This window comes from Leguminivora glycinivorella, chromosome Z (assembly GCF_023078275.1).
Source record: "Leguminivora glycinivorella isolate SPB_JAAS2020 chromosome Z, LegGlyc_1.1, whole genome shotgun sequence".
In the NCBI taxonomy this organism is placed as follows: domain Eukaryota; kingdom Metazoa; phylum Arthropoda; class Insecta; order Lepidoptera; family Tortricidae; genus Leguminivora; species Leguminivora glycinivorella.
The window spans coordinates 12,541,143-12,613,231 of NC_062998.1; the positions used below are offsets into that span (position 1 = coordinate 12,541,143).

General features: G+C 37.3%; 2 protein-coding genes across 4 annotated transcripts; one reads left to right on the forward strand and one right to left on the reverse strand.

Annotated features, from left to right (window-relative positions):
- Window positions 1-3,005: 3,005 nt before the first annotated feature.
- On the forward strand, window positions 3,006-44,268 carry LOC125240691 (1-acyl-sn-glycerol-3-phosphate acyltransferase alpha-like). Of its 2 annotated transcripts, XM_048148707.1 has the most exons (9): window positions 3,031-3,153; window positions 9,553-9,636; window positions 20,720-20,834; window positions 21,931-22,019; window positions 24,197-24,333; window positions 25,914-26,092; window positions 35,410-35,575; window positions 36,867-37,058; window positions 44,137-44,268. In XM_048148707.1, the coding sequence occupies exons 3-8, from the start codon at window positions 20,745-20,747 to the stop codon at window positions 37,028-37,030; spliced, it is 825 nt and encodes a 274-aa protein (XP_048004664.1). In that variant the 5' UTR covers window positions 3,031-3,153; window positions 9,553-9,636; window positions 20,720-20,744; the 3' UTR covers window positions 37,031-37,058; window positions 44,137-44,268. The 2 variants fall into 2 exon arrangements, with proteins under 2 accessions (XP_048004663.1, XP_048004664.1); XM_048148706.1 differs by lacking the exon at window positions 9,553-9,636 and having other exon boundaries at window positions 3,006-3,153.
- Window positions 44,269-44,300: 32 nt separating this feature from the next.
- Window positions 44,301-57,550, reverse strand: LOC125240690 (putative 1-acyl-sn-glycerol-3-phosphate acyltransferase acl-2). Of its 2 annotated transcripts, XM_048148704.1 has the most exons (5): window positions 57,211-57,550; window positions 56,321-56,454; window positions 55,285-55,466; window positions 54,298-54,466; window positions 44,301-49,377 (listed from the first exon to the last, which is right to left on the reverse strand). In XM_048148704.1, the coding sequence occupies exons 1-5, from the start codon at window positions 57,399-57,401 to the stop codon at window positions 49,205-49,207; spliced, it is 849 nt and encodes a 282-aa protein (XP_048004661.1). In that variant the 5' UTR covers window positions 57,402-57,550; the 3' UTR covers window positions 44,301-49,204. The 2 variants fall into 2 exon arrangements, with proteins under 2 accessions (XP_048004661.1, XP_048004662.1); XM_048148705.1 differs by lacking the exon at window positions 56,321-56,454 and having other exon boundaries at window positions 57,211-57,345.
- Between the last annotated feature and the right edge of the window lie 14,539 nt (window positions 57,551-72,089).

The window sequence follows — 72,089 nt, forward strand, 5'->3', positions numbered from 1 at the left end:
TATTTCTAAGTAAACCAACGGTGCCACAGCAAAATTACGAATAGACTAGATTCGTTAGTTTTCTATTGGCTTATTACTGCATTTATGTATACATTTGATATAGTGAATTCGCGAATTTGCCAGATTCGTAGGTTTACTATGACACATAATTTGGTATGATCTATGTAACCGCTCATGGAAAATTACCTCAACTACAAGTCGTAAGTTTACTATGGGACCAATTACATAAAAAAACAGAATTGCACAAATGCAACTCAGGAACCATAAATGATAGAAACACGAAATTTTGTGAGTAGACGCATCCTCCTGATTGGTTAAGATTTACATCAAAAACGAATTTTGCCAAAATAGCAGATTCGTGAGTTTGCTTTTGGGACGACGATATTTCCTAACATGAGTTATGCGTCGTTGAAGAGTTCCGTTCTGGTCATCATCAGCAGTTCCACTTCATCAAATGGCACTATTTTTAATGTAAGTCCTTGATTTTCTGCACAAAATACAGAAGTCACAATAAGTGTGCTGTTCAAATTTGAGGAGTTCCCTGCATTCTTCATGCGTCCCGCCACCAGAACAGAACTGAAGCTTGACCAAAATATATCTTGAAAACCGAACATGCTTAACAAACGTAGCGAAGAGAACCAATCTCTTAACATGAGTTATGCGTCGTTGAAGAGTTCCGTTCTGATCATCATCAGCAGCTCCACTTCACCAAATGTCACTGTTTTGAATGTAAATGCGTGGTGTTCTTATAAAAACACAAAAACCACTATATGTAAATAGATATGCCTTTAAGATTTGAGGAGTTCTCTCGATTTTTCCAGGATCCCGTCTTCCCAAAATGGGACACCGAACTCATTATTATTTTAAGCAAAAAATCATCTTTTTCATGAAAAACAACATCATCATCGGGTTAATTTTTATCAAATTGTTGATTATTAGTTGTATGTCTTTCCCATCACGGAACAATGGTATTCCGGACCTTTGGGAGGCGTGCGCGGGGCCGAAGCCAACACGTAGAGGCCCTTTCGACACTTTAATGAAATGTAAGGGGTACACCGAGCGGATGTTGCCCTTGCCCGTATCATGGGACACACGCAGAGGCAACAGTGTTGCCTTGCAACACCCACCAGGGTGTAAGGACTATTTGAGAGTTAATGGAATCTAAAATGAACTGGTCTATTTTGATGAAAGTGATGGACTAAATACTGGGTTATGGATAAAAAACCGGACGCCTGCCTAATAAAACGGTATCCAATTTTATTTCCGGCAGACGGTGACTCGTCCCCACAAGATGGGCCCCCACAAAAAGCGACATCCAGGATGGCTCAAGGGCAACACCGGTGTGAGAACTCAAGGGTGTCGAGAGGTGTACACCGCTTTCTGCCCAGTGGCTGTGAAGCCACTGCACCAACTCGCGTCTTATGCAAGTTTTCACTTCCACCCCTGGGGCATGTAGCCCTAACGACTCCACTCTGGACGGCCAGCCAAGGCAAGCCAGAGGTAGAGAGTACTGTCCCACCCACCCGCCTTACGGGTAACAGGACTCCCCAGGAGCACTCGGGTACGTGGGGTCGCTGTTCCCCAACAGCTCGCCACAAGCTGCCCTGCGTTGACTGATTGTACTGGTAAAACCAATGGGCGATGGGGTCGTCACATCCCTACGCCTTGATTATTAGTATTATTACTTACCGAAAGACCAAAATCACCATACGTGCCTTTATAATTGAGTTCTTTCAGCTCTTCATTGATCCCATCGTCAGAAAAGCCTCAGATTAATATGGGATAACCAAATAATTATTCAAATCGGACTACGGGTTTCGGTGTAGGTAATCGTTGAACTTACGTAAAAAAAACATGAAACCGAATACAGAACCTCCTCCTTCTGGGTAAAGAAGTCGGTTAAAAAAGTGGGTTGCAAACGACTATCTTTTTTTTCTTGAATAACTCGCATAACTACAGCATTATAATTTTATCGATGTTGATGCTATAATAATTTTTTTTTTGTGTTAATTCTACCTATTGACATAGGTAGACACTTAATGGACACTTATATGTATAAATCTTTTCACCACCTATGCATAGTTTTTCACACGTGAGGGTATTTCTAAAGCCGGATCCAATTGGTGTAACGTGTACCTAATAGTTAGTAAGTTTTTCTTTATTTTTCATTTAAAATAATTTAAAGCTTTACATATTTTTATTTATTACTAATATTTATAACTAAAAAAAAAACAATAATTTAATATTTTATGTAGGTTGACGTAAGCTACCCTACATATTCATTTTGATTCCCTTTAGAGTGTAAAAAGTTTATTAAGGCATAAATATATTTTTATGTGTTAACGTAGAAGTTTAATTTTTCTGAGGGTCTGTGGACCTGAGTAGAGGTGTGTATGGTTTTAATTTCAATTTGATACTTCCACTCGCTCCGGAGATAGGGTCATAATAAACGGATGACCAATAAAGCTATGACTCTGCGGGCTGATTTTTGAGTCTCACGCGTTCGAATTCAGAAAATTGTCACTGAAAATAATAGGCAAGTCACTGTTTTCAACCGGTATTTTAGTGACAAAATCCCGTATGCGAGATTCAAAAATCGCCCTCCTGTAACGATTTTTTCCTCTATCGTACGGATCCTAAAAACAGCTTTTCGGTGGCGAAGATGCCGTAATAAAGCGAAGTCTGAATCAATCAAAGTTGATAGGTAGGTATCTAGTCTATCTACATATAAGTAACGAGTATAATAATTTGCTAAACGAATAGGTAGAAGTAAAAGTAAACTGCCAGGTTTCTAAATAAACATATCCAAAAATATTAAAACTTTTATTTAATCGCGAAATTTACTTAAACTCTACCATTGATTCCATAATTTGGCCTTATAAGTGCGTGGTTAAAATTCTCCGAGGTTTCTCGCACACCGTGTATAGATATATGGGCGAATTTTCTTGAGAATGACCCGATAGCCAGCGATTAGGTATGAGAGTTACGACGAGCGGCCACAATCAGTCAACAGTCAGTCAGTCAGTCGCTGACTGTTGTTTTTAGTAGACGCGATAAGCTGAGCCACCGTGGTCGAAACAAATGCGCGTCCACACGTCACGTTATTAGTTTATTATTTGTTCTTTGACGGAAAAAGGATTTCAGTTTGTACAGGTTAGTAGTTTTAATTTAATCCATTTCATTAAATTTTTGGTTATTTAACATGACTGCTGATTTTATTGTGTTCACAAATTTGTAGGTACTTAATGTTTCTTAGTTAGGTAGTAAGACTCAATGGCATAAACAGAGCAAAAATATAGAGTTACCTATTTCGTAACTATTTCATATTAATTAAATAGTTACCCATTGTTATTTTACAGAGGATAATTGTTTGAGAGTAATTTCATACCTACGTACCTAGTCATTAAAAAGTTTTCTCCATAAAACTGTGCGCACATAAAAAAAGACATGCTCGTTAGGTGACGAGTCGTTATCATTGTATATTTTTTATTCATTTAGGTACTTACCTAAGTCTTTTATGACAGCAACCTTAGATCTGACCCGCGCATAAGTGACCTAAGACAATGTCAATTCTTCCTAAGGAAGTATACCTACTTCGTTATTTGAAGATAACGTCTCTGTAAACTGTGTAAATGTTATTGTACAGTCACCGGCATAAATATGTGATGATTTCTGTACCTTGTCATATTAACGTCTTGTTTGAAATGTCATACGAAATTGTTAAACAATTAAAAGCGACAAGGTACAGAAATCATGCAGGCAATTATGGTCGCGCGATAAATGATAAAACATCTGGCCGTCCCTATCGTACTTACTAATAGTGCGATAGGGACGGCCTGATATTTTATCGTCTATCGCGCGACCATGCTACCCGCGCATCACTTCTTTATGCCGGTGACTGTACCTACACTTTAATATAACATTGACTATTATATGAGGGTACAATTTAGAGAGAAGTAACGAACACAAGTAAAGGTGAATGAACGGAATCTCATAAATACATATTTAGGTAATTAAATAATACAGGGAATACTTTCTTATAGTAGTTATAGTTTAGATAATGTACCTATGTGTGTATAGGCATGTTCCAAGACTATGACACATTCCATTCTTTCAACTGGCATCATAAAATAGGCATGTTTTTTTCACATTGAAGTCGGTTTGATTCCCAAAAAAGTAATTTTAAAATATATTTGAATGAAGGGGTACGTACCACAATGTCGAAAATCAAATGTTCGAAGTACGAAATTCCGAAAGACATGATATCGAAAATCAAAATTGCTATTGTACGAAATTCCCACAGATGCATGTCCTATGGTTAATTGGCATATTTTTAGAACGTCCAAAGGACAATACTGCTAATGTACGAAAATACTATCGACATTTTTCCTACGTTTAGTTGACCTAAGTTTGAAATTTATTACTTAATTACGAAATTTCGAAAAATGTTTGTCGTATGTCCAAGAAGTCTGTTGAATCATATTGAAAATACATCTTTATAAAGATTTTCAAGTTCATTCTAAGCTTGTAATGTCTTATGGGAAACTATTACCGAACCCTACAAGTTCCTACACTAAACATGAAGTAGATATGGTAATTCTCTTCGAAAAATAATCATTAGGATTTTAGAAAGTAGCAATTTTAAGAACTAGATATATCGACTTTCGAAGTATTGGTGTAAGGCATTTTGGACAAAGGAATATTGAATTTCGAAAATGAGATCGGTCGATTAAAAGTGTAGTAGGACATGCATCTTTAGGAATTTCGTACATTAGCAATTTTGAGTTTCGATATCATGTCTTTCGGAATTTCGTACTTCGGACATGTGATTTTCGACATTGTATTGTACCCGAATGAAGTAGGTATAACTCACTTTGAAAAAAAAATAACGAACTCTTCTTTCAGCACAAATATATTTAGGAGTTATTTACACGCAAGTAATTGTTTGAAAAAAGACTTATTAAAAATACTATCTAAGTTAAGTTACTATTTATCTTAATCCACGAAGCGTATCTAGCATATCTTACTAACTCAAGGCGACTAATATTCTATTTTACTGTTAATTAGTGGTGTTATGAGTTATGAAAATAAATTAGGTAAGGTAGCAGCGGGACAAATTTCGAACGGGGGGCAATTGTAACTGATCCATTTATTCCATTATTACCAGAGATCGGATTTTTGTGCGTCATCTCATACTAAAAGTCATTAAAATGACGTACGTCACTAAGAATGTCGCAAATCCGTCCGATATCTGATTATTACACTATGATATGATGTTGAGTTCTACATGTATCCACTGAACACGCCTACCATATATGTATAATCGGTGGACACTCTATTGAATAATGCAAACATTGTAAAACATGGAAAAAATGGACCAGTTGCATTTGTCCCCCAGTCGAGAATTGCCCCGCTATACCTTATCTACTGTTTCTTTTAAATAGTAAATAATGTTTTATTTTATGCTTGTTACGTGTTACCCTTAATTAGGTACCTACAAGGTAATTAATGAAAATGAATATGGTCATGGATTACATGGAGTCCGATGATCCCCGAAACCCCAAGATCCTATGATGGACTCGGGTTAGATTCCCGGCTCGGTCACCAGTGGGCATTGTCGTTTTTTCTTTCGTGTATGATATTGATATCTATCAATTTATAATCCTAAGATTAGTTCGAGAAAGAGAGTCAGTAATGATTTTTTTTTTAAATATAAAAAGCGGCGCCCTTTAATATTGTCAATAATATGCAGCGTTTTGTTGCCGGTGACTGTATCTACTGTAGTTCGATCTAATACCGTGTTATTTAATTACAACAAACCAGCTTCTATTCTATTCTAATTGCATTACCTATATTTGCATTTAATTACTAGCCAACCGTGTTTATTCAAATCGGGTAGGTAGTTGTTTGTTGTTTGTTCCTCTTCGACATAATACTTTATAGTAGGTATCGTTTTTAGGGTTCCGTAGTCAACTAGGAACCCTTATAGTTTCGCCATGTCTGTCTGTCCGTCCGTCTGTCCGTCCGTCCGTCCGCGGATAATCTCAATGACCGTTAGCACTAGAAAGCTGAAATTTGGTATCAATATGTATATCAATCACACCGACAAAGTAGTAAAATAAAAAGTGGAAAAAAATGTTTTGTTAGGGTACCCCTCCTACATGTAAAGTGGGGACAGATTTTTTTTTCATTCCAACCCCAACGTGTGATATATTGTTGGATAGGTGTATAAAAATAAATAAGGGTTTACTAAAATCTTTTTTGATAATATTTTCGGAGGAAAACATCGTGAGAAAACCTGACTAAGTAATCCCAATAATGCCTAGTTACCCTCCGGGTTGGAAGGTCAGATGGCAGTTGCTTTCATAAAACTAGTGCCTACGCCAAATCTTGGGATTAGTTGTCAAAGCGGACCCCAGGCTCCCATGAGCTGTGGCAAATGCCGGGATAAGGCAAGGAGGATGATGATTAATATTTTCGGAAATAATCGCTCCTAAAGGAAAAAAAAAGTGTGTCCCCCCCTCTAACTTTTGAACCATATGTTAAAAAATATTAAAAAAATCACAAAAGTAGAACTTTATAAAGACTTTCTAGGAAAATGGTTTTGAACTTGATAGGTTCAGTAGTTTTTGAAAAAAATACGGAAACTACGGAACCCTACACTGAGCGTGGCCCGACAAGCTGTTGGTCGGTTTTTATTACTCAATAATCTCAATATGTAGATACACATAGATTACATAGTCATCTGTTGAGAAATGGGGAAAACGTAAACTGTGCATATGAGTTTGTTTACGTAGGTACCTACGCTATATATTGCTGACTGTACCAACAGATCTAAATTTTGCTTAAATTAAAAATAAACAACTTATTTTACCTAGTCAATGAAAAATTTGTTTTGTAACATTATATATACAAGTCTAATACTTGCCGGTCTTGCAATTTGAACTCTTTTTGCGAATTACTGCGAAATAAATACACTATAGTTATCTACAACAAAAAATGCTTATGTAATAATTATAGTGCATTTGCAAAGTGATTACTGATTACGGTGACCGCTTTCCGGCAATCAGGCAGACGGCAGACCGTAATAAATGCTTGTTTGACGTAGTATAAAGACTGTATCGTTAAGTATGAAGACAACTTTGAGTAGCCGTATTTATTTGCTATTATATTTTAATATAACTCGACGTAAAGCATATGGTTTAGACAGTATTGACTCAATCAAGTTAACCATAGCCATAACACCAGAGCCGTATCAGCAGGCAAATATGTAGTTCCTAGAGTGTCGAATTACTACGGTGATAGGACACTTAAAAAACGCATACCCTACTTACTGAACTCATTACCAAGTGACATAACACAGGAACAAAACAAAAATACCTTCAAAAGACGGCTAAAAAAGTATCTCTTAGAAACTCTATAAGGGATCGTCTTCCTGCATTTATGTTTTTCTTATTTTAATGTTTCTCAAATGTGAATTTTGATGATATCTGATTGTTAACCTTAGAATTATTTGATTTCTTGACTCCACAGTCAAACTTATAACTTAGTTTTGTGGAGCACTGTATATTTTATACCATTGTTACCTTTTATTATAATAATTAAATAAATAATAAATAATAATCCTCCCGAGTACCAATTACGATTCCGGACAAATGCTACTAGAAAATTCACAAAGTGCGTAAAAGACGATACGATTGCGAAAAAAAATTGTATGGTGCGAACCTCAACAACACATGATCCACAAAGCAGAATATCTGGACATAGTCTAGCCACTGTTATTTAAAAAAAATATAGTTCAGGATCTGTGTATGGCGGCCATTTAGAGAATGTGGCATGGTGCTTACTCTAACTCCGACTTTGATGTCGAATTTGACTATCATACATTGTTTATATCGATCTGGTTTAAGCACTGTTCAAACACCATGAATGTCAATTAGACTTTGGCCTATGGCTAATTTTTTTATTTGTTTCTCTCATCCTGCTAGCATCAAAAATTTACGGCAATCCGGAACGTTGCTCAAAATTGCGTTTTTTTTAATTATATAAATTCGCCGCATTTATTCTACAAGTACCCAATTGGAAAAACCATGAAGAGGACTCTTAAAGAATATATTTTGGCAGCTTATTAACCTTTGCTTGTTGAAATCGTACAAAGAGTCATTGAAATATTCTCAAATTAAGCCAGATAGGGGTTGTCCGAAATTTATTTGCTAGACCTTAATGAAAGTACCATAAAGTCCCTAAAATAAAAAAAATATCAGACCTTCTTATATCAAATAGTACTTATCAATACCTTAAGATCATACTCTCGGAACATAATAATACAAAATTATGCACATGTCAACATTTAGACGAGGTTTGTTTTGTCCTTATACTTAACGATACAGTCCTTAAGTACACTACACACACACTACAGACTAGTATATAATTATATAGTCTGTAGTGTGCTTATAATTATATTCTGTATTGCATATTGATCATGTATGTATTAAACTGAAGTATACTCCGCGATTCTAACGCCTTACTACGAGTACATGCCGGCGGTCCTTCGCTCGGCGTAATAGAATTCAATGTCGGCTGCTCGCGAGCGGCTGTTTGTTAATGTAGGGAAGAATTTAGAATGGTGGCATTTTGTGAACATCAGAGGAGTGAGCCTGCTGTAAAGCTGTACTTTCTGTGGTTGTATGCAAGTTGCAGTGGAGGTGCAGTCCATGAATTCCATCAGTATCTGCGTTTAGGGGTTTTCCATTTATTATATCGCTGTAACGGAGGGAGGGTGAGGTGAGAGCTAACTTTAAAATAAATAAATAAATATTGGGGACACCTTACACAGATCAACTTAGCCCCAAACTAAGCAATAGTTGTACTATGAGTGCTAAGCGACGATATACATACTTAAATAGATAAAATACATACGTATATACACAGAAAACATCCATGACTCAGGAACAAATATCTGTGCTCATCACACAAATAAATGCCCTTACCGGGATTCGAACCCAGGACCGCGGCTTAGCAGGCAGGGTCACTACCGACTGAGCCAGACCGGTCCCAGTCCGGTCGGACCGGGTGGGGGAAGAACTAAATTTCGTGTGTACCGCACTTAGAGAGCGCGCACGGGAGCAACTGTTGCCGGCGACTTTTTATTTGCGGCGACTTTAAATACGTAATACGTATTTGTATGAAAAGTTGCGTCGCTTCGTGTGCGTACTTTCATACTAGCCCATGATCGCGACAAAAAAGTCGCTTCGAAAAGTCGTCCGTGGGCGCACCCTCTTATTTTCCACGCTATGCGTTCTGATCGCTTTTAGTTCACGAACAAAGCACACATTCAGTGTGAGGTCAGTTCAATATCATTTTATCTTCGCGCTCTCGCCGAGTCACGTGGAAAGTTCAGAGATCATTCGTGATGATCGATAACGTAAATATTACTCATATATCTAGAATTTCACATTGACTGAGATAATAATATAATATAATTTCAAATTGACTATTAAGATACTCGATATTCCGATTGTTTATATCCGAATTAATAGTACATTACTACAGAGGCCGGGACAACCAGACCTATCCGGCCTCGCTTCGCTCGGCCGGTCTATATGTCTTCGGCCGGCAACCCCATTTCCCGCCGAGGTATGTATAGTGCTTTTCTCAAACATGGTATGAAATAAATAAAGTCTACTGAAAATAGTAACTTTGGATGGCTGTATCTCCTAAACGGTGCGTCGTAGCGCAAAAATAATCGAATTTTCGTTCCCCTTTGGTATCCCGTATACGCTTATAAAAAAACAAAAAGTTAAAAAAAATTCAAAAAAAAACGAAAAATTTTTTTTTTGTATGAAAACGCACCCAAAATCAAATATTGCCTAGGACCCGTACCAGTTGCAGTCGGCACGTCTATAAAGCCCCTTATAGTTTTTTTTTTAATTGGCTAAATACCTGGATGTTATGTCACAATTATCTGTGTTTGGAAATTAAAAAAGAGGACTTTGCCGGCCTTGGCCTGCAAGGTTTGTATGAAATTCCATTATCTATCAATCGTCCTAGCCGCACCTGCAACGTCATACTTCGCTGCCAATTATAAGGCACATAACATCAATATTTCATACCATGTTTGAGAAAAGTAAATTATCTTAGGACATAACGAATCTTTTTTGACATTGAATATTCCAATACTTAAATTAAAGTAAATTATCTTAGGACATAACTAATCTTTTTTGACATTTTGAAGCATTTTGCTAATCAGTATACCTAGGTATAGTATTGCCCCATATCTCAAAACAGACGCTACTAACGCACGACTTACCAACCTACTTATTATACATACCTACATTAACGTTCTAATATATAAATTTATTAGGGTCAAACACGAATATATGTACAAAAATTACACTTCCAACCTTAAAATAAAACAGTACTTAACACTACTCCCATGCGAAAATTCATCCGCAACGCAGGCTTCGTTAGGTGGCCACAAATTCAAATCAACAACATGCTTCGTCAAACAAACCAATGATGATATCCGCAACAGGCTTCGTCATCAAGCGCGGATCCAGCTTCGTGCCCAGGGGGGGGTCACGTGGTAAAGGCCCAGGCCCCCCCGGGGGGTCACGTGGTCTATTTGTATGGCCAGCCTAGGCTCCAGGGGGGGGTCATGACCCCCATGACCCCCCCCCTGGATCCGCGCATGTTCGTCATATATAAAATAATAACTTTAAGCTAAATGAAACCGTCCCGAATCGTACCTGGTTCAAATGTCCCCATCACACCGGCAGCGTTACCACGCTGAATAGCCAATGAGATCTGTTGGACCAGGTACGATCCGGACCGAGGGTCACATCCCTTGTCCCTTAGCCGCCGGCCCAAATCCCTTATAAACTCCTTCGCCTCCAGAGCCCAAGGTCCCGCAGTTTCGACTGCGACTGGCACAAAGTCGTACATTGGTACCAGGGCAGAGTATTTGGCATGCTTCATTTTGGCCGCATACTCCGCGGCTGACCCTGCAGACCTAACCGTAAGGTTCAAGTGGGACGGCGCAAACGTGCTGACGCGCCGCACGTCGCGTCCCATAAGAGACACCGACCCTTCTGCCATGGAACCAATGTCAGACCGTCAGGCCTCCTTCCATCCGTGCGGCACAACCCTGGAGGTTCCAAAACGCAAGGAACGTTGGCCGACACCAAAGCCCGGCGGATTGCATCATTGATAGCATGATGCCTCGAGAAACGTCCCGCGACCAACCACCAACCTGCGACGAAATGGTGGTCCCATTAAAAAGTAAGTTGCTCGGTGTCGAATAGCATTGGTGCAGAAATGGAAAGAGGGAGGGCACCTGGTCCGCTACTTCATTTAAGTAGAATGACGTCTAGAATAATCTTGTTGCAGTTGCATGCTCATGATGCGAACATAGCAAGCTCACGGATAATCTTTACATAACTAAGTGGATAATGTTGCTATTCTCCAATGTAAACACATTATGTATGAATAAGACTTATTTTCTTCAATTCAGTCAAGTCAAGTCAAGTTATCTAAATATTGTTATTGTTAACAATATTTAGATACTATTCTGCTGTGCGAGTATCGTTGGATACGAGAGATAAGATATCACTGAGTGAAACAATGAACAAACATTTTTTTTGAGTCAAGGCCTAGTGTTAAAGTGCATAGTAACTTTTGTTAATCGATCTTAAAAACTTGTTTAACTAAATTTTATTTTGTCGATATCGTATTACCTAACTTCAGCTTGATGTAAGGTACAGCGGGGCAAATCTCGACTGGGGGGCAAATGTAACTGGTCCATTTTTTCCATGTTTTACAATGTTGGCATTATTAAATAGAATGTCCACCGGTTATATATGGTAGGCGTATTCAGTGGATACATGTAGAACTCAACAACATAGTGTAATAATGGAAAAAATGGATTAGTTACAATTGACCCCCAGTCGAGATTTGCCCCACTGTACTTAAAATTTAACAACAATAACCATTATTTTGTCAGTCATAACGTAGCAGCAGTACAAAAAGATTCTTCCAGACAACCTTTGAGTACCTAATATTGAATTAGCCTTAGTGCGTTTTCACATTATCCGATCCGATATCGGATGTCGGACCGATATCCCATATATTTACGCCGCCATCTTTGATTTTTTCCTTTGAAATCCTTCCGACATCCGATATCGGATCGGATAATGTGAAAACGGACTTAGTCCTACAACCACAACTAGAATGAAAAATATCCACAATACCTTTGCAGAAAAAATAGAAAAATAACTACTGTCCATATTTTTCTTCTAATTATGTGGTGCTTTATTTCGTGCCTTGCATAAAATATTTTATTTTAAGTATAGGAAACTAGCCTTGCATTGTACGGAGAAAGTGCACAGCGCTCCCAAACTAAAACTTACCTATTTTCCCATGTCGTACTCGATATCACTCTGATTAGCCCAATCGTTGCGGATATAGGTTTTTTATTCGCCTTATTATGTACATGGTCAAAGTTCAGGCTACCCACCTTAATCAGTACCTATGTCATTCCGGTTCATGACTCCGCATATCTTTGGTGATAATTAGCTGATACAGAAATTCATTACTTACCTATAGTAGTAGCAATGTAAGGTAGGGTAGTAAACATTTCAATAAGTTTCTCGAATTATGGTCCCTACCTATCTATTGCCTGTAACAGCAGTTCATTAATATATGGGTAATATTTTCCACATTATTGTCACAAAATTAAAATACTAATTTTATAATAAACTCCTACATTTAAATAAATAAATAAATATTGGGGACACCTTACACAGATCAACTTAGCCCCACACTAAGGCAGTGGTCCCACCGCGAGCTACTAAGCTATGAGCTATCGGCTATAAAAACAAACAAAAGATAAGCACTCCCGTGCAAATAAAAGAGACACGGCGATATAGCTCACCGCTGGGCGAGTAACAATAAACATCGCCGTGTCTCTTTTATTTACACGGGAGTGCTTATCTTTTGTTCGTTTTTATAGCCGATAGCTTACTAGCTCGCGGTGGGACCAGTGCCTAAACAAAGCTTGTACTATGGGTGCTAAGCGACGATATACATACTTAAATAGATAAATACATACTTATATACATAGAAAACATCCATGACTCAGGAACAAATATCTGTGCTCATCACACAAATAAATGCCCTTACCGGGATTCGAACCCAGGACCGCGGCTCAGCAGGCAGGGTCACTACCGACTGAGCCAGACCGGTCGTCAAATCTTCCGGGTATTTTTAAAACATTTCATGGCTGTTTTCAAAAATTTCAGGTGGCTAATCTTTGCTTTGAGAAATAGAACGAACATCATTATTCGTTATTATAAGCAAATAACAGCGCACGAATTATATGGACCTACCTAATTGCGAAATAAGTATTTACAATAATACAATAGCAAACTATTTCTGTATAGCCATCAACTTCCTGCAAAACATAATAATAATTACTTACTGGTCATAAATAATGGGTTACTTACCTATGTTTAAATTAGTTTCAACGAAATTGGACAGTGAGGCAAATTCAAAAGGTATGAATGAGTTCGACCAATGGGCTACTTGCCTCCTAGTCAAATCAGTTTCTTTTTATGAACTGTCAAAACGAATTTAAACGACCTGCTAATATGGAATTTATATGAAATCGAATTGAGTGACGTCACGGTCAACTCAGTTAATTTATATATTTCTACCTGACTTATAAAATAGAAATTGAATTTAAAAATAACTTCTGTCTATGTTTTTCTTTAAGTTATCTGATGCTTTATTTCGTGCATAGTATAAAATATTTTATTTTAACTACAGTCAAGTTCCCTATTATGGAGATTAACTAGATACCTAGTGCGTTTTCACATTATCCGATCCGATATCGGATGTAGTATTTATTAAAAAACTTTGCTGGGAGAGGCAAAACATCTCGAGGTCACGAGGTAGGGTAGAACATGGTAATAGTTATTTGTTTTACAAGGGGGCAAAGTTGTTGTTGCACGTGCACTTTTTTAATACCCGAGCAAAGTACTGACTGAGCTAAGAACTGATGTTTTTATCCCGATGCCGGGTTTGATGGTCTCTCTGAAATACCTATATAAATAAATAACATTTAACAAGGAGTGCAATTTCTAACGGGTTGGCAACGAGCATGTGACACTCCTTGAGTTGCAGGTTACGGTGACCTCTTTCCATCAGGCGGACCGTATACTTGTTTGCCACCGACGTAGTATAAAAAAATACACGTCCGTGCACGTCACATAACAAACAACTTAGGCATATTTAACGAAGTTTTTTTAAAATGTCAACACTGACCCCTTTTAGGGCTCTTAGTAAAGTCACTCAGGGGAACTAACCCTCGGCGGTGTGTATTTGCCCTGTCCTGTGTAAATATTAGCAATTAGCATCGTCCTCGCCTCGCGCAGCTTGGACCGGACCGAATGGATGTGTCATCGAGGAGTTTGTACTTTGTACTTGTTCGCCTGTTCGGTCACAGATCACTGTAAGTAAGTTACTTAGTAGGTAAAATGCAATTGATGTGACATAGTGCGTTTTCACTTTATCCGATCCAGAAATCGGATGTCGGAAGGATTTCAATGGAAAAAATCCAAGATGGCGCCTGTTATGGCATACGTAGGTAGCAGTGGCGGGGCGTGAAAATTTTCGTTGGTAAAGCCGGGGGGTTTTCGGAATCTGTTTTGTATGGACTTCTACAGATATTAGATAATTTTAGGGAACCCGTTGGGAATCGAGTTGTATGGTAGGTAGGTAGGTATACTATAATTTTAAGTACCTAACTTGCATCAGTAGGCCTAGCACATGATTGCCGCGAGAGTATGTCGCAGTGAGATAGATCACACGTCTTCTTCACTGTATCAATGACATAAGAACGGGTAGTCGCGGCGACATACTCTGTGTTACATGTGCTAACCCTGCTGAATTTACACGACATATTGTTGTCTTATCTGATAATAGTGATTACCTACTACCTTTGAAAAACATGTTGTGTTATGAACTTATGATGCAGAGTGCAGACATCGCAGACTTATGACAGTTATGACCTTCACCTTCATTTGCAAGGATACCCGTAAACCTGCAGTAACGAATACAGAAGCTGCATACCAATGATTTACATTTCCACACCAGCGTAACGAATGCATCGCACGTCGCATACAGTCTGACCAAAAAGAGTAGAAATTAAAAGTGGCAACATCGTAGTGTCGTCTCGTCATCGTTTTCTCACACATATTGATTTGAAAGGGATGACACTACGGGTCCCCCCGGTTGTCTATTGTTTGCCCGACAGTCATTTAACATAATATTCATATGCCCGAATCTAACTTGCCTGAATTTCATTTGCCCGAATGATTTGTTTACCATAAAAATTGTATGACATACTGGTTGTTTATCCGAACATTACCTTCCATAATCATACAATGCCATACTATTTGTTAGCCATATTATTAAGTGCAATAATATGGTTTAATATAATATTCAAACGCCATAAGCAATTATTGCCATATTAATTGTTGCCCATATTATTACCTAACCTACTTTCTGATAGCAGTTTCATTTTCCAGGGGGTCACAGTTCTAACCTAACCTAACCTACTTTTCAAGCAGTTTCATTTTCCAGGGGGTCACAGTTCTAACTTTTTTTTTTTCTCGGAGGGGAAAAATGCTGTTACGCATACCACTCGGGTACGGGGATGAACCCGAGTGGTTATGTGGGACTCCTTTACCCAAGTTTACCCACTAAACAACCCCCCCGTCTTACACCTCGGTGCTGTATTGGAGGACATGGGAAATACAGCTGTACGCTACCATGCCCCCCAGCAAACGGCTGTTAAGCCTCGACATAAGATATATAGATTATCCGCCAGTAAAGGGGCATCGAAGAATACCCTCACCACGAGAACCTTCAGTCACAGTTCTAACCTAACCTAACCTACTTTCTGATAGCAGTTTCATTTTCCAGGGGGTCGCAGTTCTAACCTAACCTAACCTACTTTCTGATAGCAGTTTCATTTTCCAGGGGGTCACAGTTCTAACCTAACCTAACCTACTTTCTGATAGCAGTTTTATTTTCCAGGGGGTCACAGTTCTAACCTAACCTATGAAATGAAAAATGAAAATGAAATGAAAATGAAAATGAAAATGATTCTGCCAAATCACATTATGGAAATTGACTTTTCTGGTCGCTAATTTGGATGACAAATGATGGTATGGAATGTGGTAATTACTGATGTCGATGATTCTGACAAATGACATTATGGAAACTGACTTCATGGGAAACAAAGTTTCTGGCACTTGATTAATATAGTAAACAATGATTATGGCATAAGATGTTATGAGAAACAATATTATGATTGTTGAATAGGGTGGCAAATAAAATTATGGCAAATGAAATTCTGGCAAATGGGGGTATCCCGGTCCCCCCACATCTAGCGTCTCGCGAGCGTAGCGTGCGTCGGGCCGACTGTATGAAAAAAGACGTCGCGTCGACGTCGCGCCGACGCAGCGTCAGGCTTTGCCAATTGCCATACAGTTGGCCCGACGCTACGCTCGCGAGACGCTAGATGTGGGGGGACCCTACAATGTTGCCACTTTTTAATTTCTACTCTTTTTGGTCAGACGTATACCTGCTAGTGTCAGTTTCGGTATGTTATTTTGACACTAATTATTACTAAGTACCTAAGTGCCACAAATCTAATATTGGTTACTTATCTCGGTCGTTTTCCACGCCTTTTCCGTCCACGTTTTTTTGTAAAAATTGCTTGACACCGTCCATCTTACATTACATAATTTTTAAGAAAAAAAAACCGCCGCTTTTGGGGTTCTGGTGAAAGGTACTTGCGAATGTTGGATTATGTAGAAATGTGGACGTATATTTTAAAACTGCTTTTAATATAAATCTTTGATTATTTATAATATTTGATGGAAACACAAATGAATATACGTATACCGTTAAGATTTGAAGAGTTTCCTTAATTCCTCATGAATCCGATATCCGATTATAAGAAATCGAGCTTGACAAAATTTGAAAACTCAATATGTAAGCATAGTAACAAAGAGAACAAAACTCCTAACAAATAAATGTGACTGTTCTGAACTTAAATGCATGCTGTTCCTATAAAAATACGAAAGTCACTATAAGTGTGCCGTTCAGATTTGAGGAGTTCCGATCTGATCATCATCAGCAGTTCCACTGCACCAAATGTCACTGTTCTGGACGTAAGTGCGTGCTGTTCTTATAAAAATACCGAAGTCACTATAAGTGTGCCGTTTAGATTTGAGGAGTTCCGTTCTGATTTGCATCAGCAGTTCCACTGCACCAAATGTCACTGTTCTGGACGTAAAGTAAAATTCATAATCCCACGGACTAAATTGACAAATGACTGACAGGTAAAATGATACCAGGAACAGCAAAATTAAAATAGGGAAGGGTAAATGTCGATAACAATATATCGACAAGTTGTAAAGTACATACAACAGACAAGTTTAAATCAAGAATAAGTATATTAGTTTCAAATAAGAGGTACACATTTTGGTTTGTTCTATGTATCTTCGAGGTAGTGGATGGATGCCACGCATTTTTACCCACTAGTTTTAAAACATAAAAAGGTTTCCGAGCCTGTAGGTAAAAAGTAAAATACCATGTCCGACGATAATCAATTATCTGTCACGCTATGGCAAGTATGTCATAAATATCTATATAATTTTCGAATAATATTATTGCTGCTTCGAAATAAAAAAAATATCTCTAATTAGCGGTCTACAGACCTTTTGATCTGTCGAAATCACAGAAAAAGTTGGTATATTGATTAGCCGATCAAATTGCCAATTTCATTGTCCCGTCTGGGTACACCTTAAATCTACGATGTAATCATAATTTAAATACCGATAAGAACGACACTGGCCAAACTGTGGCAACATTCGTTCACACTTACTTGTCAATTTGGTCCGTAGGTTTATGGATTTTACTTTAAGTGCATGCTGTTCTTATAAAAATACCAAAATCACTATAAGTGTGCCGTTCAGATTTGAGGAGTTCCGTTCTGACCATCATCAGCAGTTCTACTGCACCAAATGTCACTGTTCCGGACGTAAATGCATGCTGTTCCTTTAAAAACACAAAAATCACCATATGTGTGATGTGTGCCCTTCAGATTTGAGGAGTTCCCTCGATTTCTCCAGGATCCCATCATCAGAACTGGGTTCTGATAAAAATGGGACCAATCTGTATACATATACATTCAATCAAAAAATTTTTTTTGAAAATCGGTCCAGTAACGGCGGAGATATCGTGGAACAAACATAAAAAAAAATACAGACCAGTTGAGAACCACCTTTCTTGAGATTTAAGGGCGGCGGTGAAAAACCTGCTGACAGTTTCCTCCGTTTATCATGTGAAATTTATTATATGTTATTAGGTTAAACCCTATCTTACATGTATGTGTAGGTATTTATCGATGTTGTAAATTAGAAGTTAGTGTGTGGTTATTTGGCATATTTGATAATGTTTTTTTTTTTCAAGATACCAATGATTCACTGACGGTGTTAATATTTACTTCATATTGTCACGTCCCACGGGCCAAGGTGCCTTTTGGCGGTATATTATTTAAAGTCTTCGTATGTGATTTATTTAAACTTTATTTCACTGTAAAAATACACAGTTACAAAATGCGGACTTAATGCTACATGGCATACTCTGCCAGTCAACCTTTAGGCCAAACAGGGAAGACCAAAAAAAGGTGCGGGATATGTAAAGAACACTAGATTTATTAAATTTCGAGCGAGATGCATCGAATATAAGTTACGGAGACTTACCTACCGAATATATCAGTGTAGACAATAAACACCTCCGTTTTATGTAATTGTAAGTAATACTTTTTAAGAAAAAAAAAACCGCCGCCTTTGGGTTCTGATGAAAGAAACTTGGGAATGTTGGATTATATAGAAATGTATATTTTTTATGTGTATATTTTTGTAACTATTTTCAATGTAAAGAAGATGAGCTATGCGTCGTTGAGGAGTTCCTTCCTGATCATCAGCAGCAGTTCCACTGCACCAAATGTCACTGTTCTGAATGAAAATGCATGTTGTTCTTATAAAAATACCAAAGTCACTATAAGTGTGCCGTTCAGATTTGAGGAGTTCCGTCCTGATCATCATCAGAGGTTCCTCTGCACCAAATGTCACTGTTCTGGACGTAACTGCATGCTGTTCTTATAAAAATACCAAAGTCACTATAAGTGTGCCGTTCAGATTTGAGGAGTTCCGTCCTGATCATCATCAGGGGTTCCTCTGCACCAAATGTCACTGTTCTGGACGTAACCGCATGCTGTTCTTATAAAAACTCAAAAACCACTATATGTATGCCTTTAACATTTGAGGAGTTCCCTCGATTTCTCCAGGATCCCAGCTTCAGAACTGGGTTTTGATTTTATATTCCAATACCAATTTGTATATTCAATCAAAAAGAATAATTGTACATTCAATCAAAAATAATAATTTCAAAATCGGTCCAGTAATGAGGGAGATATCGAATAATAAACATTAAAAAAAATACAGACGAATTGAAAACCCCCTTCCTTGAGATTTGGGGCGGCGGTTAAAAATAATAAAAATGCTTAAAATTCTATAGGTATACATTGTTGTCTGGAGAATAATAATAATTTAGTCTAGCGGTTCCCCTCTACGGCCATGACAGCGGCAGTTTGAGCCCCACCTGATCTTTTTGTATTCTTTTTCATGTTTTATATTTTACCTTTGTATGCACACTGTTAGAATCGTAATCGCAAATTATAAATCATATTATACTCTGGACTGTTTATCTCTCAGTATAATCTGGGTTACTAATATCCGCGTGCCAAAGTTCAATAAATTACTATCTAATCATTTTTCCCCGATGATGAGTTACGCAAAGATGCAAAACAAGTTAAAAAGGATTAACTGAGTCGAATAATCAGCACTTATCATGCAAATAAATAACACAGCGAACTTTAATCCGGATTCAGCGACCGATAACTCCTTAGTTCCTAAGCCACACAAGGTTTCTTTGGCGTTTTAGAATGCGTTACTCAATACCGTAATCGTCTCGTTACAGTGTTTTTAATACTTAATTTTTATATTTTTAACTACAAATGCAACAGTAGATTGTATATAATAGAATCTTGAAGCGTAGTGAGGGTCGCCCAAGGTGGAATTATTTTGCTGCCATGTGACATACTTAAAATTGCTTTTCACATCACCTATTAATAAATTATTGTTATACCAAGTATGCACATAATCGATTTGAAAATGTACAACAAAGTTGTAATCAATTATTAAAATGTGAGTAACAATCTTTTCGATACGTTATATTTTATTCTGGCAACATAATGTCCTTGAACAAAAAAGTGCCGCTTTGGTCCCCCTAGGTGATGTGAAAAGGAGATATTATATGGTGACACTTACCTACAGCTTGCAAAAGTGTAGATATTGCTAGGGGAATTGGATCCGGCGACGTCACGAGCCTAAACTGTAGCTTGTCGTGTGACAGAGATATAGCCTCTACAACATATTCATATCTCTCAAATCTAGCGATGATCCACTGTGTACACTCTATCCACTGTCACCACAACCACCCTACACACTAGAACCTCGTTACTTATTACGGTTACGGCTCGCTAGTGAGTACCCGGCTTTATAGTGTGTTTTGTTTGTTTCAGAGAGAAGCACCAACACCGCCGAAAGATGTCGGCGTTTAACGTTGTGTTGGGGTGCGTGATGGCGCTGCTGATAATCTTGTTCACAACGAGCGCCATCGCCAGATATTATATTAAGGTACCTAATTTCCTTTTTTTAAGCAACTGCCGGCAACGACGGCCTTGTATCATGTTTAGGAGATTAGTGGAGAAGGTGGCTGGCGCAAGTTGACTAGACTGGAAGCCTGAATTAGTCGCTCAGGATCGTGAAAAGGGAAGATTTTTCTGAGAGCCCTAATGACGGATAACAGGATCACATCATCACATCATTAATCATCATATTTTTTTTAAATAATCTACCGAAGTATTGGGCTTGCTTGGCTTGGTCATTTGTCTAAGTTGTATACAGATCCTCTAGGTAGTAATTTTCAACAGATTCTCGTGAATTTATGTAATCTCTTTTTTAATCAAAATGGCATTAAGAACTTAAAAAATTGGTCTGACGTAATCCATGGATAACAATAATCAACATTATCAGCGTCCCGTAATACCACAAAGGAACCCTTATGGCGGGAGTCTCGTTGGGTCGGTCCGTCTATCTGTCTGTCTGTCTGTCACAAATCCAATTATCTCGAGAACTACTTAAACTTCGGCCATGGATTTGATATTCTTCCTTGTGTCAGACCACCTGCTGTGTGTACCTGGTTTATGAGAAGTAGGTACACACACGTTAATCTGCGAAGTGCTTTACTTCCTGCGGGTGTGTCCGGCGCTTACCTCATGTTTGCTCTACGCTTTGCTCTGTTAAATATAGTATGATTCATAAGTACAATCATTACTGGGGATCGGATAGAAATGTTTCATAAGCCATACGTGCCCTGCGTTTGGGTACTTTTGTACCCAAACAGTTTAAATAGGCACGATCTGTACTATTATCTGTAGAATAGTTTATTTCAAAGTTTATCATACGCATTTATATGTAAAATGTAAGCTATCTTACCATACTACTATAAAACTTATTGCTTCAATCATTTATTAAATTAAGCCCTATCAAAACCGACTTCCCTTCCAAGAAATGTTGACTGGGAAATGATAATTTGAGTAGAATAGTGGGATATTACACTCTTAGAAAAGTTTTTAGCACATTCTATAAAACTCGGCTTAGATCATCAGTCGACGCAATGAGGAACTTTAGGAAATATTTTTAAGTTGTAATATTTGTTTTATTTTTGCAGTTTGTTATATTTGTGGTCGCTGCGGTTATATTTTCGACAGCTCCATTGCCTCTAATGCTGTTTAGACCGTTCAACCCGAAAAATGCTTTGTAAGTAACCAGTAATACCCATAACACATCTAGGTATCTACTTTAAAACGGAAATAAATTACACATATGAAAGAAAAAGTGACCAAGGTCTCCAGTGTCTGAGGCTGGAATCGAACCAGCGTACTCTGCAATCGCGGCAGATGCCTGTTTCCGCTCGGCCACCTAGGCAGGCAATTATGTGCAGGTCATAGCTGCTGAGGTCGAAATTATCTCTCATATGAGTAATCTATACAAGGACTCGTAGCGCACTCTGACTATCCCTATTCTATTTATTATCAATAGAATATAATTCGACTTGTGTTAATTAGAATTGACGTATCTACGTACTTAAAATTAAACCACTATTATGCAATGCGTAAGTCTGTATGAATTCAAAATCATTGTATTTACAGCGGTCCTACGGACATAATTGGGTGAATCAACTTTTCTTTGCCAGCAAAATTTCGCATACTTCGACTACATGTGGTCAGAAAATTTAATTGGGATTTAGTCTAATTAATGTATACTTATTATATTAAAGACAAATATATTAGCTACGCAATACAACATGTAATTATAGGATTTCCTATTTTATAACTTTGTTTCGAGCAGTGACCCAGTGGACATAGCTGGCCCTCACTTTTGTATGAAAAAAGTGTCTCTTCCACTGGGTCACATATTGTTTTAATTAAAAATTAATCGTTTTTAAATTTTTCCCTAATTGGTATACGTGAAATAAGGATCTTTATTCACGATGGTAAGGTTAAAAATCACAAAAGTAGACCTAATAATAAGTAAGGGTAATTCTTGCAAAAAGCAAGAAAAAGTTGATTCACCCAATTTCAAAAACTATCAATTTTATTTTATAATTCCATTTTCTAATTCCTTTTGGTGTTAAGTTGAAATATTACTTATGTAAAACCAACAATCAGAAAATACGCGGCCCATTTTACCTCGGGTACCTATTTATATGATAGAAATTTAGTTTACTCAAAGTTTTTGTATAAGGTACAGCGGGGTAAACCTCGACTGGGGGACAAATGTAACTGGTCTATTTTTTTTCATGTTTTACAATATTTGGATTATAAAATAGGGTGTCCACCGGTTATATATGGTAGGCGTGTTCAGTGGAGACATGTAATAGAACTCAGCATCATAGTGTAATAATGGAAAACATGGATTATTAGTTATAATGGCCCCCCCAGTCGAGATTTCCCCCGCTGTACCTTACGAGCTTTTGTTTTCTAACTATTGAGATTCAATTACGTCTATTTTTTCTTTTATATTTTAACTAGCTTTTGCCCGCGGCTTCGCTCGCGTTAGATAGAGACAAAAAGTAGCCTATGTCACTCTCCGTCCCTTCAACTATCTCCACTTAAAAAACCGGCCAAGTGTGAGTTGTACTCGCGTTGCAAGGGTTCCGTACACTACAAGAAGGGTTTAAGCGCCTCTTTTTTAGTAGGAACTTAAGTAATTTTTGCGAATAATCGATATTTTGAACAAAACGAAACATAAATGAGTTTATATGTAATATTCAAACGCGCTCACACAATTTCAAGAGATTTGGTAACTCCTTGCAGCGGCAGTGAGTGAAATTCGTAATTTGATTTTTTTTCTTTTAAGTCCGACTTACGCTGTACTGTAGATTTCTAATAGGTTTTCCTGTAATCTATAGATTGAAAACTATCTCGTGTATTTTTTTGAAAATTTTACGCTTAGTTGTTTCGGAGGATGGGGGGACGGGACAATTTTTTGCCTATTTTCTTAAATTACTTGAAAACCCTAAATTACTTTACTTTTACCTCCCAAAAGTGGCCCCTACAATTGAATTCTCTTCATTTAAATTACTTGTCCGTCTTTGGGTCACAGGTTTACATATGTGTGCCAAATTTCAAGTTAATCGGTTTGGTAGTTTCGGAGAAAATTGGCTGTGACGACGGACAGACAGACACACGAGTCATCCTATAAGGGTTCCGTTTTTCCTTTTTGAGGTACGGAATCCTAAAAATCACGACAACTCGTCGATTCATTTTGCCGTGAAGGACGGACAAACAAACAGGCACACATACTTTCCCATTTATAATATTAGTATGGATTAAAATTATCATGAAGGATGTCGTTTGCCTCGGTCAAAATGTACTGAAAATTCCTACCCAAAGGTACCAGTTAGTAACAGTTGTCTAACGTTTGTTTGACAGAATTCCAGCAGCTCTTCTAAGATGGACAGCAAGGTTACTCCTTGGCATCCGTTTCGAAGTGCGAGGTCTGGAGAACATTGATAACTCGAGGGGCACGGTGGTCCTACTAAATCACCAGAGCTGCCTTGATCTTTATGGTGAGCACTTTTCTCAGAATATATACATGTCACTGATTAAAACACATACATCTGACATAGGAGTACAGATATCCTACGTACCTATTTGATTCGGTCAAACTGTGTTTTTTGAAAAAAAAAATTAAATCCAAATAAAAATAAATGCGGTTTGATACCTTAGCGTAAGGTGCTTTGCGCACACTAGCGTCCCCTCCCTCCCACCTGACGCAACCCCCCCTTTTACCCTAAAATATGTCCCAAAATTTTTTTTTTTTTTGGGGAAAGTATACATTTTAGAAAAAAGTTGTCAATGAAAGAAATAATGCTCATGAAATTCCCAAGAAGAAAGGTCATATATTTTGATATCATGCACTATTTTCATGTTATCTACATACATAAAAGGCAAAGTCCTGAGTGACTGACTGACTTAAATCAAGGTAAAGCCCAAACCGGTGAAAGAATCCGAATCCGACACGTAGGTTATTTATAAGGTCTACGAACCCGCTAAGGAAGGAATTTTTAAAATTCATCCCCTAAGGGGGTGAAATGGGTGTAAAAAATTCGTATGAGGATCTACCTTTATTTTGAGAATATGAGATTGAAACTTCGTGTAAAGACTATAAAGGTAAAATTACAACGGAAAGAAACTAATTTCAGCGTTTTTGGATTTTTATCCTTTAAGAGAGTTAAAATGAGGCTGGCTGAAGTTTGTATGGGGAATAAGTTTTATTTCCAGCTACAGGCTTGAAACTTGGTAAAAAGGTACTTCAGAAGGGCAAAAACTAGTAGCTTGATAAACTTTGTCAAAATTCTGAAATTAAACCACTAATACACATATGACTATTTCATTAAGTACTGAGTTATATCGAACTTCAACAAGCTAATGCACGAATATGGTAAGTGCTACAAAAAAAATGCATATAACCTTTATTGTCTTAAATTTAATAAGAATTAATTCTTTCATAGACACTTTTTCCCTAACTCTGATACTTTTCTGAAAAATGAAGAAAAACCGTAAAACGGGACCTATTTCGTGCTAAAAGGGGGTGTAGCGTCAGGGGGACGGTAGGGGACGCTAGTGTGCGCAAAGCACCTTACCCTAAGGTACCATACTACATTAAAATTTTGCTGGATTTTTTTTTTTTTAATTTCCTATACATTCGAACACAACTTACCGAATCAATTGAAGGAACCATCTTTGTCCCGCCTCTGTTTCCTACAACACAGATATACTCGTATATATATATGCACCGCGTTTTTATTGAAATCCGTTAACTTCGGCATATAGTTAAGTCCATTATAAGAAACAGAATGACATAGTTTATTTTAATTCGTAACTTTTTTGAAAAACACCATACACCTGCGATAGATATTACATCAATTGCTATTAAGACCATAGAACCGAAAGGTGGTATACACAGCCGTAGGCACACAGATTAGTTTATGTATTGTAAATAATAGAAAATTAATATGGTAGTATTTTAAACGGGCTTTGTGTGTTCGAAAAACACGATATATGTATAGAGAGGGAGCAGATCTGATAATGTTAAAGAATACGATACCGAGAAAGAATCCCATTTTTAACATACCTTTCCCGTCAGTGTTGGCGGTCCTGTGGCCGCTGATGGCCCGTTGTACGGTCATCTCCAAGAGGACTATGCAGTATTTGGTGCCGTTTGGCACCGCTGCCTGGATGTGGGGGACGGTGTTCATCGACCGGGGTTCGCGTTCGGCGCACGACGCCCTTAATGTGCAAGCAATGGCTGTCAAGGAACAGAAGGTAAGGACACAAACACGTGTTAGACATATATTTCTTTTTATATTATATGTAAGAAGTTATGATATTATTTTAATTGACAACTAAGCCTGAACAATCTCCTCCACGGGACAGGAATCTGCTTAGTGTGGAGGTCAGTTTAATTGTATTTACATTTTAAGTAGTTCTATTTACGCTTCTCTTAAACCCAGCGCATTTTAGAATTTTTACCTCTTTAGGGGTACGTAAAGAGGTAAAAATTCCCTGGTGGGGCCTGCCCTATGAATAAGCGTTGAGGTGTGTTCCCCACACGAGTGTAGGTATATAATCCTACCTATAGGTATTTAATCTGTTAAGATGTTTAAAAATAATCAGTGACACATTGATAACCGCTTGACGTTTTTTGTATCGATTCTTGCATATCCTGGTGTATAATTGCATTATGCTAAAACAGGACTTTGAACTCGAGTGAAGATAAGTATAAAATTACAATTTCTCGACAGAAATGAGGTCTGTTGGTAGCTAGCTTTTGACCTCTGATATCTGATATACATAAACAATAAAAATAATTATCTTACGAACACAGCGTGGTCCAGCTGCGAATTGATATTACTACTTATAGGAATAATTGGCTATGCTATGTCATCGTGTTGTTGTTCATAAAATCATGACGTAAATATCTTAAGTATTAGGTAGTTCTTATCAACGTGTGTTACGGGTTTAATCCTGAGACCGAGGCCCGCTTTGGATAGTCAGATGCCCTGGCTTTGGTTTTACACAAGATTCAGCTATCTAATCTAACAACAATTAACTACAACTCTGAGAAAACTGGATGCTATTTGGAGGGAAATATAGTTCAGTCTTTAACTCTATATACGTCCCACTGGGCACAGGCCTCCTCTTATGCAAAAGAGGGTTCGGGCTATAGTCCCCGCGCTCTAGCCCGTTATGTATATTAGGATAGAATGGAACCTACAAATTCAACTCTGCAGATGCGACTGTTAAACTATTACGAAGATTGGTATCTATTTAGTTTGTAAAGTACTCCTACCTAAATACAAATTAAAAATTTCCATCTTCAACTTAAGTTATTTTCCGTGGCAATTATAGATTTGTTCTGGAACAACGGTAGTAACAATAGTAACTTGATAAGAATATCGTTATTTCCTTGTGTACTTCGCCCGCTACGTTTTTATCTAGGAGTGACAATGTGTGCATGTATTGAAAAAAATTAAATCCGTAAGTTTTAGCAGCAAGCGAATTATTTTATCAGATACATATTTTCTCTTGTGTTTTAGATGATATTTTCTTTTATTATATTATCTATTGTTACGTCGGTAGCAAAGTAAATAGCAAACAAACATACGATATGCACCTGTGTGATATTAATTTAAGCAGTTTCCGTATCCTATGGACGCCTGCTACTCCAGAGGTGTTACATGCGTGTTACCGATCCCAATATACTCCACACCCTCGTTGTGCTCTGGCTTCCTTATTCACTGGCAGAAGCACAATGCAATGAGGGCGACCTATTTATTATTCAGATATAATATTTTCGTAACTTACTAATAATACTAATTGCTTCATTGAAATATTTCGTTTACCTACTTATAGTGATATTTTACGACAATAAGGAAAACAATTTAAATGCCAAGCTTTTGCCCGCGGCTTCGCTCGCGTTAGAAAGAGATCAACAGTAGCCTATGTCACTCTCCATCCCTTCAACTATCTCCACTTAAATCACGTCAATTCGTCGCTCCGTTTTGCCGTGAAAAACGGACAAACAAACAGACACACACACTTTTCCATTTATAATATACCCAGTAACTAATAAAACGGTGACCTCTAATTTACATTGTTACGAATCTCGGGACCGAGTCGAGAACATAATGTTATGGAGCACCCCATCGTTGTCCCATAATACACACGCATCTGCAAATTGGCTGGTGTAAGAGGATCTTTTTCAAAGGCGTTGTGCAGAATTAGTGCGTTTTCACATTATCCGATCCGATATCGGATGTCGGTCCGATATCACATACATTACTGGCGCCATCTTGGATTTTTTCCATTGAAATCTTTCCGACATCCGATATCGGATCGGATAATGTGAAAACGGCCTTATGCACAGAAAAATGATGGTCCGAATTCAGCGTTTAAAAAAATCGCTAATATAATGTGTTTTTACGGAACAGCCCATTAAATCTTTGTGAATATGCGGTTTGTTACTCGTTACTCACAGGCCGCCTCAGCAATAAATCAATAATAAATGCATTGCATTAAAGATAAATACGTAAACTCAAATACGTTGATATAGCAGGCGAGTAGGTATACTACAAACAGTGCAACCTATATAGGACGTATGTTTAATATGTTTTACAATCAAAGTACAAAGTCATCTGGTGGTTTGAACAATGGCATAGCAGTCTTGTAGGTAATTACCTAATAGTTATTTGTTATACAAGGGGGCAAAGTTGTATTTTTTAACACACGAGAAGTAAAATACATTTGCACCTGAGTGTAACACAAAACTTTTCCCCTCACTATAGCGAGGAAACTACAACGCAAAAAATGCGTTTATCACTGCTTCCAGTAGTTCCACAGGTGGTAAATCATCTTTATTACTAGATTCACCTACTTTTATCAATTTTAAAGCAGTTATTTTGACTTTATTCAAGGCCATATTACTTTACCCACTAGTGGATAAAATGCGTTTTTACCCGCTGGTATTAAACGACAAAACACGTGTTTCCGAGCTAGTGAGGGGAAAACATATTAAACGGTGTCAGTGGAAAAATAATTAGTAAGTACTTAATATTTCTCCTTCACTATTTTCAAGATTACTCATTTAACATAATAAATTTAAATAAATAAATAAATAATATTTTAATCAACATGAAATCATAAGATCTATGAAATAAAAATTTTTGCAGTCTTGCATAGACCGTTTCATTCACCAAGACTCGTGCTCTGGTTCCTGATACTGTCCAAGGTTTAATTAGACAAGTTTAGTCAGGGACCAAACGACCTCTTTTACAAAAAGTCGTCGACATCTCTTCTAAATACCTAAAACAGGTATGGATGTGTTCCTCGTTATCTCTAGATTACGAATTGACCTGTTTTAGTTTAAGGAGGGGGGGACGGGTTGAGAAAAAGGGGGAGAAAGATGGCGGCCGACCATCATAGATATTTATTCACATCTCGAGTCCTATGGCACCAATCTGTTCGTGCAAGGTGTCGTTTGAAAGCTTATTAAACCTACTTTAATTGTTTATAAATAACTATACTCATAAAAGTAACCGTTTACGAAATATTTGAAAATATGTGTTTTTTTATCGCGCATGAATTGCACAAGTACTAGAAAAAATGCGTCTAACTCAATAAACAATAACTTTACCGCAATTGATGTTATTATAAAATTTTCGCGTCTATTCATGTTCTTTTTAAAAATATAAGTTTCATTGGTATATGATAATATATAACCATGTAATTACGAATTTGGTTTAGCAGGAGTCACTCTGCCCGGTCGCAGAAATGGGCGCTGACCGTAGTAAAGTATTCAATATTTTTGAGGTCCTATTTTACGGATCCATATGCGAGAGGTATCGTTTCAAAGCTAATTAAACCTACTATATTTTTTTATAAATAACTATAATCATAAAGGTAGCTGTTTAGAAAATATTTGAAAATATGTGTTTTATAGACCATGAGTCGCACAAGTACCTACTAGTAAAAAATGCTTCTTAATCAATAAACAACAACTTTTCCGGAATTGATGTTAGTATAAGATTTACGCGGAATTTCGTGCGCTTTCTAATAACATAAGTTTTATTGGTGTATGATATTATATAACCAAGTAATTACAAATATGGTTAAGTAGAGGCCACAGCGCCCGGCCACGTATGGATGCTGACCGTCGCCAAATTTTCTATATTTTTCAGATCCTATTTTATTTAACAGGAATCTTTTGAAAGCATATTATGCGTATTAGTAGCATATTAGTTCTCAATAATTTTTGTTGTAACTGTAGTAGCTAACAAAATATTTGAAAATATGCATTGGAACCGATCTGAGTAAAACATGCTTCTAGCTCAATGAATTATATTTTTTCCGCAATTGATATAATAACAAAATAAACGGCGAAATGTATGACCTTTTCAAATAATAAGTTTTGTCAGTATTGCATAAACAATTAATGTTAATTTATCCATCATACTCACTGCGCACCGTCATATACATGGATGACCATTTTCGTTGCCGTGTTCATAATTTTTAAGATTGTATCTTGGTGCACGACCAATAAACAATAACTTTACCGCAAATAATGTTATGATAAGATTTACAGGACATTTCATATGCTTTCTAAAAATATAAGTTTTATTGATGTATGATATTATACAACCAAGTAATTACGAATTTGGTTTAGCAGGTGTCACTGCACCCCCGTGACGTAAATAAGTGCTAACCGTCGCCTAATTTTACGTATTTCTCAGATCCTATTTTAGCGATCAATTTGTGAGAGGTATCATTTGAAAGCATATTATGCGTACTATCGTTGCTTTTTAATAATTTTAGTCGTAATTGTAGAAGTTAACAAAATATTTGACAATATGTGTATTTTTACTGTATATGAATAGCATTCGCACTGATACGAGTGAAACATGCTTCTAGCTCGATAAATTATATTTTTCCGCAATTGATATAATAACGAAATGAACCGCAAAATGTATGGCCTTTACAAAAAATGAGTTTTGTTAGTTTTGCCTAAACAATTAATGTTAATTTGTCCACCATACCCACTGCGCACGGTCAATCGTCATATAAACGGATGTCCACCGCCGTTGCCTTAATTTTTTCATCATTTTACAGATTTTATTTTACTGATCAATTAAGTATATAAGTAAATTCGATACGTGATAGATTATATTTATTATGAATATACGATTAGTGAAATAAAATCTGAAAAAGGCAACGACGGTGGACATCCATTTATATGATGGTGCGCAGTAGGTGAGCTGAACAAATTCAAATTAATTGTTTATGCAATACAAACCAAACTTATTTTTTGTGTAAGTCATACATTTTCCGTTTATTTTGTTATTATTTCAATTGCGGAAAACTATAATTTATTGAGCTAGAAGCGTGTCTTATCAATGCCAATGCTATTCATGCACAGTAAAATACACATATTACTAATCAAATATTTTGTAAACTTCTACAGTTTTGACTTGAAATATTAGAAATAAAGATAGTACGCATAATATGCTTTCAAATGATACCTCTCACAAATTTATCAGTAAAATAGGATCTGAGTAACGTAGAAAATTTGGCGACGGTCAGTCAGCACCCAATATCGTGACAGGGCGCAGTGACCCCTGCTAAACCAAATTCGTAATTACTTGGTCATATATTATCATACACCAATAAAACTTATATTTTTAGAAAGCGCATGAAATTTCGCGTAAATTTTATAATAACATTAATTGCGGTAAAGTTATGGTTTATTAAGTTAGAAGCATTTTTTATCTGTATATGTGCAACTCGTGCTCGAAAAAAAACTCATGTTTTCAAATATTTTGTAAACAGCTACCTTTATAAGTATAGTTATTCAAAAATAATTATAGCAGGTTTAATTTGCTTTCAAATGATACCTCTTACATATGGATCCGTAAAATAAGAACTTAAAAATATTGAATACTTTACTACGGTCAGCGCTCATTTTTATGCGACCGGCGGAATGACCACTACGAAACAAAATTCGTAATGTAATGGTTATATTATCACTTACCAATAAAACTTATATTTTTAGAAAGCTCATGAATAGTCGCGTAAATTTTATAATTACATCAATTGCGGTAACGTTATTGTTTATTGACTTAGAAGCATTTTTTACCAGTACTTGTGCGATTCATGCTCGATAAAAAACACATATTTTCAAATATTATGTAAACAGCTACCTTTAATATTATAGTTATGTGTAAACAATTATAGTAGGTTTAATTATCTTTCAAACGATACCTCTCCTATATGGATCCGTAAAATAAGACCTCAAAAATATTGAATACTTTACTACGGTCAGCGCCCGTTTATGCGACCTGGAGGATAACCCCTGCCAAACAAAATTCTTAATTACATGGTTATATATTATCATATAACAATGAAACTTATATTTTTAGAGAGAGCATGAATAGACGCAAAAATTTTATAATAACATCAATTGCGGTAAAGTTATTGTTTATTGAGTTAGACGCATTTTTTACTAGTACTTGTGCAATTCATGCGCGATAAAAAAACAAATATTTTCAAATATTTCCTAAACGGTTACTTTTATGAGCATAGTTATTTGAAAACAATTAAATTAGGTTTAATAAACTTTCAAATGACACCTCGCACGAACAGATTGGTGCCATAGGACTCGAGATGTGAATAAATATCTATGATGGTCGGTCGCCATCTTTCCCCCCCTTTTTATCGACCCGTCCCCCCCTCCTTAAACTAAAACAGGTCAATTCGTAATCTGGAGAGAACGAGGAACATATCCATACCTGTTTTAGGTATTTAGAAGAGATGTCGACGAAAATCGTGAAGGAGACGACTTGTGGCCAAATTGGCTCTAGACTAGTTTGCGCGTTGTTGTAAATTTCACGATCTACAATACGTACTTACATATTTATACTTGTTTTTGCCTAACTACGAATTTAAGAGGGAAGGGGATAGAGTATTATATTGAGAATGACTTTATTTGTATTGGGTTGGTAAGAAAGTAATGAGCGAATCATAACCAATATTGTAATTTTTATTTAATTTATTATTTTAATCATTTATCAAAAATATAACGGCCTTCGTTATCTACTACTTGTCTCCATCGTTCTGGTAAAGAATGAATAGCATCGGCGAAGAAGTTCTTAGGTTTAGATTCAAAAACTCAGCTATGTACTGTCGTAGATGGGCTTGATCATCGAACTTTTTTTCATTCAAGGCATTGCTTAGCGATCTGAACAATGCGTAATCCGTAGGTGCCAAGTCTGGAGAGTACGGTGGATGAGGTATCACTTTCCAACCTAGCTCCAATAGCTTTAGCCGAGTCACTTTTGCAATGTGTGGGCGAGCATTGTCGTGTAAGAAAAAAACTTTAGCATGCTGTGGACGATTCTGACAGATTTTTTGGTTTAAATTTTCAAGCTGATTACAGTATACTGATGCGGTAACAGTCATTCCACTTGGTAGGAGTTCCCAGTGAATAATACCATGAATATCCCACCAAACGGACAGCATAACTTTTTTCGGGTGAGGCTCTGTTTTTGGTGCCTCTATTCCTTTTTCGTTTGGAGCTATAGCCACTGACGTTTGCGTGTGTGATTTATATATAAGACCCATTTTTCATCTCCAGTGAAAAGATGGTCCAACCAGTTGAATGTGCGGCGAAAAGACAGAAGTTGTATGCAGATATCGGCACGGCGGTTTAGTTGATCTCTATCAAGTTCGTGTGGTATCCAAACACTGTATTTGTAGTTTTTTCCCAACTCGTGTAAATGTGTTTCTATGGTGACATGAGAGCAGCCTAACTCGGTAGCAAGAGTACGACGCGTTAGCCTCGGATCTCCTTCAATTAAGGTTTTTAATTTGGCTACATCAATCTTCACCGGTCGACCAGACTTAGGTTGATCTGATAATGAAAAGTCGCCACTACGAAACCGCTGGAACCATCGTTTCGCCGTGGCCTCAGACACAACTTCAGGAGCAACACGCTGACATCTATTACGCACTGCTTCGGCGGCTGAATGGCCAGACTGAAATTCATATAGTAAGCAATGCTTTACATGCACTTTTAATTCGTCCATTTTCTTCCTTATATTAGCTCGGCGACAGCTAGTGAATGACTGACGAGAAACTGTGCGACTCGCCCTTTATATACTTTCGACCATAGAAGATTCTAGAACTCTCTCAAAAATTTTATGTGGAATTCAATCGATCGCTCATTACTTTCTTACCAACCCAATATTTTACAGAGTTATATATGTTATGGACCAAGTGATAAATCGGGCACTATACATAATGCCCATTGTGAGTGGGCAGTTTGATAATAACTATTCAAATAATTAAATTGCCCGTGTCCATGCTCTGTTGGGCAAAGTCATAGCTGGGCATTAACTCGTTAATCCGTTAATCGTTAATTAACGAAGTTAACATTTCGATTAACGGATTAACTTTTAAGTTAACTTTAAAAAATGTTAACGGATTCGTTAACTTCCGTTAAATTTCATCGAGTCCGTTAATCGTTAATCCAGCATCCCAAGCGGCTCCGTAAAAGCAGATCCGTCGGTTATAAACAGTCTAAAGACCAATTGGCGACTTTGGACCACTTAAGTGCGAATGCGAATGCTTAGAGTGCGAATCATCAGGCATGACAGACAAGACAAACCGCGCAACCGACGCATCGAGTTAGAGTCCGGCGGGCTTTAGATTACTCTACCAAGCGAGTTGTCTCAATCTGAAGAACCGACGCACCACGATCGCGACCGCATGATTGACCCAATAATTACCAATCCGAAGTAAAACCTAGAATTTAGCCAACCAACGGCGGTAAAAGCCCGAAGAGACCGTAATTATTACATTTCGGTTTTTTACCGATTGGCATCACGGGTTTTTTTAATGGTTTTTGGTGGATACTTAGTAAATACAAATACATAATACCTACAGTGAAGTTCTATTTTTATGACGTGTTAACGGATTATCGATTAACTTTAACTTTCGTTAAATCTACCGAAATGTATCGCTTTAACGATTAACGACGAAGTTAACTTTTTAAGTAACGGATTAACGATTATCGAAGTTAACTATTTGATTAACGGTGCCCAGCTATGGGCAAAGTAATAATAACACAGCGAATTGCTGACTTAGGCCCGGGCCATATATACTCGTATCTTAGGTATTTGCCTACTAGCGAATGGATAAGATAGGTATGTAAACCTAGGTATGTATACACCGTGAATCTAAATAAAAGTAACCACAGATGTACTCCGTTCTATTTCGTTTTAAGAGACCATTTTGAAAGCGCAGCAGCGAATAACTAACATAGCGATGCGCAAGTTGCGGAAACTTTCCAAAAAAATCTTAAATTTCTTGAAAATTTCACGAAACTTTCACGAAAAATAAAGAGAATTTAAATTTATGAAATGGAAAGTTTCCATCCATACAATTGTCCATACAAAGTATGGAAAGTTTCCGAAGTTTTCCTATGTGAAAATTACAGAATTTTGGAAACTTTCCGTCGGCACATCAGTAAACTAACATATCTACTTACCAACTAATAAATGAATTAATTGACTACATTAAATTTGCAGCGTAAACTGCTCCTGTTCCCCGAGGGCACACGGCACAGCGGCGACAAGCTGCTGCCCTTCCGAAAGGGAGCGTTCCACGTGGCCATGGACGCCGGAGCGCCCATACAGCCGGTGGTCGCCTCGAAGTACCACTTCCTGGATGACAAGCGGCACAAGTTTGGTTCAGGTAAAACTATTCCGATCTCAAAAGGGTAGGTTACTATTCCTCGAGGGATATCCGGAACCCCCATACAATCATACAGTCGGTGGTCGCTTCCCAGTAGCACTTCCTGGATGACAAGCGACACAACTTTGGTTCAGGGGCCCATTTCTCAAAACTGAAAGTTACAAGTTACAAGCGGAAGTCTCTTTCTAACTTGTCATATTGGACATTGACAACCACTTGTAAATTGTAACTTATAGCTTCGAGAAATGGGCCCCAGGTATGTCTACCGCCATTCCTAATTCAAAAGGGTGGGTAACTGTTCACGAGGGCACACGGCACAGTGGAATAAGATGATGCTGATGCTCTTGCGAAAGGCAGCTTTACTCCTAAAGGGGCATTTATTAAGTATCTGTATGATTTCCATAGTTATGTAAGTAGGAAATATTATTAATTAATTACATAGGAAATTGAAGTAGATTTATACCTCCTTTGTGAAAACTGTTAATTGCTGTTGTACAAACGACTAAGTACATAATATACTAGATACCTAAGTACTATTGTATGTTGCAATAATTATCATTTGGTCTATCGCTTGGTCGGCTTGGCATAGGCAATATGGACTGAAGGGTTTCTGGCGAGATTGGGAAAATAGATAAAAAAACCGGCCAAGAGCGTGTCGGGCCACGCTCAGTGTAGGGTTCCGTAGTTTTCCGTATTTTTCTCAAAAACTACTGAACCTATGAAGTTCAAAACAATTTTCCTAGAAAGTCTTTATAATGTTCTACTTTTGTGATTTTTTTCATATTTTTTAAACATATGGTTCAAAAGTTAGAGGGGGGGGGACGCACTTTTTTTTCCTTTAGGAGCGATTATTTCCGAAAATATTAATATTATCAAAAAACGATCTTAGTAAACCCTTATTCATTTTTAAATACCTATCCAACAATATATCACACGTTGGGGTTGGAATGAAAACAAATATCAGCCCCCACTTTACATGTAGGGGGGGTACCCTAATAAAACATTTTTTTCCATTTTTTATTTTTGCACTTTGTCGGCGTGATTGATATACATATTGGTACCAAATTTCAGCTTTCTAGTGCTAACGGTTACTGAGATTATCCGCGGACGGACGGACGGACGGACGGACAGACAGACATGGCGAAACTATAAGGGTTCCTAGTGACTACGGAACCCTAAAAACGATGTAAAATATATAGGTACAATCTTTAAATTATCATTTAAGTGAGAGTTAACTGCAACCTACTTTACTTTTACCTAACATGCTAAAATGACATATCATGTGTTACAGGAGACGTCATCGTAACGATACTGCCGATGGTTGAAACGAGCGGCATGACCAAAGATGACCTCGCGTCCATAATAGAAAAGACTCAAGTTCAAATGCAAGAAACGTTCACGAGGACGTCGGCAGAGACGCTAGCTCGGCACACATCGAGGCAACATGCTAATTAAATATATGGGAGTTTGTTAGTTGGGTTAGGTTAGTTACTTTTTTAATTTATTATTTATTTTAAATAATTAAATGTTTTGATAGCAAGTAAGGAACTCCAGGCAGGCAAGTATGGTCGCGCGATAAACAATATAATATCAGGCCGTCCCTTTCGCACTATTTGTAAGTGCGATAGGGATGGCTTGATGTTTTATCGTTTATCGTGCGACCATGCTATCGGTGCAGAACTTTCTATTTTTGAGTGGAATATTGTCGCAACAGTTGATTCTGCAATGACTAACGTATAATAAAATACACATTGCATTTGAGACTCTGTTTAGATACGTCACAGTATATAATTGACATTAGTTTGATTATGCTTATGCCACTTTGATTGTAGCCTTTTGGCTACGGTACCTATGTATCAAAGGGTTAAAGGACGCAGAAGGGTTAGGTACACAATATTTTTCCCGACTGAAAACTATTTTCTGATCATTTATTCGAAATGGTTTCGCAATTAAGTGGTTTTAATGCAACTCTCAATAGTTGCTAAACTAGGCCTCTGGGAACTGATGTAAGTTTTTTTTATATGTAGTAGTACTTTAGCTTTAGGACAATTTTTTCCATAACCATAAATAACCTATTTCTTATAACAACGTGTTTCCGGTATCACTCAAAACCTCAGACACCCCAACTGATTTTTATTTTTTTAAACTCATCTAGAGTATTCATCTTTTAATCTGATCGTTACTTTTTTTTAAATTGAATTTTTAATTTTCTGTACAGCTCTACTTGACTTTTAGCTCTACACTCAATAAAATAATTGCTAACTACCATCATAAACCATAAGACTATTTATTTGTGTACGTTACTGCAACGACATAAGGTTTACCAATAGACAGCTAAGATGTCACTGTAAAACACTTTAAAGCCTTGTCACAGTAAACTTCAAATTGGACAGGTAATCGCAGTAAGCAAATTTAAACCCAATATTCAAAATGACAAGGTTGTAATTAGGTACGAGTTCAATTTGTTATGACTGCGTACACATTCTAAGAAAAAATATACATAGTTTTAAGAATATTGCCATACCCTTCACAGGGTGCCATGTGCTCATATTAAAATAATTTTATTGTACCATCCTGTACGTACCATGGTAAGCAAATAAATGATTTATGATTTATGGAAACCTTTAAAATACGTTTTAATTATTAATTTAAGATAATTTTGTTGATTTTAAGCGGAGTAGCATGATGAAATAAGAAAATGGTAATAAGCAATCATAATAAATCGATATAAAAGTCGATAAAAAATGTACAACCCTAGCTGAATTGTTTACATTAAGCGTAAAAATATAGTAAAATAAGTCACATCCCTTCATAACTTATAGCTGCACATAAAAACGTTACTAATTATCATGTAATACATTCTTCGATTTCCCAGCAACATTAACAATAATCAATATTCAACTAGGGAACAAATCAAATTATTTTATTGAATATTTTTTGATTTGTTCTTTTTTCAAGTAGTCACACTATAGGGCACTAGGGGGCGGGCGGGTGGTCTAGTGGTGAAGACGTTAGCCGCGTAAGCTGAAGACCCGGGTTCGATTCCCGGCTCGGCCACCAGTGGGCCTTGTCGTTTTTTCTTTCGTGTATGATATCTATTTATATTTATAATAATCAATATTTTTAATGTAAACCAAAACCTACCTGTGTAAGGTAAACAATGGCTGATTTTGTGTTTTTCTTATGCCGCACCCTAAAACACTTCACACTGGCATATTCCCCACGTAGTTATTCACATTTGACTTCAATTATATTCAGTCACAAGCAAAATATTGAAAGATTTTTAATTATTTCAATTTTTACCACGACTTTTTGACAGAACATATACCCGTCTGAACTCACTGACAATGACATTTGGGCCGCTAAACATGGCGGATTTTCGGCCGCATTAGGTATTTACGCATATTCATGTTACACTTTTTGTACGTAATATATTCTGTGGTAAGGTAACGGACCCAATCATGGACAGTTTAAGAAAAATTTTCGCCTGTTTTTGATATTTCACTCATAAATGTAAAAATTCTACCGCTAAGCGTATTAAATCTTGAATGTCCTATCCTTCTTTTACATTTCAAGCGTATTGCAAAATGGATACTCCTATTAGTTTCTTCATGCTTAACAAATTAAAACTAGGTGTTTTTTCTCCAATTATGGACGGCAGTTCTCCAGTAATGGATCCCCCATTATGGACAGTGAAATAAGTTTAAAATTTTACTTTTAAAGCCAACTGATACTCAATGAGTCAATTTTATATACCATAAATACAATTAGTTTGAGTTATTTTAACATAGGATTGTTTCTTGTAAATTTTGGTTTTGTAAATTGTTCCTTATCCATCATAGGAGGTAGGCAGTTTTTCGGTTCCAGTAATGGACACTCGCAAAATAACGCCATTTCTTTATATCTTTGGAGCAACAAACTAGTATGTTTTATACCTTATCTCATGCTTAATGCAGTAAGTAAAACGCATTCAAGTTTACACCGAGTATTATTTTTTTATTATTTTATCCATAAACTCAACTCTCTTAGCAACATTACTAAGAATTCGTCTTGATATTTTTTTCAGTAAACTGATGAATTTTATCTTGTCGCCAAATCCTTCAGAAATAACCGAATTAATTGAAACTTCAAAATGAAACAGCTCTAAAACTCTAGTTTATGGTACATAGCCGTCAGTTTTTAGAAACTAATTTTAGATACTTATTTTTAAGGATTTGTGTTTTTTTGTCCATAATGGCATCACCGTCCATTATGGGGTATTTCACCTTACGTACTGAAATACTGTCATATTATTTTGTCATTGGTTATAGTGCAGAGTTAAAACTTTAAAACGAGAAAGCGATATGTTTATTCGTTTGCCGTCAAAATGGGTGCTATTTATATAATCAATTGTATGTATAGAACAACATGTCTTGTCCCTATATATAGGTCTATGGATTAAACTGACAAACAACGTCAAACTAGTAGCGGAAAAAATAATCGTTCAAGTAACCATGCAGCCAGTATTAATACCCCTAAATACTGAAAAAGGTAAACAACCTCTAGCAATGCGATATACACAATGTTGTATTACGAGTACAATAGAATGGGCACGTAAAAAATAACTAATAATACTAATTTAAATAAAAATATTACCCCCATCAAGATATAGCTCAATCGATTCTACTCTCGATTCTGAACAAATTGTTTTCAGGTTTTTAGTGTTAAGTGAAACACGGTGTATAGGTATTTTTATCTCGGTTATTTACATTTGGTGATTAGTAGGTATCTGTGATAAGATTGCCAAGCTCATAAAAGTGTGAGATTAAGAGAACTGATTATGAAAACTATTAAATAGCCGGGTCCACACTGACCGAGCAGGCACGCGTGCAAAACGTTTGTGCTCATATGCGATGCGCACGTATGCTTCACCCGAGCCAATTTGGTCGGTAAGATGGCGGCATTCAGTCAGCTGTTCAAAATAGTTTTGCAAATCTTTATTCCCGTCGCACGTAAAACATGGTTTTCGATGCCTTTTGGATAAGGATTAAAAAGAAAAGTAAATCATTCACGACTCACGGCGGTAGAAATATTTTGAATAGCTGACTGGGGACCGCCATCTTGCCGAGCAAATTGGCTCGGGCGGGACAAACGTGCGCGTGCTCATACGCGCACGTTTGCCGTTTGGACGTTTTTGCACGCGAGGTTGATCGGTCAGTGTGGATCCGGCTAATGAGTAATGATGAATGAATCAAACTCTGTAATGCGATTATGTGTGTGGGACACCGTTAAGGTATAGGTACTTCTAGTGGGTATAACGAGAATAGGGAACTTGACTGTAGTTAAAATAATAGTTATTTGTTATACAAGGGGGCAAAGTTGTATTTTAACGCCGAGTGTTGAATTGAAAAACGAGCAAGTGAAGCTCTACTTGACTTTTAGCTCTACACTCAATAAAATAATTGCTAACTACCATCATAAACCATAAGACTATTTATTTGTGTACGTTACTGCAACGACATAAGGTTTACCAATAGAGAGCAAAGATGTCACTGTAAAACACTTTAAAGCTTTGTCACAGTAAACTTCAAATTGGACAGGTAATCGCAGTAAGAAAATTTAAACCCAATATTCAAAATGACAAGGTTGTAATTAAGTAGGTACGAGTTCAATTTGTTATGACTTATTATAAACAGTAAGATTGAACTGACAAACAACGTCAAACTCGTAGCGGAAAAAATAATCGCCCAAGTAACCAGCCAGTATTAATACCCCTAAATACTGAAAAAGGTAAACAACCTCTAGCAATGCGATATACACAATGTTGTATTACGAGTACAATAGAATAGGCACGTAAAAATAACTAATAATACTAATTTAAATAAAAATATTACCCCCATCAAGATATAGCTCAATCGATTCTACTCTCGATTCTGAACAAACGGTTTTCAGGTTTTAGTGTTAAGTGAAACACGGTGTATAGTGGTATTCATTATGCTACTATTCCAAGTTGGTACCATATTTGTATGACTTAAGGATGTCAAATACATTATAGGACCCATATGTGCACGAGGAAGATGTTAAACTTCGTAAAATAAAAAAATAAGTAAAGATTACAGTACCTATTTATTTAAAAAAATCTAACACAAAAAATCCGAAAAATTGGCACGATGGTTCCTAGGATCCTAGCCCTCGTCTTCGAATAACTCTAAATCCAATTCTATATCATCTTCGATGAATGCTTCGCGGTCCATTATACTGTAACAAAAAATAAAACAATGATTATCCAAAAAAGTTGAAACAATCCAGCAAGCAAACTAAAAGTGACAGTTATTCAAACACTAATATACCTAGAATTATCACAGTTGCCATTACTGGTCTTGCATAGGAGTGTGCATGGCATTCCTTCTCGTCTACAAGAACAACGGCCTCTACAGTTGTTCTTACATCCACATTTTACCAGCTCTCATATGGACAACCCAGCACATTATCTGGGATGCGGCGCGAGAGTTGGTAAAATGTGGATGTAAGAACAGATGTAGAGGCCGTTGTTCTTGTAGACGAAAAAGAATGCCGTGCACACTCCTATGCAGGACCTGTAATGGCAACTGCGATAATTCTAGGTATATTAGTGTTTGAATAACTCTCGCTTTTAGTTTTCTTGCTGGTTTGTTTCAACTTTTTTGGATAATCATTGTTTTATTTTTTGTTACAGTGTAATGGACCGCGAAGCACTCATCGAAGATGATATAGAATAGGATTTAGAGGTATTGGAAGACGAGGGCTAGGATCCTAGGAACCATCGTGCCAATTTTTTGGATTTTTTGTCTTAGATTTTTTTTAATAAATAGGTACTGTAATCTTTACTTATTTTTTTATTTTACGTAGTTTAACATCTTCCTCGTGCACATATGAGTCCTATAATGTATTTAACATCCTTAAGTCATACAAATATGGTACTGTAATAACAAGATATGTTATTTATTACTGTTGAGGAGGAGCAGCGTCACGGGATGAGGTGTAGTCAATGATAGACACGAGTAGTAGGTCAAGTAATGAATCAATCAATCCCTTTATTGTATAAAGGTGTGCCTATATATACATGTTTGGGTTGTCGCTGACCAAGCAATATGCGTTATGTCGCAGTAAACCATTGTGTTACTGCTAAACACGGAAAGTGGCTAATATGCCATTACAGTACCAAACTTAGAATAGTAGCATAATGAATACCTCTATATAGATTGAGACCCTATTTTCCTCCAGAGCAGAAGCTACCAAAACCTCAAAAAACTAACATCAAAAATCACGGTGGCCCCACTTCGAAAATCCATCCTTGGGTCCTAAGGACCAATCCTACCAAAGGAAATCTTTGGTTCAGCAATAGCCGTATAATTTACCCTACAGACGCAACTATATTAGCAAGTCATTCTTGACAGTCAGTTTTGACAGTTCTTAAAAAGAAGCTGATTTGACTAGGAGGCAAGTAGCCTATTAAATTATGGTTACGAAATATATGAGCTGTATAAATTGATGTCGGACTGCACAAGATACACATACAAGTACACATATAGATACAAGTTGCACAACATTGTTTACTTGTAAAATAATATTGTGTCATGGGAGAACATTTGATCGTAGCTACATAACTACGATTTGAATCGTAGTTATCGTTGACACTTGAGTGTTAACGTTAAGGACCAATATGGAATAGTAATAGTACATTACATCAGAGGCCGGGAAAATGAGGATTTCCGGCCAAGTGGGTATATACGGCCGAGCGAGCGTGCGAGCAAGGCCGGATAGGGATACGAGGCCGGGAATCCGTTTTCACGCCGAGGCATGTATAGTGCTTTTCTCAAACATACAATGAAATAATAAAAAAAATGCTCTAAAGGACAATATTTTATAAAAAAAAGTTACTTTGCAGGCCTTGGCCTAAAAAATAATATGAAATCCCTTTACAGTCCTCTCGAGTTGTTGCGCCCAAAAAGCGATACTTCCCAGCCCATTTTAAGGGACGTAAAGACAATATTTCATTGCATGTTTGAGAAATAGATAATTTTGCTACCATCTGACACATACAGATGTAGTGCGAAAAGATTTGCCTTCGTATATTGGTACGGAAACGTACGAACGTGTCATGTTATTTCAGTCAGTCTCAGTACAAGATGTACTGACATTGACTGAACTAGCATGACAAATACGAACGTTTCCGGAAAAATACGAAGGAAACCCATTTTCGCACTACATCTATACCTACTGCTTTTCACATCACCTTGAACATCCCGAAATGTGATTATAGCAGTTGTAACCGCACTTAATCGACACAATTATTCATAGCTTATATTATGTGCAAACTCTTGTGTTAATATTTTATAGTGGCAACATCAAGTCCTTGAACAGTGAGGTTGCCACTATTCTCCCTCCAGAATATCCCTCGTAGCAGAAAAGAAGGGTACGCTGTTCTATACTACAAGGAAAGAGAAGTGCCACTTCGATCAGAGCAGAGCAGAAAAAACCCTTATCCAAATAGTTTATATGAAATAAAAAAATGCTAACTATCGACTTGTTTTTTTTTCCAGGTACCTAATATTTCTACAAGAGCGCCAAAGCTGTGATAGCATGAACATTTATCTTCAGGTCATGTTAGGGTTATACAGTAGGGTAAATTTAAGTATTGTGATAACTAATCTTATTAATATAAATTGAAAATATAAATGAGTTTCAATACGAAAATGAAATACCCTTTATTGTACTATCATAAAATCATTTTATTAAAAGATTTCACTTTACGAAAATATGTGTGTTTACACATTCAATTTTGTTATGGTTCAAATACAGAACAAGGACAGTTGCTCAAGTTTTGGTAACATACTCTGAATTACAACACTACACGAAATAAGGAATATATGTTTCGTTTTAAAGATATTCTAGTTATAAAAAGTCGGGCTTACAAACAAGTGCAGATCGAATCCCGCTAAGAGTGTAAGGGCGTCCGCAAAGTCGCGCGAGGTCACGGAGCGGACACACTGGCTGCGGTAGGCGCGTACACGCACAGCACAGCTTATTGTATCTATAATTTCGCCCACACGCGTGTACCTGTGTGACGACGCGGACGCCTAAAATTGCCCAAAAGTATTGTTATGTTATTTTACAAATTAATAACACAAGAGTGACACGAGTGAAATGACTTCAATCAACATATTTGACGTCGGGTTATGTCACGATAATCTTTATTCCCTTTTTCATCACAAGTGAAATGAAAAAAATTGCAAATGCCGCGGGCCAAAGCAATTTTGGTAATGTTCACAGTTGATACAAAATAGGTCAAACGAAATATGTTACCATAAATTGAGTTAAGAAAAGACTAACATTATCACATTGAGATAGACATTAAAAACTACATGGCGATTATTATTATAAGTAATACCTGCAATAATATACAAGAATCCTAAAACTATTCGATATTAATACTTCATTGCGTGAGTAACATCCAATTTATAAAGTTTGTTAACCTTTTCCACGCCAAAGAGCTTCTCATATTCGCACTGCAGGTTCAGCGCCAATGACCAATGACCGATTAATCCGTCACAGACCACACAGGATTTATGTCACATGTCCCTATACAATATAGGTAACATTCAAATTCAGTTTTGACAGTGCGGTTATTTCATGATTTGGTGTCGTGTTTAACGTTTGTATTTGACATGGCGTCGAAAAGGTTAAATTCCATTGATTAATAAGTCTTATACCTATTTCTATTTGATGCGTTATAGAATTTTGTTGTAGACTCCACAGAAGAGCATAAAACATATTATTTATAATAGTGTTAATATCGTTGCTACAACTTGTCCCACCAGCCCACGTTTAGCTATAAAAGGTACATTTAGCTAAAAAAGGGTTTGTTAGGAATTATGCATGTATTCATATTTTAACAAAAGCATATTGTGTCGGTCAGTACAATAGGGAAATTAAACCTACCCCTAGTGCCTTAAGAGACCGTTGGTTCAGCAGGCAGCGAAGCAAAAACGTAACGCCAAAAAATGTAAATAAATATCATTGACGTATTTTTCATATTTCTAACATAATAATATTTTTAAAAATAAAATATAAAAATATGAAAAATATCTTCTAAAAATGCGCTCTGAAGCCATCCATTACTTTTTGCTAAAAACATGTTAATATGCGATCCCGGTCACGCAAAGCAGTTTGTTACAGCATTTAAGGTGTTGTGAACCTTCTCAAAGCCAGACGGCGAAAGAAAAGGGAGTGTACAAGTTTCTAATGGGGTGGATACCCGCATGTGACACTCTTTGAGTTGCAGGCGTCCATAGGTTACGGTGACCGCTTTCCATCAGGCGGACCGTATGCTTGTTTGCCACCGAGGTAGTGTATATATATAAGAAAAAAGAATGTGCCTCAGGACGCCAGGCAATCTTTGAACTTTACGGAGTTCCGCGTAATTCTCTATTGGTTCCTTTACAATCGCGAAACTTACGGACGTCGTTGGCAAGTCTTTCCAATGATAGCCACACGTCTCGGTAGCTGTCTAAAGGTTAAGGTGAGTATGGTGACTGAACAGTTTGTATAAATTGAGACATTAATTTATGACACTTACAGCTAAAGTGCCAGAACAACACGGGTATTTAACCTTTTGTACGTCAAGAACACCTAATGGTTAATATAATTATTAGTATGTATAAAATATATGACACAGCTTGCGAACAGTTGATTCTTCACGCACGTGGTTCTTAATAAGATGCGTAGTATTCGATATGGTTCGACTCGGACAGTGGAAGTTGTTCATCATCCATGACACGGAGAAAATGTATTAGTTTATAAAATATGGGCCTATATATACACACCTATGTTCGTCCATTTTATCTCAATTGGGCATGAACTCGAGATCATTCGTTACTCGTAAATACTTAATGAGCTGACCTGCAGGTCAATTGAGCCATATAACTGGTTAAATGTCATACACGTGTCAAGTATCGCGGATGTTATACATATTATAAGTACGTAATTAATTACATGTGAACCAGTAAGGTCGTCTAAAGTTCTGTAGTCGGATAATGCATAGTATAACAGGCGAAGGCTTGATCTCATCCTTGATTGAGAAATTTGCCGATGAAATATTTATTGGAATTTCTGCACTAAATTGCGTTCGCTTCATTAGGCGTACGAATGTTAATGAACAATCCACCGAATATTATTAGGTACACATTTAGGCTTTTTACATATTTTAGTGACAGATACATAATATTAGACAATATCAAATAAAATGGCACGATTATAATCTCGTTATGACCAACAAAATTGCTAGCGTTCGATGAGTTACAACTTAGTAATAAAGTAAATGTAGTAATATAAAATTCGAGATAAAATTCTAAAGCTTAATTAAATGGAACATGAATCGTTTTACAGTAGTTAATCTACTACTTAATTCGAAGATAGTTTCAATACATATAAAAATACATCAATTATGTAACAGTTATACTACGACAATGTTACTGACCATAAAATTGGTAAGGTTAAATATAAATTACGAAAATAGGTATTTCGAATACTTTGAACTTTGTAAATGTAAAAACCTACAAACAGATTTAAAAAGACTAATATCAAGATATAGTCACAGTTATTATATGTTAGTACAATAGAGTCCCTTCACTTTTGATGTTGATTATGGCTGCCTTATACCTAATAGCGTCAGACTAAGGTAAGTCGAACGAGCAAATGTTTTCCTTAATACTGCACAAGTTGGGTTATTAAAATCGCTGCCAACTTACCTTAGATAGATGTGATTACTTTTATATTTTTTACGGACCACACAACATTTCATAGTTACATAGGTACGGCGACATACTTATAACGCTATCTCTGATAAATGCCAAGTGCGGGATAAATATAGTTTAGTCAAATATAAATCCATCTTAAGGTGTAAAGCCTATTTATGTAACCTATTAAACAAGTTTAATATTACTCCCCAAAAACTGCTATCCTTTAAAGATAGGCTGAACGAGTAGATTTCCATAAAATGGCCGGTTCTATTGAACCATTCGCTGATTTATCAAAAACTACGAGTAATCAAACATGGTAAGAATTTAACTTTTGACTAGAAAATAAAATCAAACACAGCCAATTCTCAAATGAATGCCGATCATTCAATAGTTCGTTTTAGACATTTAGGGCCCAGACATGTAAGTTATACAAGCAATGCATTTCTTTGGTTTTACGATTATAGTTAACTAACTAGAAAATAAAGACAGATGTGTAACATCTGTTAGGTGGCGTCGTAAGTTGTACATGTAGGTTTTTAATACTGTTAAATATTTCGATAAAACGCTTAACACGGTCAATTCAGAAACAAATATCAGAGTATCATTATTAACTAAAGAGGCTTTGCGTAAGTATATAATATACGCGATTCAGCCCCGTTGACACTTAACCTTTTGAATGGACAAACAGACGTGTAAAGAACGTTTCACGAAAGCTGGCAAAAATAGGAAGAACAAAACTTAGATCGTGTGAGTGAAATCTTCATTGGTAACTGTCTAGAACATTCCTTAATACATTTGTGTCAGCTCTTGTGGTGGCATTCAAAAGGTCAAATGAATGAGCGAAAATTTGTAAATAACTAAAACAAGTTTATACTATTCGAATTAATTCGATAAGGTAATACTACACATTCAAGCTCTGACATCAAGTCTAAGCTAGGTTGTTGAATTATCCATGGATTTCTGAATACAGTAGATTTTTTAAGCGACTGTTCTGTTACATTAATTCGTGTCATCCATAACCTTTAATAATATGACATCAGGAGAAAAAGCGAACGTCTTCGTAAATAACATGATCTAATATTGATATTAGATGTATCTATTTCCTATACTTATTACCAATGATGATGATTACCAAAGTGTACGCTACACAGGCACAGTTTAATAAAGAGTACCTACTATCGTGCTACAGGTAATCTGGCAATATTGTCACGTTCTCTTCGTGCGGCCGCTTAAAGATAACATTAGAAATTGCGTACTTAGTTTAAATTGCACAGATACGATTCACATAAAAATACCGATACCGCATTTTGAAACGTTTATAAAGAGAATATGGTGCCCGACACATAAATAGGTGCATGTTTCTCGTAAAATACAATAATTCAAGCAAATAAATTGTTACCAACATCATTTTATACGCGGTTGCGCTCCGATACTAAATATGTGTGGTGTCTTCGATTATCCTAACTGCAAGTCTATACTTATTTCAGCATTAGAAAGAGCGATCTAGACGTGTTATATTTATTAACGGTTTTGAAAAATAAGTCACGGTAAATATGTAAATTAATAATTATAAATCAAAAATAAGTAATACAACAGCCTGGAAAAAAGATCAGAAATTAAAAATGGCAACATCGTAGTGTCTCTTTTCAGATCAAAACGTCTAAGAAAACGGGACGACTTTTTAATTTTAGTCTTTTTTGTCACGGAGTAACTTTTGAAAAACGTTTTTATTAACATACTCGTACGTCAAGGCCGTTTTCCTTTTTTCTAATGCTAATAACAAGTACTGTCGCCCGCGAACATAATACTGCAGTGGCAAGCATTCAGAAATCCACGAACCAAACATAATACTGGTCACAGTAGAGTTGCTTCAATTCTGAGTATAGAGCGGGTAGTCGGGCGGCAGAGCGCTCAGTACCTCCTTGGAGAGTTCCTTGTATGTGGCCTCCATGAGGCCTCGAACCCGCTCGATGAGCTCGGGCACATCGTCCATGGTCAGCCCGGCCGTGGGCACTGCTTCTAGGCACTGTATTATGACGTGACCTGGAACGTGATTAGTTGATTACTACGTGTCTTTGATACTAAGCGGCGTGCTGGATTAGGAGAAGACAGTTTTGCATGAGCTAAAACGTCGCGCGCGGGCCCAGATGCATCATCTATTAACGCCAAACAGCAGTAAGGTAGCAGCAGGTAGGTACCAGTATAGAAGTGGAAAGGTTTTCGCAGAAGCTCGTTATCAGTTATCACTCCGATACGCATACATATGCATTCCTTTCCCGTGTATAGCGTCATGCAATATGCACGTATAGGTACAGTCAACCAATTGGAACCCTAGGCCACTGTGGAACTATGTCATAGTGACGTTATAAATCACACTTGTCATTTTGACATGGTTGCAGAGTGGCCTAGGGTTCCAATTGGTTGACTATACGCTGGAGCGGTATGCGAATCGGCATTCGATGTCAAGATTGTCAGTTTGGGCGTACTGAGTACAAATATATTGCAAGTTGCAATATATTTGTACACGTTGCAATTTGCAACGTGTTTTTCCTTCGTATTTTCAGTTAGTCTCAGTACTGACGTTGACTGACCTAGCAAGAGGCACGCACGTTTTCGAGAAAATACAATGGAAAACTTTTATGCAATACATCTCATATCATACCAAGGCATTCTATCCACTCTAGATCTCATAGAACATACGTAAATACATTAGAATCAATCAATCAATGATTTCAATCAGAACGATCGGTCGTCTATATTGCTGATAAGTATTGGAAGTTAAGTTATTGTGCCATAATCGTCCTGTCAGTATGTACAGTCAAGTTCATAAATATGTGTACAGTACTTTACCTTAACTCTATGCATTACGGAGAACATCGCTTCGAGGATCGCCAAGGCGAGAGCAACCTTCGCACAACTCCGTCCTATATGGCAATCGCGGAAACTGACTCGGAGAGTTAAGCTCAAGATATTCCGGTCCAACATGAAACCCGTGTTGCTGTACGGATGTGAGACATGGAAGGTCACTAAGGACATCTCGCAACGGATCCAGGTCTTTGTCAACCGCTGTCTTCACCGCATTCTCGAAATATACTGGCCCGCGAAAATCTCCAACACAGCTCTGTGGGAACGCTTCGGTGAGACTCCGATCAACCAGCAGATGAAACGCCGCAAATGGAACTGGATTGGCCATACGCTCCGAAGGGACCCCGACCACATACCGAGGCAAGCCCTAGACTGGAATCCCCAAAGAAAGCGAAGACGTGCCCGCTCTAAGCAGTCCTGGCGGCGGACGATCACTGCAGAAGCGAAGGCGATAGGGATGACCTGGAGCGAAGTAAAGGGCGAAGCTCAAAACCACTCGGGATGGCGACGCACTGTGGATGCCCTCTGCCCCATCTAGGGGACATAGGACATTAAGTCAAGTCAAGTCAATGCATTACGGTGAAAAAATGTAGGTACACATATTTATGAACTCGACTGTAACTGCGGTTTCGACCCGTATCAAAATTCTAGTTGTTCACCAATTGATCAACCACTCACTATCAGTAAACAACGTCACATTTGTTTGTATTGAAGCATTTTTCACTAATATTTTTTATAAGGTACAGCGGGGCAAATCCCGACTGGGGGACAATTGTAACTAATCCATTTTTTCCATTATTACACTATTTGAGTTCCACATTCATCCCCTGAAAACGCGTGCCATATATTGGCTTCGTGCGAAGTGCATGGAGGGGGTAAGCAAAGCGATCGCAGTGCTTGCGGTGGTCAAAATCAACACTGATTGTGGTTTGTCATCTATCAAAACTCATAAAATATAATACAATGTGTAATGTTTGATATGGAGCACCAATGTTGTTTTGTTGTTAATTGTAAAAATAATGGCATAAATAGTCGTTGCACGTTCTATGCGTTTCTTAGATCACACTGGATATTGGATCAAAGAACTAAATGGATAGCTGCAATAAATAGAAAACGTAAGTGACATGTCAAAACAAAACATTATAATAAATTATATTTAAGATTTGTTTACCTAATAGTGTTCAATACGCTGTTAGTATTTTTCCTACCGTAAAAGATTATGCTTATAGATTCAAGCCTAGCCTGGGAATAGGCCCGTGTCGGATATCTGCGGCCGCGGACATGACTAGGTACTTACGTTTAGATTTGTTTTATATGGCATTAACGGGACGGAGGTTTAGCGAATACCATATCACTCGTTCGTAGAACTTCTACCATTACTCCTATGTTCTTCAAGATTCCTTGTACGCCCTGCCAGCACCAATTTATTGCCTCTTTCTGTGGTCTGGGGTTGGAAGTTTATACCGTGAGTAATGCTTTGATTGATTTTTTTATTATACACATGTCTTTATAATCTATGTACCCAAATTACACTTGAAATAGTAGCTCTTGTTATTCGATTTATTTAAAATTAACGAAAAATCGTTAAAATATTTAAAAAAAAATTCATTTTTTGACATTTTCTACTTTAAGTTCACATGGTAGTGGGCGTAATTGTCGTGCACGTAACCAATAACCAGTGGGCACTCTAATTAATAATGCAAACATTGTAAAACATGAAAAAAAAAACCAGATCTGTTGCATTTGCTCCCCAGTCTTAATTGCCTCGCTGTAGCTTAACGTAAGTATTACATAAAAATAACAATCGCACAAGGCCAGTCGTTTGAATTGAATGCTTAAGCATGTTGCTTTAACGGAGCACTATCCCAAACAACAGTCAACCGTACCTACAGCTTTGCAATAGAGGCTTGTCACACGTCAACCCGTAGGCATCAGCTTGTTACCACAAATCAAGGATGTTATGTAAAACGATGTGTTCAAAAATCACGGCCTATCACGGCTACCCATAAGTTAGTTAGTGTGTTCAGTAAAAGTATTATACTAAGGGCCAGTTGCATCAACCATATTTCACAGACACATCATCGTCAAGCAGCAGACGTCTATGGAACTTCCCATACAATAAAATTTAACGAAAGCTTTAACGCTAACAGACGGTTTGATGCAACCGGCCCTAAGTCAAAAAATGTTTGGCAGTCTGCGACATTTAATAATGTAGTTAGTGTAGAAAGCGATATAAATTATATATAGGTACTCAAAAGACTCCAATCGAGGTATAAATGTAACCTAACCACAAAATTAAAATTTTGAAAAAAAAAAAAACCCCGACATAGTGGACCGATATTCATGAAACATGGCCGACTAATTCAGCTTTCAAGCAAAAAAAACTAAATCTAAATCGGTTCATCCATTCGGGAGCTATGATGCCACAGACAGACACACACACACAGAGACGGACAGACAAACAGACAGACAGACACGTCAAACTTATAACTCTCCGTCCTTTTTGCGTCGGGGGTTAATATTTAAAATATTTGAGGTCACATTCGCTCAATAGTCAGCTAAATAAGGCACAATAAATATGGCCCTACAATAATATCATACATAAGCAATGAAACTAGACCTCGACAGCACGTGTTCGCAAGCAGCTGACAAGTATGCATTAATACAATAGAATAGCGATCCAATCGCGGTCACGAGGGAATACTTACTAACTAGCTGCACATGACATTCATATACCTATGATAAAATATCTGGGCGACCGAGCTTCGCTCGGTTCAATTTTATTATATCACATGTCTTTAGATAAAAAAAAACTCTTATAAATACAAAAAAAAACTTTATTTCTGGCCGGGATTCGAAACCCGACACCCGCGATGTGCCTGCGAACATTAGATCGACCTCTTACGACTGAGCTACGCTCCGATGCGCGGTCGGCGAAATTAACGACCATATTTTGAGTTTACTAACGCGAAAGAAAAACGCATGAAAACTCGAAAATTCGCGTTTTCCGGGATCTAAGGCAAAGCTAGATCGATTTTTCACCCCCGAAAACCCCTACATAACAAATTTCTGCGAAATCGTTAGAGCGGTTACCGAGATAGTAGGTATATATATTATATTTAAATAAATAAATATACAAGAATTGCTCGTTAAGGTATAAGATAAGGCGGTGGGCGTCGTGTATATTAATCGAGAATTCGGCTTTCTCGTCTTGTCTATCTTTATGATAACATAGAGTTTAGCTAGTTCACGTAGCTTACGAAGAATTTTCTAACTAGATGTCTTCAATGCAACGTTTAATTTTAAATTCTTCTATTTTACGGTCCCGCCTGGCTCGCTAAATGGTTGTTTTAGCGAAGTTTTCGTGAAACGAAAAAGCCCCGAAATAAAGATTGAAAAAAAAAAAAACATTTAGCACTTTGATTCCACAAGTGTAAGATTAGTATTGAGACCCATAAATGTGTCGCTTAACTTCAAAACTGGGTAAATCCATTCTGCTATAAGGTTGATTATCTTTCAGATCATATTATATTTTTTTAGATATTCAACCTTAAAGCAGAATGGGTTTACCCAGGTTTGAAGTTAAGCGACACAAATGGTGATGGCAAGAATTTTAATTTGTGAAGCTAGTGTGCGCGCATGGGGGCATAATTTTAAATTTTAATTCAGTATGCTTTAATGCAAAATACTACAATTGGTGATTAATTACAATTTTAATTCTGATCATTTGTGTTGATAACTCTCGTCTAAACTGGCCTTATAGGCTTATACAGAAAATCGTTACAAACTCACAGACTCTGATTCGGAGCAATGCACCTATACCTAATACCGCAATGTAAGCGGTAGTTATAATACCGCAATGTACAAAGAGTTTGTAGACATAAATGACAAAAGACTGAAGTAGACGTCTCACATTATTTCACTAAAAAAGCTAACTATTAGTCGGTGTAAATAGCTAAAAATAAATTAAAATAGCATATTTGGATTGACACAATAGAACTACTTATAGAAATGTATATAAATAATTTTAGCCATCTTTTTTAGTGAAATACCCCTATGTGCGACTTATCCACATTCTATACTATATAAACTATTTACCTTTATTGAAAATGTACTTCGGCCGGTTGATGAAATAGTAGGGCGAGAATACGACGGGAATGATAGGCACCTGCGCAGCCACGGCGATATTAAACGCGCCCTTCTTGAACGGCAGCAAGCTTGTGAAGTCCTTATTCCTGGTGCCTTCAGGGAACAGCCAGATTTTCGTCTACAAATACAAAGAAACAAGTGTCATATAATACAAATACAGCCAGGCAGAAAAGAGAAATTAAAATGTGGCTACATAAATAGTAGTATCGTCATCAGTTACAGTTACATATATTAATTTGAAATGGACAACACTTCAATGTTGGCGATTTTTTATTTCTATTATTTTTTTTGTCATGGCGTGTCGTTTTTGTTTTGGCGATACCGCCGCCGTTAGATTTATCGAATAGGCCAAAGTGCTCACAAATATTTGAGCTCACGCTCAGATACTTTTAAGCAGTTTGGCCGCCCCCATCTATCTGATAGTGACTGTAGGAGAGGCAATGACATATGCGATTCGAACGGAACGTTTCGCTTATGATTATGACAATCAATGTAGATTGAAAGACACAGTAATTAACACTACTTGGTTGCGAATTTTACCATGTGGATGAGAGGAAATGCATTATTTTGTACACTGTACAATTTATAAAAATATCACTATAAATAGTAAGGTGTTTTGGCCAAGACATAGTAATTGGCCACTCCAAATGAAGGCAAAGTTAATTAAAAAAAAAGTTTAGGGTACTATTTTACTGTTAAGGCTGGTCTTTATAGGTAATAGTAATTCTTATTGACTGTATTTCAATTCGCCTAGTAATCCAACGCGAAAATGCTGCGAGCGTAATGGGCACTGGCACCGGGAACATGGAACAGTTTATTCGGATTTTTTTAAAATTGTTATTAGGTGTTGTTTTGGGTTTATATTAAATTTGTTAGATTATTTAGTTTTAGTTTATACTAATTATACATATCCTAATATTCCTTATATTTACTCACCTTATTTTTGATCATAATATCAGATGTCATTTGCAGGGTTTTGTAAGCATCTTTTGGATTGTTCCTGTCGATAAAAACTACCCCGCACAGATATGCAGCTAAGCCAAAGGGCCATACGTAAAACAACTCTTTGCGAGCTACTGCTGCCACTTTATCCGCTACGTGCCAAATGTTGAACATGCCTGGAAAAATATAGTTAAAAATGTTATATATTGAATTGACAGTGCCTTAGGGCACAATCACAGCACATATATTTTTAGCAAAAGAAAAGTTATGTGCATATTGTTTTGGGACAGATGAAGGGACGGAGGGATGTTTAGGCATAATATTTCTTTTTTGCTATTTTAATAATATTCTAAAATGTTATTATATTATAAAGAGTGACATTGAAGCATTGCAAATTATGATTCACTCGTCAGAATATATAACTTTAGAGTTTGACTACATTGGAATACCCTTAATAGCTCTCAAGTATACTACCTACTTTTGCAACTGTTACTCTGTATAAAAAAGCTTTTGTATAGTAGTAAAATTAGTTCACAAAATTGTTCTATTTGGTATGTAAAATAATTCATAATAGAAAGTAATAAAATAGAAGAGATTTGAAGATAGCAGATTAGTAGTCTTAACTTAATGGTAATTATATTAATTATATACACTCAGAAGGTTTTCCCAGCCAAAAAGCATCAAGTGGCAGTTCCAGTTTTGAGCAAATCAGGACAAAACATTTAGTGCCACCCTCATTACATTGCTTTCACCAAAGTTACATCAATGTCCTTTTCACTTCTTTCAGAGACCAGGAATTGAGTTCAATTTAAAGATCATGTAACACCAGGGCAAATGACACTAGAGCAATTAAGCTAATCTGACAGTTATTTTTGTAGCCCTGTCCAAGCACGGGATACGTAAATAAAACAGTACAGCTGACAAAGTCTCGGTCAATTTAGCTCAATGTGACTCTAAATTGGTGGATATAGAAGGCTTCAAAATAATGTACAGAGGCAAAATGAGCAAGAAATAAAGCACCAAAGTTTACCTAGGACATCAATTGTTGACTGATGGTTGGACACAATCACCGCTCCGCGATCCTCCGCCAAGACTTTCCCATTTCTTAGGTGCCACTTAATTTCAATTACTTTTGTTATGTGTTTAATTATTGCAACAGAAAATCTAAAACATTAGTCAGTTGTTAGGTGGAAAAGGGGTATGGGTTATGTTTGTATGGGTAATTTAACAAATAATGCTGGAGAATCCTGGTATTCAAATAATAATTACTATGCTCTTCTCGACAGCCTTGTTGCAGTTCTCATTTCGTCCTAAATCATATTTTATAAATGTGTTACTAAAGAAAGGTTATTCCAGCATTACTTATCAACTTTATCATTAATCTATTACCAAGTCAATATTTTACATAATGCGTTGACCAGACCATATGTACAATGATTAATAGGTTTCCTCCAGCCCCACTTAAAGTAGATTAAAGGTTGTAGTGGATAAGGAATCAAGAGTCAGTACATAACACCATAATAAACCTCAAAAGACAAACTAATTGATCATATATTATAGTAGTTTCATCATCCAAACACTGTGTCCGTTTTTTTTTCTAATGGCTCACTAGGGTTCGCTGACATTGTGTTAAATCAAAACTTGCCTATTAGGAGAACTAAGAAAATAAAGAAACCCAGTTTTCTCTAAATACTCTATTCAGTTTATTCTTCAATCTCATCTTTCTTTGCAATTATGATTATGTATAATGGTTCTGTTGTTTACATAGCACAACTACTTATGGGTGGGTTTCTATAGTACCAGGTGTTTCTTCACTAAGACTTTCAAGCAAATTATGCAAACAATAACCACATTTAATTACTTTCTCTTTTAAAAATGCATTATTCAAGTTATTGTAATAAGAAGATACATAATACTCACAAGATATTTTTGACGTTTTTAGGGTCTAGCATGAAGAATGGCATCAACATTAACGATATGGTAGAGGTCCACACGTAGTAAATAAGAAATTTCAGTTTAAATTTCACAAAATTAGGGGTTTCAGAAAGCAATTCCTTAAGGACATAAGCCACCGTACTTATTATAAATAAATAAATCGCTATATCCCACATATTGATATTTTTCCTTCCACTTCTTAAATTTTCGGTATAGTGCTATCCAAATTTAGTATACTACGACAATAAAATATAAATGTATGACTAATGCCCATGAATTTAATTTCACTGTTTGTTACAATACCAATACAAAGCAGGCAGGCGGTATCTTAACTTGATCGAGTCAACTATTATCAAAACTCAAACCACAGAATAGATAGAAAAAAAAAACGCGCATAGATGATACACGCCGTAATAAACTATCGCTCTGTAAAAAAATCTCGGTGCGGTGCGATAGTCTGTAGATCCTTTTTGAATCAAAAAAATGTTGACCTTTTTGGGGTTCTGTACCAAAAAGGTACAAAAGGAACCCTTAAGCTAGGAACACACTACGCGGACGTCCGTCGTGAATCGACCGCGGACGGGAATCTGGACAATGGAAATACACATAACCGTGCAAACTATCGGTCGACGGACGCGGACGTGGCCTTGAGCGCACGGACGTCCGATCGAAATCTGGCTCTCTGGATGTTTTGTTCCGTGCACACTGATAGGTCGCGGTCGCGGTCGATTTAAGCTAGGAACACACTACGCGGACGTCCGTCGTAAAACGACCGCGACCGCGACCTATCAGTGTGCACGGAACAAAACATCCAGAGAGCCAGATTTCGATCGGACGTCCGTGCGCTCAAGGCCACGTCCGCGTCCGTCGACCGATAGTTTGCACGGTTATGTGTAATGTCATTGTCCAGATTCCCGTCCGCGGTCGATTCACGACGGACGTCCGCGTAGTGTGTTCCTAGCTTTACGACGGACGTCCGCGTAGTGTGTTCCTAGCTTTATTGTGTGACGTGACTCTGTCCGTCTGTCTGTCTGTCTGTCACATTATTAAATATCTCGAGAACTTATGCTGTAGCTTTGAAATTTGGGATAGGTACTTGTGAACATAGTTTTTTTTTTAATTAATCTTTACAAATTGAAAGTATTATTTTTTAGATTTATTAATATTTATTACAGAAAATGGAGAAAATGAAAGGGGGGCAAACTGTAAATTTCAAGTAACTAGGTCAAGTTAGAAAGAGCTCAAACTGCATATTTCAATACTATTTCTGTCTTGGAAAAAAATTTTTTTGAAGGAAAATGTAAAAAAAAGACTGCCCCCCCTTATTTCCGAAGTTTACCAACATAAATTTATGAAATTTAAACCAAAAAACCTTTCAGATTTACATTTTCAATTTCAACACCTTTGCGGGTATTTATTGTACCTGTATTTTTATTACAAAATAACAAATCGCGCACATTAGTTTACATAATTTGCCGATAGATGTCGCTGTACCTTGAACGCTCCTACACTGTGTGCTAGGAACGCGCCTCTTTCATATATTTGATCGCCAGTGTCCACCCAGTGTCCGAGGTGTGCTTATAGTGACTTTGGTATTTTTATAAGAACAGCATGCACTTACGTCCAGAACCACTTGACATTTGGTGCAGTGGAACTGCTGATGATGGTCAGAACCGAACTCCTCAAATCTGAACGGCACACTTATAGTGACTTTAGTATTTTTGTAAGAACAGCATGCACTTACGTCCAGAACAGTGACATTTGGTGCAATGGAACTGCTGATGATGGTCAGAACCGAAATTTTGTCAAGATTTGATTTCACCAGAAACCCAAAGGCGGCGGTTTTTTCTTAAAAATTATTATTAGAACAGCATGCACTTACGTCCAGAACAGTGACATTTGGTGCAGTGGAACTGCAGATGATGGTCAGAACCGAACTCCTCAAATCTGAACGGCACACTTATAGTGACTTTGGTGTTTTTATAAGAACAGCATGCATTTATGTTCAGAACAGTAACATTTATTTAGTTATATTTGTTAAGCATATTGACTTTTCAAGTCAAATTTTGTCAAGCTTGGATTTCTTAGAATCGGATTCATGAGGAATTGAGGAAACTCCTCAAACCTTAACGGTATACGTATATATTGATTTTTGTTGCCATCAAATAATTAAAGCATTAAAAGCAGTTTAAAATATTTTTTAAGAAAAAAAAACCGCCTTCCTTTGGGGTTCTGGTGATAAATACTTTCAAATGTTGGATTATGTTATCAATTCGTCTGTATATTTTTTAATGTTTGTTATTAGATATCTCCGTCATTTCTGAACAAATTTTGAAATTTGGATGATTCTGAAGTACCTACTTACAGATGAGAATGATTATCAGAACGGAATCCTAACCAGGGGCGGCTCACTCTTCATCAGCAGTTCCACTGCACCAAATGTCACTATTCTGGACGTAAGTGCATGCTGTTCTTATAAAAATACCAAGGCACTATAAGTGTGCCGTTCAGATTTGAGGAGTTCCGTTCTGACCGTCATCAGCAGTTCCACTGCACCAAATGTCACTGTTCTGGACGTAAGTGCATGCTGTTCTTATAAAAATACCAAAGTCACTATAAGTGTGCCGTTCAGATTTGAGGAGTTCCATTCTGACCATCATCAGGAGTTCCACTGCACCAAATGTCACTGTTCTTTACAAATTGAAAGTATTATTTTTTAGATTTATTAATATTTATTACAGAAAATGGAGAAAATGAAAGGGGGGCAAACTGTAAATTTCAAGTAACTAGGTCAAGTTAGAAAGAGCTCAAACTGCATATTTCAATACTATTTCTGTCTTGGAAAAAAATTTTTTTGAAGGAAAATGTAAAAAAAAGACTGCCCCCCCTTATTTCCGAAGTTTACCAACATAAATTTATGAAATTTAAACCAAAAAACCTTTCAGATTTACATTTTCAATTTCAACACCTTTGCGGGTATTTATTGTACCTGTATTTTTATTACAAAATAACAAATCGCGCACATTAGTTTACATAATTTGCCGATAGATGTCGCTGTACCTTGAACGCTCCTACACTGTGTGCTAGGAACGCGCCTCTTTCATATATTTGATCGCCAGTGTCCACCCAGTGTCCGAGGTGTGCTTATAGTGACTTTGGTATTTTTATAAGAACAGCATGCACTTACGTCCAGAACCACTTGACATTTGGTGCAGTGGAACTGCTGATGATGGTCAGAACCGAACTCCTCAAATCTGAACGGCACACTTATAGTGACTTTAGTATTTTTGTAAGAACAGCATGCACTTACGTCCAGAACAGTGACATTTGGTGCAATGGAACTGCTGATGATGGTCAGAACCGAAATTTTGTCAAGATTTGATTTCACCAGAAACCCAAAGGCGGCGGTTTTTTTTTCTTAAAAATTATTATTAGAACAGCATGCACTTACGTCCAGAACAGTGACATTTGGTGCAGTGGAACTGCAGATGATGGTCAGAACCGAACTCCTCAAATCTGAACGGCACACTTATAGTGACTTTGGTGTTTTTATAAGAACAGCATGCATTTATGTTCAGAACAGTAACATTTATTTAGTTATATTTGTTAAGCATATTGACTTTTCAAGTCAAATTTTGTCAAGCTTGGATTTCTTAGAATCGGATTCATGAGGAATTGAGGAAACTCCTCAAACCTTAACGGTATACGTATATATTGATTTTTGTTGCCATCAAATAATTAAAGCATTAAAAGCAGTTTAAAATATTTTTTAAGAAAAAAAAACCGCCTTCCTTTGGGGTTCTGGTGATAAATACTTTCAAATGTTGGATTATGTTATCAATTCGTCTGTATATTTTTTAATGTTTGTTATTAGATATCTCCGTCATTTCTGAACAAATTTTGAAATTTGGATGATTCTGAAGTACCTACTTACAGATGAGAATGATTATCAGAACGGAATCCTAACCAGGGGCGGCTCACTCTTCATCAGCAGTTCCACTGCACCAAATGTCAATATTCTGGACGTAAGTGCATGCTGTTCTTATAAAAATACCAAGGCACTATAAGTGTGCCGTTCAGATTTGAGGAGTTCCGTTCTGACCGTCATCAGCAGTTCCACTGCACCAAATGTCACTGTTCTGGACGTAAGTGCATGCTGTTCTTATAAAAATACCAAAGTCACTATAAGTGTGCCGTTCAGATTTGAGGAGTTCCATTCTGACCATCATCAGGAGTTCCACTGCACCAAATGTCACTGTTCCGTACGAAAATGCATGCTGTTCCTTTAAAAACGCAAATATCGCCATATACCTTTCAGTTCAGATTTAAGGAGTTCCCTCGATTTCTCCAGGATCCCATCATCAGAACTGGGTTCTGTGAAAAATGGGACTAATCTGTATACATATACATTCAATACAAATAAAAAAATTCAAAATCAGTCCAGTAGCGACGGAGATATTGAGGAACAAACATTAAAAAAAAATACAGACGAATTGAGAACCCCTTCCCTTGAGATTTGGAAGGCGGTTAAAAATAAGTACCTACACATTTCTACATAATCCAACATTCGCAAGTAGCTTTCACCAGAACCCCAAAGGCGGCGGTTTTTTTTTCTTAAAAATTATGTAACTATCTATCTCTATCGCTCTTGGCCTTGGCGAGCGGCGAAAAGGCCCCCCACAGACGGGAGACAAAACTGTTTTGTCTCCGTCGCTCGGTCTATGGGCTAGTATGAAGGTGCGCACACGAGGCGACGCAACTTTTCATACAAATACGACGGAGACAAAACAGTTTTGTCTCCCGTCTGTGGGGGGCCAAACGAAACAGCGCGAAAGTTAGTCTGGCTCTGTCGCGCCAATACGCAAGAGCGATAGAGATAGATATCTACTAGCGATAGCGTTTCGTTTCGTGAGCGTTTCGTGAGCGTTTGTGCCATTCGGCTACGCACCGCATGGTTATAGAAGAGACTTTCCGCATGCCTCGGAAAGAGAAGAGTCGTGGAACTCGTGGAATAGGCGTGGAATTGGACCTCAAACATTTCACGACTCTTTTCTTTCCGAACAGACTCTAAATAGGCTACTATTAGACTCATATCGAATTTGGCACAATAAATGATTGTCTTCTGTATAGTCTTTGACATAAAAAAACAATATTTATAGATTTTGTATATTAAAGGTGTATGATGACTACGTATTTTCGATTAAAGATGTGTGTAATTTTTTATTTATTTTGGCCACCGAAAACGCTGTCAGCGAAGAAGTGACGTCATCGAATTCGAACCTTACTGCATGTCAAACTTGCATGTCAAAACAATCACTGACATATAAAATATTGCTTTCGTGTAGAATGACCAGTTGCACAGAAAATCTATAGATTAACATGACTGTGTTGTTTTGGCCTGATTACGTAAAAGTAAACTTTAAAAATATTTTTTTGCTGTTGTAAGTTGTAATAAAATATGGTGATATTTTATTTCGGTTAATTGGACAGTACTTAATCATATAAGACATACTTTAAAGAAGGGTCAAGTAGCCTATTCATCTGTTCTCATCCCTCTTTCACCTGGCAGGTTTATTTAAAAAAAATGTATTTACATTTATGTTTAGCCGTCACCACGACAGTGGCATGTTGAGTTAAACTATGAAAATAAAATAAGAACTGAGTTTAACTATGATATTCATTGGTACACTTGGTACTGATTTGGTATTTGTATTTAACTATTGTGCGTCTAAATGAGTAGTGAGTTCCGCTGGTAGTGCGTGATTGTGGACATTAACATTTATCTAAGATGCCATGACTTCAGGCTAAAACGGGTAAGTATCCATAAAACGGGTAAGTACCTAGTTCACAAATACCTACTTAGTTAATACCGTTCTATTGGTATTCGGTTCCGGTTCATGGCAACGCACTACCAACTCCTCTGGCCTCGTAGCCGAATGGCATTTCTGCGATGCGGAACGCCGCAGAAATGTAGTCTGGCTCTGTCGCGCCAATACGCAAGAGCGATAGAGATTGATAGCTACGAAAGAGATATTATCGTGAGCGTTTCGTTGTTGGTTCAAAGGGCGGCGTAATCGTTTACCATCAGGGGGGTTTCCATGACGTACTAAAGACGTTCAATTTAGGCTGAGAGAAAGGGACACAGCTATAGCAGCTACATAGCTCCGTCCCTCTCTCTCTCAACCTAAACTGAACGGCTTTAGCACGTCATGGTAACCCCCCAGGTAACCTTTCCGTCTGCTCGTTTTCCTCCTAGATATCATAGGAAGTATTGGTAGCAAATCTTATACTTTTAAACGAGCAATTCTTGTATATTTACTTATTTATTTATTTATACCGACGATCTCGGAAACCGCTCTAACGATTTCGCTGAAATTTGTTATGTGGGGGTTTTCGGGGGTGAAAAATCGATCTAGCGTAGCCTTAGATCCCGGAAAACGCGAATTTTCGAGTTTTCATGAGTTTTTCTATCGCGTTAGTAAACGTCAAATATGGTCGTTAATTTCGCCGCACGCGTATCGATTCCGCTTAGCTCAGTCGTACGAGGTCGGTCTAATGTACCTACGCAGATAGATCGTAGGTGTCAGGGTTTCGAATCCCGGCCTTCTGGCCGGCTTCTTCCGAAAAATTTCTATTTTTGTTTTTGTTTTTTGTCTTTTTTTTTTGTTTTTGTATTTATAAGAGTTTTTTTTAATCTAAATATGTGATACATTAAAATAGAACCGAGCGAAGCTCGGTCGCCCAGATATTTTATACCTATATCCCATAGTCAATTTTACATATAACTAATGATACTATCAGAATCACGTCAGGACGCTCACAAAAATATTCAATTGTTATCTTATCATATCTCCGCAGACCCGATCTAATGGCAGATCCGGGAGTAAAGCCCCTATGATTGCGGATCACTCTGCCACCGATAGTAATCTGGATACCGTAGCAACTACGCAGATAATAGGAATACAAGATAGGGCTAGCATGCCTTGCTGTGCAAGTAGGTAGACATAGACATAGGTATATTACATGTATATTATGGTAACAACGCAAAAACAGAACGTACGCTAATAAATTATGAATCGTAGTTGCTATCTAATTGAATTTTTGTCTGTCTGGTAATTAGATCAAGATGTAGGTGGCATTCTTCATTATAGTTTTGTGAGGTTTAGCCAAGTATTTCAATAGGGTTCATGTCCTATAACATCAAACTAATGTACCTAATGTTGAGTGCTTGAAAACAGAATAAAGATCTCTATTTCTATAAAAGATCCAATCTCCAAAAGCGACTATGCACGCATGCCCGCACGGAGATAGGTTATTTGCGTCCGATGTTCTCTAGATTGCTTTGCTTTATTTAAACATTTATTTAAAACATTAACACAAAAGTTTACAGTGTTACACCAAAGCACTTATGTGGTTTACATTAATTAATAAAGTACATCGTAGTTAGTAGTTACAAAAGATAAAGAGACAATTATAACAATAAAACTTAACTTATACATTTATACCTAACAGATAGATAAAAAAAAACCGGCCAAGTGCGAGTCGGACTCGCCCACCGAGGGTTCCGTACCTACAAAACTATTAGGTACTTTTACGTTACTCACATAAGTCTAAATAAGACTGGGCTAGGCTAGAAGTATAGGTTCTCTAATGAGCATAATTGTGTTTAGCGCCACCTCTCGACGAATTTGCGAACTAATTAGCACAGCTTGCGTGAGGTCTTTTATAATGTTAACCAAATTCAACATTTTTTATTTTATTTTAAAGTAGGTGTTTTATGTAAAATTTCGTAGCTATAAATTTTAACACCTTTATTCATAAACGTACACTAAAGTTATCCAGCCGATAAAGTTCGTTTGTCCCTTTCTATCACACCAATACGTCGGAAAGGGACAACCGAACTTTATCGGCTTGATAACTTAGTGTACGTTTATGAATAACGGGGTGAGTATTACCGTACTGTAAAAATGTAATGTATACGGATTAATGAATTTAATATAGATAGGTAATTATTGATATGTGGCAAAACGAAGGAAATTGTTTACACCTTCGCAATAAGTATCTAATGATATTTTTTTAATTTACCATGTTACTTCACGTACCTACTTGTACTTAGGTACTTATTTTAAAAACTCTAAAAATGTCTATTGAGTTTCTGTCGCAGACCACCATGTGGCTTCTGCATATTCTGCGCTGTGATAGAGTTGCCATAGTAGGTATGTACGAGTATATATTGTATAATAGGCAATAAGAGGAAAAAAACATATTGTGCTAAAATATTTAAAATACCTACAGTCATTTCCGAAACGTGTGAATTCATGTCAATACTTTCATTTATCAGTATTACACGGAGTAGGTAAACGTTTCGTGGCAGCGGCAGCGCACACTGCATAGAGCGCACGTGGACACCGGCGCGGCGCCACAGAATATATAGTAGCACAAGTAAAGAAGGCCCACTGCTTTGATGTTTCCGAAATGCCGCCTTTTTAAATACCTACAACATTCTTACAAAGAAACGAGCCGCACGTGCGCGGCGTCCGGTGATAGGGTAGGGTTACCAATGGATCCAAACGAATTAATACTCACATTAAATGTTATATTATTATATTCAAGTCTTGAGTACTTTCTAGGTATATACGCTGTATTTATATATTTTTGTTCAAGGTTCCAACATCACAAGCCTTATTGAACTTTTCCGTGGGACTTAATCAGTAGTAGATCTGTATAAGAATATCTTTTGGTATTTATTTTATTCAATATTTCTATTTAATTAAGTATTATTAGCCATTCCACCCGCGGACATCGCTTAAAAACCTCGCGACGTAAAGTAACAATAGAAAGTGCGAACGTGCATTCCGTGAGAATGTGCGCCACCCCTGAGTAGGCCGCGAACTCGCGGCCACAGCTCGCGGCCGCCAGGATATACTTGTAGCGCGGCGATAGGATAGCGGAGTGAGCCGCCCCTGGCGGCGCCAGCGGACGCGTCTGTGTGCGTGAGCTAGGTATGCATACAACTACAACTGCTGTAGGCACCGCCCCCCCTCAGCGCGTCCTCTGCAGCGCGGCGATAATCACCTAGCCCTAAGGCCCTGGTTTCTCTGGCCCGTCACACGCGCCCGGCGGCGTTTGGATGTGAGCCGCATGTGCCGCTGTGCCACACGCTGTCGGTCGCGGGTGCGTGGGTTTTCTGACCCTTGGTCACCCGTCGTCGGCGACGGAACTCAGAAGCTCTGGTAGACTGATTTTTGAACTGTTGTGTTGTGCTCTGATCAAAATGAATGCAAAAATACTTACATTGTAATTCTTAGAGGAAGAAGATTATACGCGACTTAATCCGTTTCCATATAAATATTGATATTAGCCAAAAAAAGAGACAGTCAAACGATATTTTTGTATGAAACCGGCAAAAAGAAAGTGAAATTTTTAACTTGGTACTCAAACACTTGCATTGTAGTAAAGAAAAATTTACATCATATATTCGATTAAGTATATCGAAAACAGTTCACAGAAGTACAATTCATCCATTGAATTACTATGTACTAACATACTAGAAATTACACCCCAAACAAAGTCTGCCGGCTCCGGCCGGCAGCGCGCGGCGCATGCGTGGGGAGGTACCGTGTCATAGAGTAAGACTTGACCAATTAGTCCGTTGCTTCTGGAAAGTTATGTATGAAAATGTTGGCATAATTAATGGAAGATTTTTTTTGATAGGGATATGTACATTACAGGCCGAAGTTATTTTTCATCAACCCTCCCCATCCCTCCCCTCTCTGCGTCACCCCTCTTCCCCCCCTTAAATAGCCGAAAATGCGGTTTTTCGCGATTTCTGACAAAACCGTTGTAGATACAGAAAAAGCGTGTAGGAAAAAAGTAATCCTTGATAAATTTACTACAAATCGTTTATTGACACTTTAGTTCTAGCACTTATAGGTTTCGCGTGATCCATCACGAAAGTTGGTCCTTTACTGCAATTTTCTTTAGTGAATGTTAAGTTTTCTCCCAAATTGCTTACGAAATATGTTTGATATTACTAAAATATTATAAACTGAAAATGAATTTCAGGGGGAAAAATCACTACCATGGGTGGGACTTGAACTCACGGCTACTGGATTGATACTCCAGGGCTCTACCAACAGCTACCAAAAGCTCATCCCCAGTCATAGATACACTATATAGATCAATGGTACTCCTAGCGACTACTACCGTGAAAATATTACGTCTTAAATAGTTACTGGATTTCCAAGACATATTGGAAATTCCACCCATGGTAGTGATTTTTCCCCCTTAATTTTATTTTAGTCATGAGTTACAATATTTTAGTTATATCAAACAAATTTCTACGATTTTGTATGCATTTTGGGCGAAAACTTAACATTCACTAAAGAAGATTGCAGCAAAGGACCAACTTTCGTGACGGATCACGCGTAAACTATAAGTGATAGAACCAAGGTGTTAATGAATGATTTGTAGTAAATTTATTAAGGATTACTTCGTTCCTACGCGCTTTTTCTGTATCTTCAACAGTTTTGTCAGAAATCGAGAAAAACCGCATTTTCGGCACTTTAAGGGAGGGTAGAGGGGTGACGCAGAGGAGGGAGGAGTGGGGAGGGTTGATGAAAAATAACTTCGGTCTATAACGTACATATTTCAATTTAAAAAAACCTTCCATTAATTATGCCGTAATTTTAGCTAATTTCCCCCTGCTACAATGACCACCTAGACGCGACACTCTTAGTGTAGACCTTTTTTTATACTTTTTTGTAAAATACTAACCCCCTTATTCATAAACGCACACTAAAGTTATCAAGCCGATAAAGTTCGTTTGTCCCTTTTCGGCGTATTGGTGTGATAGAAAGGGACAAACGAACTTTATCGGCTTGATAACTTTAGTGACCGTTTATGAATAAGGGGGTAAGTAGTTTAATTTTAGCACTATCATACATTGTGCTATGTTTAAGTTCTACTAAGTGAAACAAAAATACATTATTGATTTTTTTCATATATGTACCTACTTTAATTGCCCTTGAAGAAAATCATAGGTTATTATTGTATGAAAATATCGATTACAACTCGTGTTAGAACTGTGTAGTATTCATAAGTATAACGTGAAATAAATTTAAAATTTCTCTTTTATATATTACAAACAGAATATAATCACAATTACTATACTTCATTACCTACATGTCAAGTCTGTGCGATTATGATGCGATTAATCTATGATTTCGTTCAACAAAATGGCAGCGATAGCTTCGCGTTTGAGGAGCGCGTGAAGCGCGTCCCTTCATTGAAATAATTACTTAAATAAAGATCGATTAACATAGCGTGTATACTAACCGATTAAATGTGACACGTCAGTTTTATTCGATTTTCTCGTATGGCTTAAACAGCATCTTGTTGCGCAGGAAGGCATTTTTACATTTTATTTGTGTGTAGGCAGAAACATAAGTCCAATGGACTTATGTTTGTAGCGCAAACGTTTTGCTCGCAGTGTCCTCTCTAGTATTACTTCAATGAGTTCATCATTATCTTTAGTGAAGTCAGTCATTTTCCATATCAAGACGCCACCCGCCGTCCGTTGCTATTGTACAAAACGAATACAGACCGTCGCGTGCGGCGTGTGACCTTCGCCCGTCGAACCACCCGCCGCCGGCGACGTTTCAAAGAAACCACCCTCAAACATTTCCGAACAAAACATTCGAACGTCGTCAGTCGCGGACCCGCGTAAAAAACCACAACACGTTCTATGAACATTGGTCAAGTGCGAGTCGGTTTTCGACTTTTCCATACAAAGAACTCATGAGCGCCTGAACGACTGTGATGGCAAAGTTAACTTTTCGCACTTTCAAGACTTTACGTATATATCTCGGAAACGATAAGAGATAGAGCAAAATGGACTTCAGATTTGGGCTGTCGTTGGCACAAATTCTATGTTTTCGTCAACAGAGACCTTTTTTTGGACCGATTTGAACAAAATTTTGCTCAGTCCACTTACAAACGGTCTTAAGCGCCTCCTTTTTAGTAGGGACTTAAGTCATTTTGGCAAATGAAAAAAAAAATTGAACAATTTCTAAAAAGAAAAAGACAGAAATTAATTTCTTTCTACCTGTCCATCACGCTTACAAAATTTTTAAGACGTTTAGTAACTGTTTGCAGCGTCAGTGAGTGAAAATCTTAATTTGAGTTTTTTTCTCGTAAGTCCGACTTACGCTTGACTGTAGATTTCTAATAGGTTTTCCTGTAATCTACAGGTATAGGGCTATCTCGTGTATTTTTTTGAAAATTTTACGCTAAGTAGTTTCGGAGATAAGGGGGGGAATGGTCATTTTTTGTCTATTTTCTTAAATTACTTCTAAAATACCAAAATTAAAAATTAAAAAAAAATATATTTCAAATGCTCATAAAATGCTCTTTCATTTTATATATAACACAATATAGTTTTAATAACTTTGATTTTTAATTTTCAAGTTTACCCCCCAAAAGTGACCCCTATGATTAAATTTCATTTAATTAAATTACATGTCCGTCTTTGGGCCACAGGTTTACATATGTGTACCAAATTTCAAGTAAATCGGTCCAGTAGTTTCGGAGAAATCGGCTGTAACAGAGGGACAGACAGACACACGAGTGATCCTATAAGGGTTCCGTTTTTCCTCTTTGAGGTACGGAACCCTAAAAATTATATCACATCAATGCACCTTAGGCACAGAGAACCTCCTATAGAGTACGAATATTGTAAATTTTGTGCGCGGTACAAATCACCAGTGCTTGGGGCGCGAGGAGCGGGAGGGGAATGTGTTTAGCGCGCTGCGATTGGTCGTTTCAAGGACGGCGGGCAGTCGCGCCAGATGAAAAGGGACAGAAGTATGACTGTCCCTCTATTGTCGCGTAAGTAGCCAGTGTAAGTTGACCTATGCCGGCTCTGAATAAATTATAAATATGACTTATTTGTGGAATGTAATGCCGTCTGTTTTTAAATTTGAGCTTGTTGTTACCTTTCCACACCATTTCACAATACAGATGGACTAAAGTAAAATCCATAAACCTACGGACCAAATTGACAAGTAAAAAGTGTGAACGAATGTTGCCACAGTTTGGCCAGTGTCGTTCTTATCGATATTAAAATTATGATTACATCGTAGATTTAAGGTGCACCCAGACGGGACAATGAAATTGGCAATTTGATCGTCTAATCAATATACCAACTTTTTCTGTGATTTCGACAGATCAAAAGGTCTGTAGACCGCTAATTAGAGATATTTTTTTTATTTCGAAGCAGCAATAATATTATTCGAAAATTATATACATATTTATGACATACTTGCCATAGCGTGACAGATAATTGATTATCGTCGGACATGGTATTTTATTTTTTACCTACAGGCTCGGAAACCTTTTTATGTTTTAAAACTAGTGGGTAAAAATGCGTGGCATCCATCCACTACCTCGAAGATACATAGAACAAACCAAAATGTGTACCTCTTATTTGAAACTAATATACTTATTCTTGATTTAAACTTGTCTGTTGTATGTACTTTACAACTTGTCGATATATTGTTATCGACATATACCCTTCCCTATTTTAATTTTGCTGTTCCTGGTATCATTTTACCTGTCAGTCATTTGTCAATTTAGTCCGTAGGATTATGAATTTTACTTTACTTTAAGGCATCAAAATACCCTTTTTCAATTTTTTTATTGCGAAAAACACGCGCTGCTTTCGGGTCGGTTACTTGGTCGCTACTGATCGAGCACGGCGAGCGCCCGCGCTTATATCATGGCAAATACAAATAAGGCTGGTGACCGCGAGTCGTCTCGTCTTGTAATGGATGTCTATAGGGGTTGGTCTGTGACCTTAGGACTTTCCTGTGATGGCCCCTGTACACACATGGCCAACGGTTCCACCAGCCCTTTGTGAAGCCCCTTGGCCAAGATAAGAGCCGCTGTTTACACATTGGCGAACCAATCACTTGGCATTGGCTCTTCATGAAAGATGGACGTGGAATGGAAAAGACTAGGAAATTCTAGGTCTTTTACGTTGTCAGCAAAATTTGATTAAAAAATAATAACCCCGTAGTAAAATTAAATTATTTGATATATTAACAATTTTTTGAATATTCTGATAAGAACATTTATCTTTTTGAGGAAATACATTAAACATTTGCAAGGTTATTTTATTTCCTAAAATCTACACTATTATTGGCATAGATAAACTTATTATTTTCGTAAATATTTCACTACTGTCCTCTCTGACGGCTGACGACCAACTGAATGAAGCGCCAACGTGTAAACGCAGTTGGCCATTGGCGCCAAGATCCTTTGATGTGTGGACAAAAAACCGACACGAATCGGTTGGCCGGCAAGCGCAAGCGCCAACTGCCAACTTACGGCCAAGTAGCCCTCTACACACATGGCCAAGGGGGTTGGTGGAACTGTTGGCCATGTGTGTACAGCGGCCATGAAATGCACCAGTACTGTCGCAAATACGTCAACATCGTCAACATCATCCGACTCTAATGGCCGCTGTACACACATGGCCAACAGTTCCACCAACCCCCTTGGCCATGTGTGTAGAGGGCTACTTGGCCGTAAGTTAGCAGTTGGCGCTTGCGCTTGCCGGCCAACCGATTCGTGTCGGTTTTTTGTCCACACATCAAAGGATCTTGGCGCCAATGGCCAACTGCGTTTACACGTTGGCGCTTCATTCAGTTGCTCGTCAGCCGTCAGAGAGGACAGTAGTGAAATATTTACGAAAATAATAAGTTTATCTATGCCAATAATAGTGTAGATTTTAGGAAATAAAATAACCTTGCAAATGTTTAATGTATTTCCTAAAAAAGATAAATGTTCTTATCAGAATATTC

Bases quoted from the DNA above. Each gene is read 5' to 3' on its own strand.
- LOC125240691 (XM_048148706.1), top strand. From the start codon at position 20,745: ATGTCGGCGTTTAACGTTGTGTTGGGGTGCGTGATGGCGCTGCTGATA. The intron at 22,020-24,196 runs GTAAGTAACCAG...TTTGTTTGACAG, and splicing joins TTCAACCCGAAAAATGCTTT to AATTCCAGCAGCTCTTCTAA. The intron at 24,334-25,913 runs GTGAGCACTTTT...CTTTCCCGTCAG, and splicing joins GAGCTGCCTTGATCTTTATG to TGTTGGCGGTCCTGTGGCCG.
- LOC125240690 (XM_048148704.1), bottom strand. From the start codon at position 57,401: ATGTGGGATATAGCGATTTATTTATTTATAATAAGTACGGTGGCTTAT. The intron at 55,467-56,320 runs GTAAACTTTGGT...ATATTTTTCCAG, and splicing joins GTCAACAATTGATGTCCTAG to GCATGTTCAACATTTGGCAC. The intron at 49,378-54,297 runs GTAAATAGTTTA...ATCACGTTCCAG, and splicing joins GAAGTACATTTTCAATAAAG to GTCACGTCATAATACAGTGC.